This window comes from Hordeum vulgare, chromosome 4H, assembly GCF_904849725.1.
Source record: "Hordeum vulgare subsp. vulgare chromosome 4H, MorexV3_pseudomolecules_assembly, whole genome shotgun sequence".
Lineage (NCBI taxonomy): Eukaryota > Viridiplantae > Streptophyta > Magnoliopsida > Poales > Poaceae > Hordeum > Hordeum vulgare.
Window position 1 is genome coordinate 235,258,486 of NC_058521.1, and position 72,089 is coordinate 235,330,574.

The following is a 72,089-nucleotide window of genomic DNA, read 5'->3' on the forward strand; positions in this document are numbered from 1 at the left end:
CCAAATTCTTCACGTCAGTTAATCCTCATCTGTATTCTGCGTGCCTGCTCACAGTGCAATCTGTTTTCACATTCTTCACTCTGAAAAACTGCCGTTCTGAAACTTTGCACTTCTGATCCTTTACTTTTCCGCTGTAAGTTAGTCATCAGTGAGGAATTTCCTCAAAAGGAATTTCCTCAGTGATGAAATTCTAAAAATCTCCTATTCACCCCCCTCTAGTCGATATAACGCACTTTTAATTGGTATCAGAGCAAGGTACTCCCTTGTTCTGTGTGATTTTGGTTTAACCACCTAGAGTTTTAGTTATGTTGACTGCAGGCATGTTTAAGGTGACTGCAGCATGTCCTACCTACGAAGGAAAGAACTTTCCCTTCTGGAAGAACAAAATGCAAATGCATCTACAAGCTATTGATAATGATCTCTGGTATATTGTGGAACATGGCGTCCCCATCATCTCTGCCAATGTCTCTGCTGCTGATGTGAAGAAATTCAAGCAACTGGATTCTCAAGCGAAGAACATCATCTGTGGCCATCTGAGCCCAGGCCAGTTTGGAAGAGTAAGTGCTTTGGGCTCTGCAACACTGATCTGGGAGAGACTGTGCAAGGTAAATGAAGGAGTATCAACCCAGCGTGACTCTCGTGTTGATATTCTTCGCAATCTCTTCAATCGCTTCAAGAGACATGACAATGAAAGCTGCCAAGACACCTTTGATCGCCTCACTGACATATCAAATGAATTGCAAGCACTGGGAGCTCGAGACATCACTGATCACGAAGTTGTGAAGAAACTGCTGAGATCTTTGGATTCTTCATTTGATACTTTAGTTCTGATGATTCAAGAAAGACCAGACTACAAGATGCTTGATCCAGCTGATATACTTGAAAGGCTAAATACTCATGAATTCCAGCTAGAAGAAAAGAGAGATCTATATGGACCAAGCTATTCCAGACCACGTGCACTGAAGGCTAGAGCAAGTTCCTCATCTGAAGACGAAGACACAGATGACAGCATTTGTGACCCTGAAGAATTTGGACAGGAGCTTCCAATGCTCGTGAGGAAATTCCAGAGATTTACACGACGTGGCCAGTTCAGTAAATCTTCAAGAAGAGACATGAGGAAATCAGAATCTTCATCTGAGGACTACAAGAAACGAACCTGTCACAAGTGCAAGAAATCAGGTCATTACATTGCTGATTGTCCCCGTTGGGGAAAGGAATCAAAGAAGAAGACATACAAGGATGACAGTTCTGATGATTCAAAGAAGAAGAAGAAATCTTCAAAATCCTCATCTTCAAAGCCCTCATCGCACAAGAAGACTAGTTTCAGAAAGGCTCGGGCACTTATTGGCAATGAAATGGACTCAGAGGCTGAATCATAGGAATGTGATGAAGAAGAGGGTTCTGATGAAGACTCAGAATCCGGACAGGCTAGTCTTGCACTGGCAACCACTTTCGTCAGCAAGTCAATCTTCAACCTTGAAGAAAATGATTGCACCATCCATACTGATGACTATGCTGATGACTTCACTCCAACCTATTGCTTCATGGAAAAAGGTTCAAAGGTACCAAATAATGCCTCCTCCTCTGATTCAAGTGAATGTGAACCTGATGATTATAAGAAACCCAGTTAGAGTAAACTTGCTATCATTGCCACTAATCAACAAACTGCCCTGGAAAAGCTTCAAAAACTGCTAGATAAAAGTGATGATCTGTTGGATGATGAAATGAACCTTACCCAAATCCTCACTGAAGATGTGAAAAGTCTTCATTCTAAATTTGATAATCTTCAGGATCGTTATGATACACTCCTCACTGATCATGAGAAGCTTTCCTATGAATTTCTTCAAAGGAAGCTTGATCTTGAGAAGCTGAGGATGTCTCATGATGATCTTCGTATGGAAAATGATTCATTACTAGCTCAACAGATCAGCGCTGGTCAAGTTGAATTCATTCCTCCATGTCTTAAATGCATTGAACGCGAAACTGCTAATTCCTGACCAGAATCATCAAATGCTACTATTGCTACAAATTCTTCAACTGCACCTGTTGTGTCTATTTCCTCACTTGAGGAAAACACAAATGTTACTGATGAAAATGTAGGGTTGAAGGAATTGTACGTGACAGGCATATACAAAAGCCTCAAAGGACATCAAACCCTTTGTGATGTGCTCAAAAAGAAGATCTTGAACAGGAACCCGAGGAAAGAAGGAATTGCCTTTGAGAGGAAATTAAATGCAGATGGATCTTATTGGAAACCTGAGCAGTATCCCAAAACCTCATGGGTTGCTGCTACTGGGCCTCCTTTTGATCCATCTAATCTAACTGGCTTTTCATGTGAATTATCCTATTCCTCAGATGAGTCATTTGACTCCAACTATAAACTGTTCAAAAATCAATCTGGTGACGTATTTGCTCGATATGTTGGAACTAACTGCAGGAATGTCCCTCCCCTGAGGAAAATCTGGGTTCCAAAAGGCTGTCTTGAAAATCTTCAGGTGAATGTCCTCATGACACCACCACTAAAGAATCTGAACCCCAGATCAAATTCCTCAGGAGGACCAAAGTCTTCAAGAGGATCAAAATCCTCAACTGGTCAAAACTATGATCGTACCCGTGCTAATGCATCTAACATGCAGGGAAACTACAAGGAGTATGAATATGAGCGTTACTCCTCAAATCATTATGTTCATAAATCCTCTAACCAGTTCTCCGCATATTCATATGAGTACTTTAATCCCCCTGCTGTTAAGAGAAGTGCATTGGCCTCAATGCTACCTTTCTCATATGGTGCTCGCAGGATGATGAATGCTTTGCCACCCCTTCAGATGTGGGTGGTGAAGAAATCGAACTAATCACTTCTGCAGGTCAGGTCTCCAGATGAAAATCATCATCTGAAGAATTTGCTGGAGACCTGAAGAAATGCTTGATAGGACGCAAGCTAATGATTGATGAAATAGAAATATTTCACACGTCCTTACATTTCTGTTATGATGAAATTACTGATCTGATGAAATTAGTATCATATTCTTCAAATCTGAAGCATATGAGATGGTAAGCTGTACTAATTCATCTGCAGGATGACAAACCCAAGAATACTGAGTGGGTTCTTGATAGTGGCTGCACACATCACATGACTGATGATAAAATCTTACTGATGAATATGCCACTAACTCCATAACCTCTGAAGCAAATGACATATGCTGACAAAGGTAAAAGCAAGGCATTGGGACTTGGCAAAGTGGCTATTTTCAAGGATAGGCATATGGACAAAGTGATGCTTGTTGAATCCCGTGTTTTTAACCTCATGTCAGTCTCGATGCTTTGTGATCTTGATATGATTGTTATCTTTGGTAGATATAGATGTGTAGTCATCATGGAATCTAACAGATCCAAAGTCTTCGAAGGTGTAAGAAGAGGGGATTTGTACATTGTTGATTTCTCTACAGGTCCTCAACCAGCCACTTGCTTATTAGCAAAAACCTCAGAAGGATGGTTGTGGCACCGAAGACCAGGTCATGCAGGCATGAGGAATTTGCACACGCTCGCGAAGAAGAAGCATGTCATCAGCATCGAATCGGTCAAATTCCTCAAGGATCATATCTGCGGTGCTTGTGAATCTAGGAAAATGACCAGATCCAAGCATCCCTCAAAGACTATCATGACCACTACTCGTCCATTCGAATTGCTTCATATGGATCTATTTGGACCTACTCACTTTGCCACACTAACCAATGCAGCATCTTTATATGGCTTCGTCATAGTTGATGATTATTCCAGATATACTTGGGTGCATATCATAGTGTATAAAACTGAAGTGCAGGAAATCTTCAAACGATTTTCGTCAAGGGCCTCGACGAACTTTGGCATCAAGATCAAACATATCAGGAGTGATAATGGAACCGAGTTCAAAAACACTGTCTTTATGATGATCTTGATGAACTTGGTATTACTCACGAATTATCTGCTCCTTATACTCCTCAGCAGAATGGTGTCGTCGAAAGGAAGAACAGGACTCTGGTTGAAATGGCAAGAACTATGCTTGAAGAATATCAGACTCCTCGTCGCTTTTGGCCTGAAGCAATCAACACTACATGCCATATCATCAACAGGGTATATCTTCACAAATTCCTCAAGAAAACCTCATATGAACTCCTCACTGACAAGAAACCCAATGTAAGTTATTTCAAAGTCTTTGGTGCAAAATGCTGGATTAGAGATCCTCACCATAGCTCAAAATTCGCACCTAAGCCACATGAAGGTTTTATGCTCGGTTATGGAAAGGACTCGCACACTTACAGAGTCTTCAACAACTATCACAACAAAGTTGTTGAGACTGTAGATGTGCGGTTCGATGAAACTAATGGCTCGCAAAGAGAGCAATTGCCTTCTGATCCAGATAAGTTGTCTCCTGAGGAAGCAATAAAGCTCAAGCCTACTGAAGACATTGTCCCCACTGAGGAAATTGGTGAAGAAACGATCCCCGTCACTTATGAAAATCAAGAAGATGCTCCTGAGGAAATTGCACCAGAACCACTTCCTCAGCCTAGACGAAATCCTCAACCAGCTCATCCGAGGATTGCAAATGAAGTAGAACTTGACAAAATCCTCAATGACATCAACGTGCCAGGTCCTCTCACTCGCTCAAAAGCTTCACACTTAGTTAACTTTTGTGGGCATTTTTCCTTTGTATCCATCACCGAACCCTCAAAAGTTGCTGATGCTTTTCTGGAACTGGAGTGGATCCAAGCTATCCAAGATGAACTTCTTCAATTCAATATGTATGACGTATGGGAGCTCGTCAAACGACCAGATACTCGCAAGAACAACATCATCGGCACCAAGTGGATTTTCCGAAACAAGCAAGATGAGGACGGTCAAGTGGTGAGGAACAAGGCACGACTTGTAGCCCAAGGCTACACCCAGGTTGAAGGAATAGATTTCGATGAAACTTTTGCACCTGTTGCTAGACTTGAAGCTATTCGAATACTACTTGCTTATGCTAATCATCATAAGATCATCTTATATCAAATGGATGTGAAAAGTGCATTCCTCAATGGTAAGCTTGAGGAAGAAGTATACGTTGCTCTGCCCCTAAGTTTTGAGGATCCAAAGAATCCAGACAAAGTCTTGAGACTCAAAAAGGCTCTTTATGGTCTCAAGCAAGCCCCTCGGGCATGGTATGATACATTGAAGGAATTCCTCATGAAGAAAGGCTTCAAACCTTGTTCACTCGATCCAACTCTTTCCACTCAATCCTATGATAATGAGCTATTTGTGTGCCAAATATATGTCGATGATATCATATTTGGCGGTACTGACAAACGATACAGTGATGAATTTGCCTACATGATGAGTGAAGAATATCAGATGTCCATGATGGGGGAGCTGAAATTCTTCTTGGGTCTTCAAATTCGTCAACAAAGCAATGGAATCTTCATATCATAGGAGAAATACCTCAAGGATGTTCTGAGGAAATTCGACATGCATGAATGCAAAGGTGCCAAGACTCCAATGCCTACGAACGGCCACCTCGACACTGATGAAAATGGTAAAGATTTCGATCAACAGGCATATCGTTCTATGATTGGTTCTTTATTGTATCTATGTGCATCTAGGCCAGATATAATGCTTAGTGTTTGCATGTGTGCATGTTTTCAAGAAAAACCGAAGGAATCACACCATAAGGCTGTGAAACATATTCTTCGATACTTAGCTCACACACCAACACTAAGATTATGGTATCCCAAGGGCTCAAATCTTCATCTGGTAGGGTATTCTGATTCTGACTATGTTGGTGACCGTGTGGATTGCAAGTCAACTTCTGGCACATGCCATTTCCTCGGAAGATCACTAGTTTGCTGGTCCTCAAAGAAGCAGAACTGCGTATCACTCTCCACTGCCGAAGCTGAGTACATTGCTGCTGGTTAATGATGTGCTCAATTACTATGGATGAAGCAAACCATCAAGGACTACGGCATCAACATGAAGAATGTGCCTCTCTACTGTGACAATGAGAGTGCTATCAAGATTGCATACAACCCAGTACAGCACTCGAAGACCAAGCACATCCAGATTCGTCATCATTTTCTTCGGGATCATGTTCTCAAGGGCAATATCCTCATCGACCATGTGAAGACTGATGATCAACTGGCAGATATCTTCACTAAGCCCTTGGATGAGAAAAAGTTTTGCAAGTTGCGGTGTGAGGTAAATATCTTAGAATCTTCAAATGTTTTGTAAAAACATGCACACATCCTAACACTTATGCAAAATTGATGACTTAGATGTGCAACACATGATGAATCAATTTTCTTCAACTAATGAAGAATGTCACTCTGAATGTGAAGAAATCAACGAAGAAATTGATTCTCGCGGCCCTATGACAATTGTACGCGGCGTCTGTAATCAACATTCTTATATGGTGGGTCACGCCACCGCCCAATGTGAAATTCCTCAAGTTGATTTTCTTCAAATATTCTATTTCCTCAAAATGTGTTTTTCTTCAAAACAGCCGTTCTTCATTGTGATGATCACAAAATCTTCAAAAACACTTGATGACTTTCATTTGACTAGATAGACTGTGATTTCAAGTCCTCAACAGCATTCACTTATAGCTATTTCTTCAATTTGATATTTCTGCTAAGTGAATGTGATCAGACCCTACTTTCCCTCTATGCTATACTCATCCAGTCTATTCAATTCTTCATATGCGTTCTACTTGAAACTTTGTTCAAAATCCTCACTTCGTCCTTGTCAGCTGATGATTTTGTAACGAAAATCCTCAAATCTTCAAAAATTGTTTCTTTAATACACAGTAACTGAACCCCACTTCCCACGATTGGATAACCACGATCTCCACTATCTCCACCGCACTGTTCGGGAGCTACACGTGTCATGCGGAGACGTAGAGGCAGGGGCTGTTTGGTCCGAAATTTTCGCGCCAACAGTAACTTTTGGCTATAAATATGTCCTTATCCCCCTCGGCATACTCTTCTTCGCTCCATCGCTCTTCTGCCACAGCAAACACCACCGAACCCTAGCGCCATCGCTGGTAGTCTCGTCGCCGGTGAGGAAGAGCTTCACTGCCTCGACTTCTCCGTCGCCGGAACCACGCCGCAGTCGGACCATCTTCGTCCGCCGCCGCTGTAGACGTCCTCTGTCGCCGGGTTAGGGTGCATTGGACACTCGACCGAAGAGCTTCTCCACACACACCTTTCTGTGTTCTTCGTGCGCACCTTCCAGGGTAAATAAATCCCATTTTTACAGCAAGTTAGATCTAAAATTTTACATATTCTATGTGAAATCTGTTTTTCCTCAAGAAACGATATGCACTTGATTCCTCAAACACTACCTATCACCACATCATTGATAAACTATGCTAAGCATCTAAGATTTTCACGAGATTCCTCAATTGTGCGAATTTTCGGATCTGTACAACTCTGGAACCCAAGAACAGTATGCTTAGGCAAATTCCTCAACCACTGGTTATGTTCCTCAAACTGGTAAACTTTTTCGTTTTCTTCAAATTTGATAACGCATATGACCTCTCCAAATTCCTCACAACTATACTCTGTTCATAGGTACACGCATGTCAGCTGATGAATCTCTCGGTTCTCATCACATTAACTCATTTGCAGCGTTTCTGGAAGAAAATCTTCAAGTCTCATCAGAATCCTCAAGAGTTCAATCTCATCAGCAAAATCCTCAGCTGAAGAAAATGGAGGATGATAGAAAACAGAAGGGAGGAAAGAAACTTGAGCAAAACACAGCTGTGGATATCCCTGAGGATATCTACTTGGACTATTGCACGCCTGATGAAAATGAGACAATGGCAAAGAGAAAGATACGGCTGCAGAAGATAGAACACCGATGGGCGAAGGAATGGAACGAATACAGGTTTGTGACTCCCAAGTATGCAAAGAAATTCGCTCCGAAGCCCCCTGGCAAACGGGCCCCACTTGAGGATCATCAAGTAGCACATCCCTCAAGCCTCATGACCATTGATGACTATCCAGATGAGAAGGAAAAGCATCTGGCTAAGCTCAAGAAGCAGGCAGAAACTGCAGTGAGGAAATTCAATGAATCCTCAGCTGCTGCTACTTCCTCTGCCGCAGAAACCTCTGGCTTAGAAATTCCTCAAATGCAGTCAGTGCCGTCAAAGAGAAGGGCTCCAAAGCCTCAAGAGAAGTCTGCTCAGGCTTCAGTCACTAAACCCTCAGCACCAAAACCTTCAACCCCAAAACCATCAGCGCCAAAGCCCTCAGTACCAATCTCCTCAGCTCCAAAATCCTTAGCACCACCACCAAAGCCTCAAGAGAAACCAGTAAAGAAGCAAGTGATGAAGCCTATGACTGCCAGCTCCAGCTCCTCACTCCCAGCTGCAACCAGCTCGGAGACAAAGTCTTCAACACCTCCCGTGAAGACTCGGGTATCTGTTGAACGTGCAACTCTGCCAAGCCCCAACAAAATCATCACCGTCCCGTCTGCATCAGAGGGCAGGGATGAATTTGATGATCAAACACTGCAAGCCATCTTCGGGAACAAGCAGGAAAGAGTAGCTCAAGCATCAGGCAGTACTATTCCTCTGCCAATGGACCCCAAGGTCATCCTTGACTACATCAACATCTGGTATGAGGACCCAAACACTCCGCTTGATGATTTGAAACTTCCCCCTGGCATCAGCCACATGGTGACCACTTTCATCAATGAAGCCAAGTGGAAAGAACAGCAGGCCAAAGTTGCAAAGCTTAAAAAGGAGAAAATCCTCAAGCAGAATCTCCTCAAGTTGACTCCTCATGCACTGGTATCAACACAGGCAGAGCTGAAGGAATTGACTGACAAGTACTCCAAGCTGTCAGATCGTAAGAGTCTCAAAAGAAATTTCATCAAGCTGGCCACTAGTGCTGTTGATGATTACAATAAGAAGGCTGCACCCCCAGCACCAACTTCTCAGCCCCTAATTGAGGAGCCAGCAGATGAATCTCCTCATGAGGAGGAAACTCCTCAAGCTGAGGAAGTACACTAAGAACGCTGTGTGGATGAACCGGCTATTGAAGAAATCATCATGGGAACTCCTACTGATGAATTTGCTGCAGCTGATGAGACTGCCCTGACCCAGCTGCTTCGCCAAAGCAAGCTGATGACTCTGTTCCAGCTGGTTCCTCAATACCAGCTGAAGAATCTGTCAAGAGAATCCCTTCACCAAAAGCTTCAACGGTGAAGAAGATGACTCCGTCTGCATCAGACGTGAAGAAAACCAGGGCTGCTGAGAAGGAAGCCAAAAAGAGGAAGGCCTCCTCAACATAAGAAGAAACAGAGGCCAAGCGCCTCAAAGCACTTGAAGAAACTGCTCCTCTGGACCCTGTGCCCCTGAATGTCGCTCCTTCCTATGAAATGGTCATCATTGATGATCCAGCGAAGGCAGATGAGCAAATGAAGGATGCCGCCTCTGAGGAACACACTGACGAGGAAATACATATAGACGACAGTCCTCGGCCTTTTATTCCTCAGAAAGACACTGTTCAAGCATCAGCTACACCAGCTGATGAAACTGCATCTGCCACCAAGCCAGCTGAGGAAGAACAAACTGAAAATCCCCAAGCTGATGAAATTCAACGCTCTGAGCAGAATCCTCAAGATGAGGAACAGGCTGACCCAACTCCTCCAACTGAGCAAGAAAAAGCTATTCCTCGGCCTGATGCACAACCAGAGCAAGCCCCTCAGCCTGAAGCCCAGCCAGCTCCATCCCCTCAGCCTGAAGTACCAGCCGCTGAAATTCCTCACCCTGAGGAAAATGCTGACGAGAATGCACCTGACCAAGACAATGCATTCGTCGTGCTCAACCCAGAGACTGCCATTGTTGTCTCACCTCCTGTTCCTCAGCAAAATCTTAAGCCAGTTCAGCGTCAGCCATTCTCCAAGCGTCCTAAGTTTCAAAAGGAAAACTTCTTTGAGGAACGCATGTACTTCATTGGAGAGAACCCCTATGACAAGCCTCAAATGAGGCATCTGAAGTTTTGGACTAGGACTCAGATGAATTACTATGCCTCTGTGCTATGTGGACGAAACAAAATTTTCCAGCACAGGCATATTCCTCATGTTGAACTTGAAGAAATACCGTGCCTGGAGCCAGTCCTCAGTGTACTCCATGATGCTGGTTTACTCCCAATGTGCTCCGACATCTCTGACTGGAACAGCGAGCTAATTCTTCAGTACTATGCCACTCTTCACATATCCGGCAACCCTGAAGACATTAACACTTGGGTGTTTGATTGGATGACACAACACACTCACTACAAGGCTCCTGCTACTGAACTCCTCCATGAACTGCCTGTACCAATTCCCTCAGATGAGGCTGTGAAGCTTTATGGTGAGCGTGAGCTGCCCAATGGGATGATGGAAGTCCTCATGAAGCCTTTGGCTGAAGGAAAATCTCCGAGAACAACCTTCCTCGTACACGAGCTCAAGTACACACCCAGATCTGTTTACAGAATCCTCCGTAGTGTGCTCGCGCCGATCAAAGGCCATGATGATGAAGAAGATGTTGTAGGCCTCATGAAGAATATCTTCTTCAACATTATCCATGGTATTCCTATCAACATCCATGATTTCTTCTTGAGGACTTTGGCCGACAATGCTATGTGTCCTTTTGATCACAAGATATATGCCCCATGGATCACGAGATTCATCAGGACAAGGACAGGCATCAACTTCCACGCTGATTTCCAAAACCATGTTGGTTATATGCCTCCTATCCGGGTCAACAATAAGACTTTCGAGTCCATTGAAGGAAAAGGCAAATCTGTGATTGAAGAAGGCAGTAGGCCCCTTGATGGCCAGTTCAGAGAACGAGAAGCTTATTCTTCATGGGATGATATTGAGACTCGTCCGGCAAGCCCCGTTCCTCCTCGCGTGATGAATACAAGAGAGCTCCTCCTCAGTCTTCACCAGAAGGTGGATCACAATCACAAGTGGGTCAAACGCCATATTGGCGCCATTGTGAAAACCCTCACTGAAACACAGAACTCTGTGAAGCTCAACCATCACTATCTACATGAGGTTTTTGATCGCACCTGGGCTACACTTGCACATCCGAAGACTCAGACTGAGCTTGAAGAAATGGACTTTGAGCGAGACTTTGAATGGTCGTGGCCTCCCAAGAAGAAGTTCAGACCTATTCCAGTGCCAGACCTTGAAGACAGCTCTTTTTCTTCATTCCGTAATGCTGAAACTGATGAAGAACAGCTCGACACTGCTACCGGTCCAAGGAAGAAGACTACTCCGAAGAAGCATCATGGCTCTTCCTCAACTGTCACGAAGTGAAATCTTCACGGACGTTAGTCCTCAGTTTGTCCCTTTTTGTCACTTGATGAAAAAGTGGGAGAAACTTGAGAGTTAGTCTTCAAACGAGATATTTTTGGGGCTTATGAACTATATTTAAGTTACAAACTCTTGGCTCTTTTGAAGTTTTTATGTAATGAGTTGTAACTTAAGCCCGATGGTACTCTGACGCTTTTGAACGTTTTTCTTCGCATGCTTATTCCTGAAGTTTTAATGCACGCATGCTGGAATTCGTCAGATACCATGTCGGAATTCCTGAAGTTTTACTACAGATTCCTGAAGTTTTACTATCAAATCATGTCGGGATGCTCCCTGGCTATAAATAGCCACCCCCACAACCACTAGCTGGTTGGCTGCTCCGTTAGAAACTGACACTTGTCATAAGAGCAACCCAATTCCTCAGAGCCTTCGAGAGTAATTCATCAGTGTGGAAATACCCCATACACCGAAACCACAAACCAAACCTAGTGATTGAGCATCACTGAAGAAGTTGTTCCTGTGTGGGACTGAAGCCTTTTACCTTTGAGGACTGTGCATCCTCCAGACGGTTAGGCGTCATGGTCTAGAGCTTTCCAGCAGTCAATTGTGGATCGCTCGGTGACCAAGTTTGTGAGGGTTTGGAAGTCTGCCCTGAAGACTTACCACGAGTGTTGGGCGAGGACTGTGTGTCCTTAGCTCAAGGAGAATACGGTAGGGACTGTGTGTTCCAGGACTGTGTGTCCTTTGGTTTCAATACCAAGCCGCTCCAAACCAGATGTACGACTGTCACAGCAGTTGGAACTGGGTCATCAACGACTGTCTTCACTGAGAAACGGGTTCTAATTCCTCAACTCCTTACTTTCCTCGTATTATGTGTTGATGACTTTCACTGCAACTGTTTGAAGAATTTGCTGAAGACTTTCTCTGAATTTCCTCAACCCCAAATTCTTCACGTCAGTTAATCCTCATCTGTATTCTGCGTGCCTACTCACAGTGCAATCTGTTTTCACATTCTTCACTCTGAAAAACTGCCGTTGTGAAACTTTGCACTTCTGATCCTTTACTGTTTCCGTTGTAAGTTAGACATCAGTGAGGAATTTCCTCAAAAGGAATTTCCTCATTCATGAAATTCTAAAAATCTCCTATTCACCCCCCCCCCCCTCTAGTCGATATAATGCACTTTCAATGACCCTATCTAGTGGCTCAATACCGGCGCCGACACATATTATGAGGATGTAGTGATGAGTCAGCCATATGAGGAATAGTCGGAGTAGGAACGTCATGCAAGAAGTCTTTGTTCATGCAAGCCTCACAGGACACCCCTCCAGATATTGCCTCACCCCAAGCTCAACTATTAAGACAAGATTGTGCAATGCTTAGCCAAACGACACTAGGGATGGTGGTCATACAGGGTCTAATAGACCCACCAGCACTTGATCACACCAAGAAGAAGCAGAAGAAGAGACCAGGGAGGAAAGACCCAATTGCCGCCAAAGCAGCAAAAGTGGCTTCTAGCAGCGAGCCGCCTCCGCATACCCAACCTAAAGACATTGTACCGATCAAAGGAGCGTTGTCTATCCATATCGCGGGAAAGCCAATGGTACCGAAGGATGCGTTAGCCGCCATAACATGGGTTTTGAGTAGACTGCATAACCATGTGTTGTCGACAAAGAGAAGCCTTCTCTCCTCGAATGATCCAGAATACCCGCTTTATATGGTCCATGTGCCATGTACTGACAAGGAGTACGTACACGCCTGCCCTGCGAACCTGTTCTTCCCGTGATTTGACTACATCTTCAAGATGTTCCTAATGAGGTGGCTCGATTTGTCGTTCATCCTTCTTTATGAGCTTCATATGAACTACATCGTCAGGAAAGAGGAAATCAGTGCTCTTGCGGTCGCATACCCATACTACATGTGTGAGTGCTATTTGTCAGTCGACGAAGCTAACCGCAAATATGCGATGGAGTACATCAAAGAGTTCATGGTCAACTTTAAGGACAAGTAAGCGATTCTCGTACCTTATCATCCCGAGTACGTCATCCGTGGATATCCACTATAGCACATACATCATTTCGTGCATTTCAATAGTTGCTTTTGCATGCATTTACACTAAGTTGATCGTGTATTTATTTTGCGCACCCACGAGAACGCCATTCGCATCGTTCCTTACCCGTGTTACTCCCGTGCACTATATTTGGATCCGTCCATTACCATATAGAAGAAAGATTACACATACATCAAGTATGTTCTAGACAATGCTCTCATGGGCTTCAGCATGCGGGGTGGCTACATCCAATTGAAAAAGACATTTAGGGACATGGTGTATTTCGACCACAAGACTAACTTCTATTGTGTCCAGCAACCGACAAAAAGTAATAAGGATGGATTCTACGTCGTCCATCTAATGTTGGAGTACAGAAGGGATCAACAGTCACTTCGCATGACATCTACATCTGATGCCCATATCCAAAGATGGGCCAAAGCCTTCGAAATCATATGGGATCATCTACTACGAAAAGAATTCTACTGCATCCAGGAGGAAATTGCATTGATCATCAACACAGAGATCATTCGGGAGAATGGGATGTTCTACGGCGGTCCAATATCATGGTGTGACGTCCCCACCCACATAGCCCTACTACGTCAGGACACCACTGCTTTCACCAAGCTTGGGTGCATCCTATTAGATGTAAACACTACCGCACTCTATTTAGTTATCTATGTTTATGTTGCTTCTATTTGCTAACTATTTCTCTCCGCAGCCGACGTCATATAATATGTTGCATATTAATGTTGAATTCACTGGATAATATATACATCTCTACCAGGTATATAGATCATCCATGCCGAGGTGGTATGCCATGTACATTGAGAGGGTTCCGGGAGTGTACGAGGAGTGGCCAGAGTGTCAAGCCCAAGTGTATCGTTTAGCAGGCTGCAGCTAGAAAGGGTTTGATAGCCGAAACGAGGCGGAATCTAGTTACTTGAGGTGGACGCTAGCGCGAGAGAGAAATCAGAACGGACGCCTCAAGAAGTACTACATAATCTCGCTTGTGCTCATTGTGACCTTCCTTCTCTTGTATGCGATCATATCTTAGCTAGGTTACAAAGATGATGAAACATGAGTGTGATCATGGGTAGTTACATCTATTCGAGACTTATAATAACTTGTGTTGCTATATCTTCGAGACATGAGCGTGATCGGCTATTAGTGATGATGATGATATGAGATGAAAGAACATCCTTTATTCATATGTGTTTCAATGAATATGCATGTTGTTATCGTATAGAGGCTGTATCTATATAAATAGAGAAAAACACAAAAATGAAATAAAAATATTAGTAGTAGCACTTGAAAAATATTACCTGCAGCGCACTTGTAACAGTAGCACTCCACTTCAGAACTCGCTGCACATAGTTAGCAGTAGTGATGGCTGGAGGAGCGCTACTGCTATAGGATATTATCACTAGCGCTGGTAGAACAAGCGCTAGTGCTAAAATTTAGTTCTAGTGCCATAGCAGTAGCACGGGCACACGCGCTACTACTAGTACAAAAACCGGCACTACTGGTAGGCTTTCCCCTAGTAGTGTAAAATAGTAGAATCATATGGTCATCCCTCAACATGCAACAAAGAATCACTCCAAAGTTAATATTAGCGGAGAACATAATAAGAAGTTGTTGTAGGCAGTGAACCACCTCAAACTTATTCTTTCTGGTCAATCTTTTGGGCTATTAATATAGGTCTCACAAAAAACCCTAGTGTTCGTACTAGAATAACACCTATGATACATATCAATCAACCCTAATGTCACCTAGATACTCCAATGTCACCTCAAATATCCATGGGTTAATTATTCAACATGCATCAAAAAATTTGAGATTCATCATATTCCATATGACACAAAGATCTTCCAAGAGTACCCTGCACATATTTGGATAGGATTTGATTTTAGAGTCCATTAGAAATTTGAATCATCAAATTTGGAGTCTCCTAGAATTTATTGTGAATTATTTAAGCTTGCTGAAAAAATAAAAAGGGGTAAAGGAAATTACCCAAGTCGGCCTAAGTTATGCTTTGAGTGCAACTTAGTGTTGTAGTGCATCGAGAGGGCCCAGCTCGCTTGGCCACGTTCACGGTGTGGGGGCCACGCCAGAGGCATACTTTGGGGAGAATATATCATGCGCGGGAAGGTGAGCAGAGGTGAGACATACCTCCACTTGAAGCACCAGGCACAACCAACTGGTCGCTGACGGGAGGGGACCGTCTGTCTGGTTCATCCCTCATCTCTCACTCAGGGGAGAGCCAAGGGAGGCAAGGCCGACACATGATGGCGCTCATCCCGGTAGCTCCAGATGCACTAGGGGTGACGAGCCGCACGTACTTGCGTGTTGCACGACTCTCGGAGAGGCATGCAACGGGGAGGGCACGGATGACCGAGGAAGGTGGTTGTCGAAGAAGAAGGGCACGACACCACGACCACTAGAACAAGGGAACAGGGCACGGGTCTAACGGCCAAGATGAAATCCTATCCTTATTTTGGCGCCAGGGCCTCGACGGGGATAGAAGCGCACCCCGTCTTTTCGCAAGAATGGATACTGTTACAAGTACATGTACTGAAGAGATGAGTATATGGAATTGGCTTGCACTCGCAACAAGCTACATCAAGATCACATCAATAAAACAACATAATCAATCATCATGAAGAAGAGTGGGGTCCGGGTACAGACGAAAACAAACAATAAAAGAACGACGTTCGTCCTTGCTATCCGAGGCTACGGGCCTGGAACCCATCCTAGATCGATGAAGAATAAGAAGAAACTCCAAATAGAACAATCATCGCGCTCATGTCAAAGTGACTCTTTACCTGTACCTGCAACTATTGTTGTAGTAATCTGTGAGCCACAAGGACTCAGCAATCTCATTTCCAAAGGTATCAAGACTAGCAAAGCTTAATGGGTGAGGTATGGTTAAGTGGTGAGGCTGCAGCAAGCGACTAAGCATTTAGTTGAGGTGGCTAACTTACGAGTACAAGAATAAGAGAGGGGTGTGTTGGGGAACGTAGCATGGGAAACAAAAAAAAATTGTACGCACACGCAATACCTATCCATGGTGATGATCATCTACGAGAGGGGAGAGTGAATCTACATACCCTTGTAGATTGCTAAGCGGAAGCGTATATAACACGTTGACGTAGTGGAACATCTTGGCGATCAAAATCGCAGCCCGTCCTGCGATCTCATCATGATTCGTCTCGCGATCCCATCACGATCCATCCTGATCTAATGTCAAATGGACGGCACCTCCGTGTTCAGCACACGAACAGCTCGATGACGATCCCCACCGTCTTGATCCAGCAAGAGGGGCAGAGACATAGATGAGTTCTCCAGCACGGCGGGATGGTGGTGGTGGTGGTGAACTAATCCAGCAGGGCTTCACCTAAGCACTGCCGGACTAGACTAGAGGAGAAACAGATCTAGAGAGAAGTAGAGGGAGCACGTGGCAATTAGAGTTAGCCCTCACCTCTAAAACCTCTAGTATATATAGGAGGGAGGGAGGGGAGTAGGCAGCCTCAAACACTCAAGGTTTGGCCGAAATTGGAGGTGGAGGAGTCCTACTCCAATCCTACTAGGAGTAGGATTCCTCCTCTCCACTTGGAAACCATTTCCAACTTTGGGTTTGTTTCCTTCCCACCTCCAATCCACCTTGGGATTTAGTGAAGGATTCGGCCAGCCCACTAAGGGTTGGTCCACGTCCTACCACAGCCCATGAGACCCTTTGGGGTGGGTGGGCCCACCTGGTGGACCCCCCGAACCCATTCCTCATTCCCGATACACTACGGGAAATGTCCGAAACTTTTCTGGAGTTCGAAAACCACTTTCCTATATATAAATATTTACCTATGGTCCATTCCGGAGGTCCTCGTGACGTCCAGGATCTCATCCGGGACTCCGAACAACCTTCGGTTACCAACACCTATAACTCAACTATACTGAATCATCATGGAACCTTAAGTGTGCAGACCCTGCGGGTTCGAGAACTATGCAGACATGACCTGAGACACTCCCCGGTCAACAACCAATAGCGGGACCTGGATGTCCATATTGTCTCCTACATATTCTACGAAGATCTCTATCGGTTCAAGCCCTACGTCAAGGATTCAGTTAATCCCGTATGTTGTTCCCTTTCTCCTTCGGTATGTTACTTGCCCGAGATTCGATCGTCGGTATCTCCATACCTAGTTCAATCCCGTTACCGGAAAGTCTCTTTACTCGTTCCGTAATACAAGATCCCGTGACTAACTCTGTAGTCACATTGCTTGCAAGGATTATTGTGATGTTGTATTACCGAGTGGGCCCCGAGATACCTCTCAGTCACACGGAGTGACAAATCCAAGTCTTGATCCATGCCAACCCAACAGACACCCTCGAAGATACCTCTCGGGCACCTTTATAGTCACCCAGTTACGTTGCGACGTTTGATACACACAAGCTATTCCTACGGTGTCCGGGAGTTGCATGATCTCATGGTCATAGGAACATATACATTGACATGAAGAAAACAGTAGCATAAGCTGACACGATCATATGCTACCTTTATAGTTTAGGTCTTGTCCATCACATCATTCTCCCAATGATGTGATCCCGTTATCAAGTGACAACACTTGTCTATGGCCAGGAAACCTTGACCATCTTTGATCATCGAGCTAGTCAACTAGAGGCTCACTAGGGACAGTGTGTTGCCTATGTATCCACACATGTATTTGAGTTTCCAATCAATACAATTCTAGCATGGATAATAAACGATTACCATGAACAAGGAAATATAATAATAACCAATTTATTATTACCTCTAGGGCATATTTCCAACAGTCTCCCACTTGCACTAGAATCAATAATGTAGTTGACATCACTATGTGATTGTAATGAATCTAACACCCATACAGTTATGGGGCTTGATCATTTCTTGCTTGTGAGAGAGGTTTTAGTCAGTAGGTCTGAACCTTTCAGATCCATTTTTTCTTTACAAATCTCTATGTCATCCTATAGATGGTACTACCTAGCGCCATTTGGAACTATTCCAAATGCCTGCTCCACTATACGAATCCGGTTTACTACTCATAGTTATTCGGATTAGTGGCAAAGCTTGCATCGATGTAACTCTTTACGAAGAACTCTTTAATCACCTCCATAATTGAGAAAAGTTCCTTAGTACACTAGTTACTAAGGATAATTTTTGACTGTTGTCCAGTAATCCATTCCTGGATCACTTCTATACCCCTTGATAGATTCATGGCAAGGCACACATCAGGTGCGGTACACAACATATCATACTATAGAGCCTATGGCTAATGCATAGGGGAAGACCTTCGTACTTTCTCTTTCTTCTGCCGTGGTCGAGCTTTGAGTCTTACTCAAATTCAGACCTTACAACACAGTCAAGAACTCCTTCTTTGCCTATCTATTTTGAACTCCTTCAAAAACTTGTCAGGGCATGCATTTCCTTGAAAGTTCTTATTAAGTGTCTTGATCTATCTCTATAGATCTTTGATGCTCAATGTTCAAGTAGCTTTGTCCAGGTTTTCCTTTGAAAAATCCTTTCAAACAACCCTTTATGCTTTCCAGAAATTCTACATTAGTTCCGATCAACAATATGTCAACCACATATACTCATCAGAAATTCTATAGTGCTCCCACTCACTTCTTTGGAAATACAAGTTTCTCACAAACTTTATATAAACCCAAAAACTTTGATCATCTCATCAGAGCGTGTATTCCAACTCCGGGATGCTTGCTCCAGTCCATAGAAGGATCGCTGGAGTTTGCATACTTGTTAGCATCCTTAAGATTGATAAAACTTTCTGGACGTATCACATACAACGTTTCCTCAAGGAAAACGTCGAGGAAACAATGTTTTGACATCCTATCTGCAAGATTTCATAAATAATGTAGGAACTGCTAACATAATTCCAACAGACTTTTAGCATCGCTACGAGCGAGGAAGTCTCATCATAGTAAACTCTTTGAACTTGTCGGAAACATCTCTGCGACAAGTCGAGCTTGCTTAATGGTGACTTTTCACCATCGTTGTCTATCTTCCTTTTAATAGATCCATATGTAATTAATAGGCTTTATGACCATCAAGTAGTTCTTCCAAAGTCTACACTTTGTTTTTATACATGGATCCTCTCTCGGATTTCATAGCCTCCAGCCATTTGCCGGAATCCGGTCCCACCATCGCTTCTCCATAGCTCGTAGGTTCATTGTTGTCCAACAACATGACCTCCAAGACAGGGTTACCGTACCACTCTGTAGCAGTACGCGACCTTGTCGACCTACGAGGTTTGTAGTAACTTGATCTGAAGCTTAATGATCACTATCATCAGTTTCCACTTCAATTGTCGTAGGCTCCATAGGAACAATCGTCATGCACCCTGCTACACTCTGGTTGAAGTGACGGTTCAATAAACTCATCAAGTTTCCACCATCCTCCCACTCAATTCTTTCGAGAGAAACTTCTCCTCAAGAAAGAACCATTTTCTAGAAACAAACACTTTGCTTCCGGATTTGAGATAGGAGGTATACCCAATTGTTTTGGGTGTCCTATGAAGATGCATTTACCCGCTTTGGGTATGAGCTTATCATGCTGAAACTTTTTCACATAAGCATCGCAGCCCAAGCTTTTAAGAAACGACAGCTTAGGGTTCTCCAAACCATAGTTCATATGGTGTTGGCTCAACGGAATTACGTGGTGCCCTATTCAAATTGAATGTGGTTGTCTCTAATGCCTAACCCATAAATGATAGTGGTAATTCGATAAGAGACATCATAGTATGAACCATATCAAATAGGGCGTGGCTATGACGTTCGGACACACCATCACACTATGGTGTTCAAGGCGGCATGAGATGTGAAACAATTTTCACATTGTCTTAATTGTGTACCAAACTCGAAACTCATATATTCATCACTATGACCATATCGTAGACATTTTATCCTCTTGTCACAACGATCTTCAACTTCACTCTGAAATTACTTGAACCTTTCAATAATTCAGACATGTGTTTCATCAAGCAAATACACTAGTATCTACCCAAATCATGTGTGAAGTAAGAACATAATGATATCCACTGCGTTCCTTAGCACTCATTGGACTGCATACATCCGAACGTATTACTTCCAATAAGTAACTTTCTTGTTCCATCTCACTGGAAAAATGACGCATCTAGTCATCTTGCCCATGTGGTATGATTTGCATGTCTCAAGAGATTCAAAATCAAGTGAGTCCAAACGATCCATCTGCATGGAGTTTCTTCATGCGTGTACACCAATAGACATGGCTCGCATGTCTCAGACGTTTGAAAAGCGAGTGAGCCCAAAGATCGATCAGTATGGAGCTTCTTCATGCGTTTTATACCAATATGACTCAAGCGGTAGTGCCACAAGTAAGTGGCACTATCCTTACTATTTTGTATATTTTTGCATTAATATTACGAACATGTGTAATCGTTGAAGGTTTTCATTGAAGGTTTTCATTAGACCCAGGAGGACGGTATAAAGTGGCAGGACTGACCTTGTTGTAGGCGTGGAGAACGGAGGACGGCCCTTGAAGACGATGAACTGGAAGAGGAGGGACATACGCCACATGATGATGCTCTCCCATACCCTAAAAAGTGCAATTTGGCTGAACCCACCAGGTTAAAAAGATCAAAGTGCCTAACTTTTTAAAAATACAAAAGCTGGTTTTCCCGACATCCTCTGCAACATATACCAATACTGTACTAGTAGTACTATATATATGACAGAAGTGGAATTGAGAGGTTTGCTTTCCCAACATTATTCTCTTGAACGTTTTCCCATCATTTTTTGAAGGGTTTGGTTTAACAGGGTACATGCATCTGAATCAGATGATGTAAACAAAGCCTCTGGACCTTAAGTCAGAACCAAAGCGACCAAGCATGTACTACAAAAGGCACTACATACATACTAGCTGCTCCCTCCGTAAACTAATATAAGAACATTTAGATCACTATTTTAATTATCTAAACACTCTTATATTAGTTTACAGAGGGAGTACAAACAAGCCGGATAGATACAAGTTGTACATACCAACACTAGAACCTGCAAACGTATAGACCTAAATCACAGCCACAAAACATTCACAAATCCGATGCCTCATCACAGATAGCCTCTAAAACCCTATATAATATGCATTCTTGGATAAGTAGACCTAAATCATCTGAATGGAAAACTAGAAAACTTATAAAATTTTAAAGAAAAGCTCATTTTAGCAACAGTTAGCTATAGATAGTAGAGCAAAACCTGTTTATTTTAGCAACAGGTTTATAAAGACATTCTTAATACGTTGAAGCTTCGAAGCATATGTGTCATAGTAGAGCAAAACCTGTTTATTTTCAAATGGGGGCATGTTGATTGAAAACTTACTGTCAGTAAATTCAGCTTTTGCTGCTCCCTTCTCCAGACTATACTGAAGGGAGCCAATGGTGAGACTAATAGCAGGAATCCACATTAGTCTCCTTCTTTCTACATCAGGAAAACAAGAACCAAGCATCAGATCCTACAGGTAGCAAAAGAAGACATTAATCCTACAGTATCACGGCAACATTTGACCATTTGAAGCAAAAGAAAAATGGGCGCTGATTGGAGTTGGAAAGCATAATAGTACATACTCTAAGGAAGGTACAATTATGATAAAACAAAACTATTATTTACTAATTTGTCTACATGAATATGATTCATTAATTTATAACACAGCCATACATATAACATATATGAATATTTTATTAGCTACCACATGTATTTATAATAATTAATTTTTAGTAATATATGTTACAAACATAATCTTCACATTGTATTTGTACATGTGCTTTGGATGTACAAAAGAAAGGCAATACCGTAGTTAAATTGTATTAGTTAAAAGAAAAATAAAAAATATATTAAACCATATATTGTAAGCAAGAGAAATCTAAGACCAAATATTTTGATTGTCTACATCGAAGTGGAAGCCGTATGTGCTAGACCAAGACATATCTGCATCAATCCCCAAACTAATTCTTCTATTCATTAATAAAAAATATTGACCGTGTTTCCAATTATTAATCAGAAAAAGTATGAAACTGATGTTATATGTATCAATCCCATATATATTCCATGTCACAAATAACAAATCTGAAGAAATATGCATTCCATTGGTACATGAAGCAACAACATGGAGATTCTAGCTCTACTCAATTGGCATAGATAAAGCTGTAACTTCCAATTAGTAATGCTTAAAAAACTGGAGGACAGTAGAGAAATAAGAATACAAAAACATAGTTGCGATGATTACATATATCGTCCAATGAAGTAACTATCGACACTTCCCCTTATGATCTATGAGTATAACTCCATACTATAACGACATATTTCTAAAGGTGATGGGTACCACCTATCACATGTTTGTGAACAACCAGGACAGCCCTAGTAGTACTATGGATAAACCAAGAAACTGATTGGAAATGTATGCATTCTGCGAAAATGATGCATGCCAGCCTTGTGCTTCTCAGTCCTGTATTTTTTACAGTACGAATGCAGAAAGATTTGGTCGTTAGCACGCTACCACACTAGCAGTAGCAGTGTTTGATAACTGATGGCTTAGACACTGACAGAGAGGGACACTACCACCATACCTTTAGCAATGCCCTTGATGATTGACACCCTCGTGGACCACTCAAGGACGCGCCCGCCATGGCCGAGAGCACCGCCGCCGCCGTCTTCTCCTGCAACATCCAAGAAGTGCGACAAGCTACCGTTGGGCACGAAGTCGTGAACGAGGAAGCACTCTCCCCTGGCCGTGGAGCAGAAGAACCCCCTCAGCCCCACGATGTTGTCGTGCCGAAGCTCGGCAAGCAGCTTGAGGCCCTTGAGGAACTCTGCCTCCTGTTTGCAGCAGGTCTTGCCCAGTCGAGTGACGACGATGGGCGTGTCGTTGCGCAGCGTGCCCCTGTACATGGCCGCGAAGCTGCTTCCGGCGCCACCCTGGGACATGGAGGTTTTCTTCCCCATGAGATTCAGCTCCGAGAAGTAGTCATCGCGGACTCCACCTCCTCCATGTTGAACCGGAAGCTCGGGGGCACCTCCTGCGAGATGGGGAGGAGGTAGGACTGGATCGGGAGGGAGGCGGGGATGGGAAGGAGGTGGCGGTGGCGAGGAGATGGGGAGGAGGGAGGACTGGATCGGGAGGGAGGCGGGGCGGGGAGGAGGTGGTGGCGGCGAGGAGATGGGAAGGAGGGAGGACTGGATCGGGAGGGGGCTGGGACGGGGAGGAGGTGGCGGCGGCGAGGAGATGGGGAGGAGGGAGGACTGGATCGGGAGGGGGCTGGGACGGGGAGGAGGTGGCGGCAGTGAGGAGATGGGGAGGAGGGAGGACTGAATCGGGAGGGGGCTGGGACGGGGAGGAGGTGACGGCGGCGAGGAGATGGGGAGGAGGGACGACTGGATCGAGAGGGGGCTGGGACGGGGAGGAGGTGGCGGCGACGAGGAGATGGGGAGGAGGGAGGACTGGATCGGGAGGGGGCTAGGACGGGGAGGAGGTGGAGGTGGCGGCGGCGAGGAGATGGGGAGGAGGGAGCCTTCTGAGCTAGGGTTTGGGCTGTGGGTGGGGTTTTCTTTTTTTCTTTTTTTCTGTAAATACATGGATGTGAGATGGTGAGATAGATGGATGGATGGATGGGTGCCATGTCATTTTATCCGTGGGAAGAGTTCTGATTGGTTAGAACATATTACGATATTATTGTAATCGTTGTAGAAGTTATGACGATCTCATCTTATGCGGTTACGACAATTTTGACTCACATCGTCGTAATTTATATGTAGATTTGATCCCCACAAACCGTGTATGATGATTTTGGATGAAATCGTCATAGATTTATGACGAATTCATCAGCGACATCTGAAAAAACGTCATGTATGAGCATATTTCTTGTAGTGACAGCTCGATGAAGATCTCCGCCTTCTTGATCCAGCAAGAGGGGCGGAGAGGTAGATGATTTCTCCAACACGGAGGCGTCGTGGTGGTGGTCGTGAACTAAACCAGCAGGGCTTCGCCTAAGCACCGCCGAACTAGACTAGAGGAGAAACAGATCTAGATAGAAGTAGAGGGATCACGTGGCAATTAGGGTTAGCCCTCACCTCTAAAACCTCTAGTATATATAGGAGGGAGGGAGGGGAGGAGGCAGCCTCCAACCCTCAAGGTTTGGCCGAAATTGGAGGTGGAGGAGTCCTACTCCAATCCTACTAGGAATGGGATTCCTCCTCTCCACTTGGAAACCCTTTCCACCTTTGGGTTTCATTCCATCCCACCTCCAATCCACCTTGGGCTTTAGTGGAGGCTTCGGCCAGCCCACTAAGGGCTGGTCCACGTCCTCCCACGGCCCATGAGACCCTTTGGGTGGGTGGGCCCACCTGGTGGACCCCCGGGACCCATTCGTCACTCCCGGTACACTACCGGAAATGTCTGGAACTTTTCCGGAGTTCAAAAACCACTTTCCTATATATCAATATTTACCTCCAGACCATTACGGAGCTCCTCATGACGTCCAGGATCTCATCCGGGACTCCGAACAACCTTCGGTTACCAACACCTATAACTTAACTATACTGAAACGTCACTGATCCTTAAGTGTGCAGACCCTGTGGGTTCGAGAACTATGCAGACATGACCTGAGACACTCCCCGATCAACAACCAATAGCGGGACCTGGATGTCCATATTGGCTCCTACATATTCTACGAAGATCCCTATCGGTTGAACCTCTATGTCAAGGATTTAGTTAATCCCGTATGTTGATCCCTTTGTCCTTCGGTATGTTACTTGCCCGAGATTCGATCGTCGGTATCTCGATACCATGTTCAATCCCGTTACCGGCAAGTCTCTTTACTCGTTCCGTCATACAAGATCCCGTGACTAACTCTTTAGTCACATTGCTTGCAAAGCTTATTGTGATGTTGTACTACCGAGTGGGCCCCAAGATACCTCTCCGTCACAAGGAGTGAAAATCCCAGTCTTGATCCATGCCAACCCAACACACACCCTCATAGATACCTGTAGAGCACCTTTATAGTCACCCAGTTATGTTGTGATGTTTGATACTCACAAGGTATTCGTCCGGTGTCCGGGAGTTGCGTGATCTCATGGTCATAGGAACAGATACATTGACATGTAGAAAATAGTAGCAATAAACTGACAAAATCATATGCTATGTTTATATTTTAGGTCTTGTCCATCACATCATTCTCCCAATGATGTGATCCCGTTATCAAGTGACAACACTTATCTATCGCCAGGAAACCTTGACCATCTTTGATCAACGAGCTAGTCAACTAGAGGCTCACTAGGGACTTTGTGTTGTCTATGTATCCACACATGTATTTGAGTTTCCAATCAATACAATTCTAGCATGGACAATAAACGATTAACATGAACAAGGAAATATAATAATAAACAATTTATTATTGCCTCTAGGGCATATTTTGAATAGGGTGATCTATGCATAATCGGATGGGTCCTAACAATGATCAAATGAATGATCCTGAACACCTACTTACGTCAAGCATAACCCTTCCATGTCCTCTTCCAGATACAGAACTCATGAGAAGACACAGTCACGGTTATGCACATGGTTGGCAAGTTTTAATTAAGTTTACTTCAAGTTATCTAGAACAGGATGTTAAAAAAAATTCCAAGTTTGCCAAATAACCGCGGGCACGACTATCCGAAAGATTTAACCCCGTAGGGGTGCTCCATCTAGTCCATCACAAATGACCACAAGCCGCATAGAAAGCCTCGCTCACGAAACTCATGATATCCTCAGATTCCTTAGTGGAAAACCTCAACTCTCAGATATCCCAAAGCCTCACCGGAATCCCGATGCACAAGATATTTTGTAAAAGTTGAAACAAGTCCAACAAGGCCGCCCGACGTGTCGACGAACCCGATAGGGGCCGCGTATCTCGTTCTCAGGACACGACGGATAAGCGAAGCACACGGTGGCCTAATAGACATCTCCCTAGTTGCCCCAGGTTGTCCCCGCACGATGCTCTAGTTTGGACCAACACTCATGAGGAGCACTGGCTCGGGGGTTGATTAATTATCTATGGGGTCCGGAAAATCCCTATCAATTTTATTAGGTTATTAGGCAAATGTAGTACCAAAGCTGGGCCTATTAATCTAAAACAAATTATCAAGGGGGTCCCTATGACATCCCCGATCGTGTTAGGAGCGCTCAATTATGGAATATAACACCGGTAGCCGAAACTAGGGCGGCAAAGATGGAACAAAATGCCAGGCTAAAAAGCTGAGCCTTCCACCTTTTACCAAGTATATAGGTCCATTAAATTAATTAGCAATTCAATGGTGATATAGCAAGGAACCCATGTTATCACATGGAAGCAAATGCACCAGCAACCAGCAACGCAAACACATGGTTAAGCAAGCAGTAACATAGTCAATCACTGGTTTGCTAGGCTGTAGAAAGGTTGAAGGTTTCATGGCAATGTTGCAAGGCTGACATTTAACAGGTGGTAGGCAACTTGACATAACGAAAGAAATGAGAGAACTAGCATGGCATTGATAGTAAAGGTATCTATGGAAATAGTCATCTTGCATGTGATCCTGCTTGGAAGAAGAACGAATCCGTGAAGCAGACGAACCGACGTAGTCGAACGAATCCTCACATTCCGACATGCTTGCGGAACTCTATCAAGAAGAAGAAAACCAGAAATAAGAATCAGCACACGATATTCACCATGGCAGATGCACGACATGATGCACAACACATATGATGCATGTTCGATTTAATTATGCAAGGCATGGCATGGCAATTCACAACAATCAAACACTACACATTGAGTGAAGCTCAATATGCAACGAGTTGCATATTGACGAAACTCCACATTTGAATTATTTAGTTCATTCCTGTTTATGTACACAACAATTTTAAAATGTTGGTAACATGGAAATAGGTGAAGCATGTGATTCTATACGACATTCTAGTTGGTTTACACATATAGATCATTGACCGGAGCTATGGTTAACAGATACGTGCAACACAAGATATTATGCCATGAATGCAACACCCATGCAATTTTTATGAAAACACTCGCAGGAAGGATATGAAGCACGTGTCGCCATGGTGAAAGAAAGGAGACCATGGCGGCAAAATGGAAACGATGCCACGGCAACGTTCCGGTCCCGATAACTCAACGAGATACCGGTGCCAATGAATTGTGAGCGTGTGCGTGTAATGCCAAAGAATGATGGGGTGATCCCGGTTACCGGGTTCCCATGTGTCGGAGGCATGATTATTGGGTACCTACAACTAACATAGCATCTAATAAACAGACAACAATGCCTCTCATACAACAATGCATTCGGTCCACGTGTGATCTTCTCGGGCTGTTAGAAATCTCCTACACTAACAAGAGATCTCGCCCCTAGATCTAAGAATGAAAGGGGAGAGGAAGAGGAAAGGAAGAGGTAAAACTTAGTTGCTTCTTTGACAAACGAGTGAAACCAACGAACCTTGAAGGTTTCAAAGAGATGAAGAATGATATGAGAAACAAGCAAGAATTCAAACAAAATTGCGGGTGCACTTCGGATGGAAATTGAGGCAAAATTTTGATAAGATGGAAAGATCTTGACAAGATTCACAACTAACCAACTAAATTGATAAGAAACGAAGAACATGAAAGAAAACAAAACACTCTAGTTAAATGAACAAGAAAGGAAAGAACGTGATCTTGACGCAACTAGATAATGGATAAAAGAGAGCAACATCACAACAACTCTAGAACAAGAGAATAGGAACTAGATCATTGTGAAGAAGAGAATGGACAAGAAAATGACAACTACTACCACAATTCAATTTGGCAAGCATCCTTGCAAGAAGAACTGGACAGAGTTGTTGGAAAAACAACAACAAAAAGAACAAGCTTGTTGTGGACTTATGGAAACCATTTAAAAATAATGAGGTGACAACCAGCCACTAATAGAAACAAAGATTGCTTGGATGCAACAAGAAAGGCAAAACTTCTTACACCAATAGGATATATTGAGAACTTGGGTCAACGATAATCACCATAATAGCAACAATCCTTAGGAAAAGCTTTAGGTGAAATCTAGTCCAAGGTAACTTCAATGAAGAAATCATGGGGTTAAAACTCATGATCAAATGAATAGGTGTATTTGAATATCTCATTCTTGAAATGAATTCTCTTTGAATATCCTCCACTAACAAGAATGTTATAACACCACCTCAAAGAGGGAAAAGGAGCAAGAATTGCACTTTGAAATACAAGAGAAAGAACACTTGAGGTTCTGCAACAAGAATCTTGAAGAACACCTTGAGAATGAATTGCATACTCTATGAACCACCATGAAGAGCCACTTGAGGAACACCGGAATGAAATGATGACAGAAAATAATTGAAGGTTGAAAAGAATAAGATTGAAGCCTTGCAAAATTTTAGATGGAGATTCACGAAGAGATACTTGAGAAAACTTGGAACTCCGGAAAAGAAAAGATTAGAACACTTGAAATCGAGAATTTGATATCATGAACCACCCTCAAAAAGAATTGAAATCAGCTTGAAGAAAGAAGAACAAGAATTATGTTAAGCTCACCCTTCATCAAGTTAAATCGATGACAAGCAACGAATTTAGCATACCACTTATTCTTCTTGAAAAGATTGATGAGAGATATGAGCACAAACTTGCAGAAGTCTCGAAAGAACCACCAGGCTAGAATTTGCAATGAAGGAGAATAATACAAATGAACTGGGCCACATGAGGAGAAATAGAGCATGATTCGATTAGGGAATGCTTGAACAAGGCATCGATAAGAATTGCAAATGAATGGGAATATGATGAATGATTGAAGATACATCAGAACGAATAGATCATGATCTACCTGAAGAATTTAGAACATATGGGGATATTAGAAATGGAAGGAATACATCAGAACAAAAATATCTTGAGCCGCCTAACAGAAAATTTGGATGAGGCACCAGAATAATTGAGAGACGAACAAAGAGACAACAATTTGAGAAGAATTTGAGAATGAAAGCTGAAAGCAGAGAATGAAGAAATCTTCTGAAATGATGGCCTTCGGAGGATCGAGAAATGAAAACAACTCTGAAACGCATCGGATAGATATGGAGAATTTCTCATGATCAAAACCATTTCAAGATGATAGAACCAAGCTGAAACCACAATCTTCAAGAGAATGGACCAAGATTTAAGAGAAACACTTCTTCGGTCTTTAATGCAGAGAATCATGAGAAGAAACACCATCAAGAATTATTGAGACATCCAAATGATGAATAAGGAAAAAACTTGAGCCAACGATGGAAATTAATTTGAATAGATCTTGGAGAAGGGATGTGACTGATGGAATCCATACTTACGTCATATCGAAAAGAATTAGAGATCTCCGGAAAATATTCAAAGAGACAGATAAGATCCTAGGAAAAAACCTATGGGTTATGGGCCCACTCAAAAGAAACCACCGTTGAAACAATTAATTAGGAAGAGAGATTGCACCGGATAAATGAAAAACTTGATGAGGTTGCGCACCTCGAAATAATTGAAAGGATTGAAAACAGTAAACTTCTGAGATATCTTCAGCACTCCGGACATAACAGAGATGGATGAATAACAAGAGAGGCTTGAATGATAATTTCCGACACAGAAATCATTAGAGGAAGACAAGGATATGATGAACATTGAAAGCTTGGATTGAATCCACCGGAGAAGAAGACAAAAAAAGAATGATGAACTCAAAACTCCTAAGAATCTTCACTGTGAAACACCGGATACCAGACATAAGAGAACATAGCAGAAGCAATAATGAAAAGAAAGGCAGTTGGATGATAATTAAATCCTTGAAGAAAAGGGCAAGAGGGAGGGAAAACAAAGACAATGCTGGACAGATAAGACAAACTCTGGAAGAAATGAGAGATAGATCTTCCAAATATTGAAAAGGATAGAATTGATTTGAAGAGAAGCACACCGATTGAAAAGAATCTAACATGACAACTCCAGTTGCAAAGAATTGATAAGACAACTTGATTGAGCGAAAGAATAAGCACTCTCATATGAATATGAGAACACCGTTTAGGAAAGATATGAAATCACCACTTGACCTCGAAGAAACTCGAATTACCATACTCCAATAAAACAAAGGATGCATCTTACAAAACAACCAGAACAAATTCATGACAAAGATTCCGTTCGATATTTTCGTGGATAGGATCGCACGAGCTCGATCGTACGTTGGGTTGTCATATTGAAATGACGCTCGAATATGCTCCCTAGGCGTGGCAAACTACACGGCTTGTCGAAGCATACTAATGACATATATCGAGACTGTCCTGTGTAAAAACGACCGTGAACAAAGGAATCCACTGAAAGTCAAACCCCAACCTCACATCATGCCTTTGTTGGGAGATTTTCCTATAAGTGACTACTTGAATTCCCACCTAAGAACTCCCAAAATTTTCTCGTTGTGCAAATCGGGTCCACAGATGCAAGGAGTAAAATCCATCACTCAACTCCTAGCAATAACACGACCCATCCAGTGTATCACATCCGTCAACACATAACCATAGATCTCGGAAATTCATCTATCTCAGACCCTCGTAATCACAACGATACCAAGTATCGAAGTACATCCGGACGCTCTCCACCAGTACTAGGGATGCCAGACTCCTGTCGCCACTACTTGTATTGAAGCAATTTCGAACATCCTTCGTCCTTAAATACTAGGAAATCTGAATGATAATGATGTGCTCAAGAATCCCATGGAGCTCAACTCCCCGGAATAAAATCATCACAGCACGAGGCACCAATGCAAGTCAGAACTCCGTCACATCGACATCATATAGATTCCAAAAATATCCGCGTGATCCTAAAATTTTTTTTGATTGAAAAGAGGAGCAGAAATAAAATTATTACGTCAAGATTCCTCACCAGAGCATAGAAGAGGAGGGAAAAGAATCCTACTCTCAAATCAGTTTTTCACTAGACTCGACTCGACCAAGTTCGATCAATCAAGGGGGCTCCTAGGTCGTTACTGCTCTGATACCAACTTGTAATGCCCAAGATGCAATCCTATCCTTATTTTCGCGTGAGGGCCTCAATAGGGATAGAAGCACATCTCATCGTTCTACAAGAATGGATATCGTTACAAGTGTATGTACTGAAGAGATGAGTATATGGAATTGGCTTAAACTCGCCACAAGCTACATCAAGATCACATCAATACAACAACGTAATCAATCATCATGAAGAAGAGCAGGGTCCGGTTACGGACGAAAACAAACGATAAAAGAACAACGTCCATCCTTGCTATTCCAGGCTGCTGGCCTGGAACCCATCCTAGATCGATGAAGAAGAAGAAGAAACTCCAAATAGAACAACCATCGCGCTCACGTCAAAGTGACTCTTTAGTTGTACCTGCAACTATTGTTGTAGTAATCTATGAGCCACAGGGACTCATCAATCTCATTTCCAAAGGTATCAAGACTAGCAAAGCTTAATGGGTGGGGTATGGTTAAGTGGTGAAGCTGCAGCAAACGACTAAGCATTTATTTGAGGTGGCTAACTTACGAGTACAAGAATAAGAGGGGGTGATCTACACATAATCAAGCGGGTACTAACAATGATCAAATGTATCATATTGAACACCTACTTACGTGAAACATAACCCCACCGTGTACTCTTCCGGATACACAACTCACGAGAAGAGACAATCACGGTTACACACACGGTTGGCAAGTTTTAATCAAGTTTACCACATAACCGCAGGCACGGCTTTCCGAAAGATTTAACCCTGCAGGGGTGCTCCAACTAGTCCATCAAAAAATACCACAAGCCGCATAGAAAGCGTCGATCACGGAACTCATGATCTCCTCGGATTCCTTAATGGAAGACCCCAACTCTGAGATAGCCCAAAGTATCACCGGAATCCCGATGCACAAGATATTTCGTAAAAGGTAAAACAAGTCCAGCAAGGTCGTCCGATGTGTCGACGAACCCGATAGGAGCCGCATATCTCGTTCTCAGGACACGTCGGATAAGTGAAGCGTACGATGGCCTTAAAGACATCTCCCGAGTTGCCACAGGTTGTCCCCAGACGATCCTCTAGTTTGGACCAACACTCATGAGGAGCACTGGCCGGGGTTGATTAATTATCCACGGTGTCCGGAAATTCCCTATGCAATTTTATTAGGTTATTAGTACCAAAGTTGGGCCTTGCCAGACCAGTCTTAATCTAAAACGAATTATTGAGGGGGTCCCAATAACAACCCCGATCGTGTTAGGAGCGCTCAATTATGGAATATAACACAGGTATCCGAAACTAGGGGGCAAAGATGGACCAAAACACCAGGCTAGAAAGTCGAGCCTTCTACCTTTTACCAAGTATATAGGTCCATCATATTAATTAGCAATTAAACGGTGATATAGCAAGGAACCCATGTTATGACATGGAAGCAACTACACCTGCAACTAGCAACGCTAACACATGGTTAAGCAAGTGGTAACATAGTCAATCAGTGGTTTGCTAGGTTGTAGAAAGGTTGACGGTTTCATGGCAATGTTGAGAGGCTGGCATTTAACAGGGGGTAGGCAACAAGACATAACGAAATAAGCGAGACAACTAGCATGGCATTGACGGTATCTAGGGAAATGGTCATCTTGCATGTGATCCTGCTTGGAAGAAGAACAAATTCGTGAAACAAACAAACCGTTGTAGTCGAACGGATCCTCACATTCTGACACGCTTGCGGAACTTTATCGAGAAGAAGCAAACCAGAAACAAGAATCAACACATGATATTCACCAGGAACATGCACAACATGATGCACAACACATATCTTGCATGATCGGTTTAATTATGCAAGGCATGTCATGGCAATTAACAACAATCAAACACTACATATTAAGTGAAGCTCAATATTCAACGAGTTGCATATCAACGGAACTCCACATTCGAATTATTTAGTTCACACCTGTTTATGCATACGACAATTTTAAAATGTTTGTAACATGGAAAGAGGTGAGGCATGTGATTCTACACGACATTCTAGTTGTTTTACACATATAGCTCATTGATAGGAGCTACGGTTAACAGGTATGTGCAACACAAGATATTATGCCATGAATGCAACATGCATGAAATATTTATGAAAACACTAGCAAAAAGGATATGAAGCATGTGTCGCCATGGCAAGAGAAAGGAGACCATGGCGGCAAAATGGAAGCAATGCCATGACAACGTTCTGGTCCCGATAACTCGACAAGATAGTGGTGCCAATGAATTGTGAGCATGTGCGTGTCATGCCAAAGAATGATGGGGTGATCCCGGTTAACGGGTTCCCATGTGCTAGAGGAATGATTATGGGGTACCTGCAAGTAACATGGCATCTACGAAACAGACAATAATGTCTCTCATACAACAATGCATTCGGTCCACGGGTGATTGTCTTGGGATGTTACAACGGGGTGGCTTTGTAGTGATGGTGAGATGGCAATGGAGGGTTTAGGGGGAGAAGGCAATTTCGACGGGCTCAAATTTGATCAGGAGCCACCGGTGGGGCTTTGCCCATGGAAACGGAAGGATATCTCGAGAGACTAAACTGTGGGGGCGGCAAAGAGGCGAGAGAAGGTCAAGTGGGAGCACGGGGATGGGCTTAAGTAGCCACAGCGCAGAGCTCCACAGGCCAGGTCAACGGCCATGGCTCGACCTTTGCTGGAGGCCGCGGGGTGTGGTAGGGGTGTGTCTGTGAGCCCTATGGGCGTGGTCTACATACATACTAGGGGAGAGAGGGAGCTGGGGATTGCGAGGTGCTCACATGTATGGGTTTGGCCTTTCGCCATGGTGTGCGGCAGAGAGCGTGCTTGGTATGAGCAGGAGAGATTGAGGAAGGAGGGGATAGGGTGTCCCTTGTCTGGGGCGTCGAGGGGGGTCGACTGGCACGAGGGGAGAGCCTGAGGTGGTCAATGGTATGGTGTCAACGCTCGAGTGCGCTGCAGCATGCTCTAGAGCGGGCTTTTGGCCTGCTTTGGCGCGTTTGCACGCGCTCTAGCGCGGCCATATGTGTCCACGAGCTGCAGGGGGTAGCAAACAAGTGGAAAAGAGCCTTGGATGCCCTGGAAAAGCCACGAGTGGATGAGAGCAGAGAGATAGGATGGAAAGGTGGTTGTCCAGAGATGTAAAAGAGGGTTTTACCCCATTACATGATTGAGACGGGGCTTGGTTGTTGCTTCCGCGGGTGCTGGGGGTCTTAGTGAAGTTGTGGTGAAAGTTGGAAGCCAAGGAGAAGTCTTCTCGGGGCTCAGTTATTGGACTTTGGATTCCACTAGAAGGTGTTTGATCCATGTTTTGAGCTGGGGCTTGGTTGTTGCTTCTGCAAGTCCTGTGGGTCTTAGTGAAGTTGTGGTCAAAGTTGGAGGCCAAGGAGAAGTCATCTCGGGGCTCAATTATTGGACTTTGGATTCCACCAGAAGGCGTTTGATCCATGTTTGTGTTGTCCTTGATACCCCAATGGTGTTTAAACTTAAGATGATCGAATAATTAGGATAAATAACCTTATCACCTATTTTGAGATTATTTGATGAAAGTTGCTAATAGATCTAGCCATGCAAATTTTTTCCATAGATCTAGCCATGCAAATTTTTTCTTCCTAATGCACTACTTGGTTTGGTGGCATCGTCTGCGGTTTAGATCAGGCCCAAAAAGTTTGGGACCAAAATGGGGAAACTTGACAATGCAAAATTTTCCAATTCTAGAAATCAACAAAAGTTGGGTTGGGGGGATTTGGACAAGTTCATCTGCTCTCTTTGATGCACCACTTGGTGTGGATGCATTATTGGGGGTTGGAACATGTCCACAAAATTTGAGAAGAAAATGAGAAACTTGGAAATGTAGAGTTGCTCAAATTTGGTTCTGGACAAAGAGGGTTTTTGAATACTTTGGCGAATCAAATCAACTTGGTTTGGGATGAAACTTGGTAAGATCATCACATATATCATGTGTGACATGCTAGAATTTTACTGGAATTATTTGAGAATATTATTTCAAATACTTGAAATACATATAAAAGGTTTTGAAGAGTTTTGTCCAATATTTTTAACATGACCATGTGTTGAAACTTTTATATATGGAAAATATATGTCCACTAAGTTTCCCTAAATTTTCTCAAATACTTGGAAGCATAAAACTAATTTTTCCCTATAGAAGACCATTTCCGGCTTTAGGGAAAGGTATTTAAATAAAATAGGAAAATAACATTTAAAATATAAATTTTGTTGTTTTGGGAAGTCTTTTTGGTAATAAGATTCAAATAAAATATTTGGGGCAAACCTTTTCTCCTAATTTGAGTACTTGTAGTACAAACCACAATTCACGGGGTTTTGAAAGCTTAAGTTAAATAAAAGCTTTTTGGCCAAAATAGTATTTTCTAAAAATAGTTTTATGTCCGATACAGATGGCATAGTCATTGGGGCAAATATTTGGAGCAAGGAGATGAGTTTTGAGAGAAGGTGGGTTTTTATTTATTAGTACACAAACAAGCAAGCAAGCAAATAGAAATATGTTCAAGCTTCACATCACACAGAAAAAGTTTTTGTTGGCCCTAATTTTTTAGCTATGTTGACTTAGTCAGAAGGGGAAAACACAGGGTGTGACACACCTACCCCCCTTACAGTAATATCATCCCCGAGATTCCTAGGCTAGGCGTTGAAAAGATATGGAAATTTGGGTCTCATGTAGTCTTCTCGTCCCCATGTTGCTTCTTCTTCGATGTGAATCCTCCAGTGGATCTTGAAGTGATTGATGATACAGCTTTGAATGCTCCTCTTGCCTTAACCTGGGAGTGAATGGGGTTCTGACAATGTGCTAGGCTTGACTAGGGGTCAAGGGCTTGGTGAACAAGGTTCGGGCAAGGGTCTGGCTTGCATGTGCATTCCAAAGTCGGAATACGTGGCAAAGTAGTGTGTCTGTGCTCCACCTGGGTTACTCACGTTGGTCAATGACATCTAGATGTCTCGTGTTAGAATAGAAGGGTCATGTCTTGATGTATCTTCTTGTCGATGGGGAAATCCTTGACTATCTTAAAGCACGTGATCTTCAGTCGTAGGTGATCTTCAATCTTGAGAACGTTAAGGCGTGTCATTCTAGGCTTCTCGTTGAGTTCTTCTACTTGAGTAAGTTACCCAGTTATGTTCTTCATTTGACTTCGGCCATTTGTTTTCTTTGTCATGGACTCATGTTTCCCTTGTGTCTTCGGATGCTTGGTCTTCTAGCATCTTTGTAGCTATTTGCGAAAAAATATGTGTTGAGTCTCGTCCCTAATACTAATGTTAGAGACTCCATGTTTAAAACGGGTTCTACCACCTATGGAAGTTTTTGAGGTGGGGGTCCTAGATGAGTTGGCTACCAAAAGTATAGACCAGCCATCCAATCCCCAAGGCATGAGCTTGGCAAGTAGGTTGAAGCACCTTTGACAGGGGTTTCAACACGATCCAGTCAGAGTCGCGTCCTTGATTGGATCAAAAAAGGGGCTCTTTAAGTTCTCTTGATATCCAAAGGCTTCATCGTGCTTGTACATCGATGCTTCTTGACATAGTCTGGCTAATGTAGCCAGCATACAAGTGGTGGTTGAATTCTATTGCTTCTTCGTCATCATTGTGGATTGTCAACTGTGGTGGTTCTTCATCTTGTTTGGGTAAGATTGTCTTCTGTTGTTTGGAGGGAGCTTCGAGGAGTCCACTTTTTCGAGGTAAAACCTTACACTTGAGAAGAAGGGAAATCGGTGCTTCTGGGGCTTCTCCAAATAGGACTAAGGTCTTGATTACTCTCATGGATTTATAAGTATGTGAGCCATGAGGACAACAAAAAATTTCTCCAAGTATATTATAAACATTGTGTTCATGGAATATGTGAGAGGCGTGGGTAGTTGTTGTGGGTGGTCATTGGTCCAGGGGTTGGTGGTGGTCGAGGTGGAGTATTGGTCATAGTCTAATGACTTATAGCCAAGGCATATGGTCATAATTAGACCATACCATGGCTTGGTAAAGTTTCGGGGTTTCAAGGAGCTTAAGATGTGAGTGAACGTCTATCATCTTATCCTTGAGCAGAGATCTTGGATGCCAATATTCCTACCTATTTCTCCAAACAGAATCATCAAATACCATGAAAAGTACCATCTTATATAAGTCAACTCCAACATCACTTATGAAATTCAAGTCCAAGGATTTATAGAAGGACTAAACCAAAATTTCATAGGTTTACTATAGATAACTCATACATGTCCCTATGTAAAAATCCTCGGGAGGCATACAGGCTGCTAAGCTTGGTTAAGCCACTACAAATCTAAGTGCTCAGCTGATTTATCCAAGGGATAAGGTGATGTATTCCTATATCAAGGAAACATCCAATGTACCAATCCAAGATCTTGTTTCCTTCCTATGAATCAAATCAAGTGGTCCTCAAGTGCCATTAATCATTACATGATCCACTACTCCTACAAATCAAATATCGACGGTGTTCCACATAAGCTCCTAGAGTTCGTCTAATCGACAAATAATTGAAAGGGATATTATCACAGTATACCCACTAATTCCCATCATGGTGATCTAGTAAACTCCAAGGTCAAGCTTATAGAAAGCCTTAAATCATCCCTAACATAATCCAATTTTTTCTACTTATCATGAACCAAGAAACATGATATCATGATCAAGATCTTTGGATTATATCCAAAATACTCCAAACCATGTAGTCCTACTTAACACCAACATTCTATTAGGATTACCTATGTAAATCCAAATCTCATGTCTAACGAGAATTTCCTACCTGTTACTCCAAGTCATTGTTGCAACTTCAATTCATGTCGGGTAATTGTCAAAGTCAATTATCGTACCACCAAGAATTTCGACTTGTGATCGTTGTTTTCCTACTAAATCCAATTTACTCAAAGGAGAAGTAAGTTATGCCACTCTATAAACTCCGATCCACCAAGTTAATCTACCAACATAAGGGTCATATGATCCACCAAAGGGGTCTTAGCTACATCCTCAAGACACCTATTGTAGTCACATCAAATCATTGTCTACAATATGTATATCCTTAGAACGATCCTCCCTCTGGCATCAAGATTATGGCGCTATCTCAAGAATGAATGATATTTGTTCACTATGATTACTTGTTCCATAATGAATCCAGTGCTAAGTAGGGGCTATTGAAGCTCAACTGGTGCTCTAGCAAACCCATGTATTAAACACGTGATGAGAGGGTTGAGTTAGGGTAGCTTGTGAGGTATAAGTTGTTCTAGGGAGCGGTTTCCAAAATCGGGGGAAGATCATAACTCTACGGGGTTGCATCTAGTTGGGTATGTTGTAGTCAAAGTATTTAGTGCTAATTGTCCGTCGAGGTCGATCCTTGGTGAATCTTGTCTTGCTGGTCTTCAGTCGACGAGATGGGGAAGAGGTAAAGTACCATAGAGGGGACTGCCTAAAGGGTTTTACAGTGCAAGTGCAATCAAACTGTTGGAAATATGCCCTAGAGGCAATGATAAAATAGTTATTATTATATTTCATGTTTCAAGATAATCGTTTATTATCCATGCTATAATTTTATTGAATGAAAGCATAGATACATGTGTGGATATATAGACAAAACAGTGTCCCTAGAAAGCCTCTAGTTGACTAGCCAGTTGATCAAGGATGGTTAAGGTTTTCTAACCATACGCAAGTGTTGTCACTTGATAACTGGATCACATCATTAGGAGAATGATGTGATGGACAACACCCAAATTATAAACACAGCATGTGATCGTGCCATTTTTTTGCTATTGTTTTGTGTGTGTCAAGTATTCATTCCTATGACCATGAGATCATGTAACTCACTGACATCGGAGGAATGCCTTGTGTGTATCAAACGTCACAACGTTACTGGGTGACTATAAAGGTGTTCTACAGGTATCTCCGAAGGTATCCGTTGAGTTAGCATGGATCAATATTGGGATTTGTCACTCCGTGTGACATAGAGGTATCTCGGGGCCCACTCGATAATGCAACATCACATATAAGCCTTGCAAGCAATGTGACTAAAGTGTTAGTTGTGGGATCTTGTATTACGGAACGAGTAAAGAGACTTGCCGGTAACGAGATTGAAATAGGTATAGGGATACCGACGATCCAATCTCGGGCAAGTAACATACCGAAGGACAAAGGGAATGGTATACGGGATTATATGAATCCTTGGCACAGAGGTTCAACCGATGAGATCTTCATGGAATATGTAGGATCCAATATGGACATCCAGGTCCCGCTATTGGATATTTATCGGGGAGTGTCTCTGGTCATCCCTGCATAGTTCTCGAACCCGCAGGGTCTGCACACTTAAGGTTCGATGACGTTCCGATATAGTTGAGTTATAGGGGTTGGTGACCGAAGGTTGTTCGGAGTCCCGGATGAGATTGCGGACATCACGAGGGTTTCCGGAATGGTACGGAAACGAAGATTGATATATAGGACTGTTTCATTTGGTCTCTGGAAAGATTTCGGGCATTACCGGCAGTGTACCGGGAGTGACGAATGGGTTTCGGCTTTTCACCGGGAGGGACCCACCCACCCGGGAGTGAGCCCACTAGTCCAAGGGTGGCGCACCAGCCCTTAGTGGGCTGGTGAGGCCAGCCCAAGTGTGCTATGGCGCTATGAAAAGAAAACCAACAGAAAAGAAGTAGAAAAAGGAGGGAGGTGGGAAGGAAGAGGAGGACTCCTCCTTCCCCAAACCGAATTGGAGTTGGAGTCCTCCTCCTCCTTTCGGCCGGGTCCCTTGGGGCTCTCTTGATCCCCAAGGCTAGCCCCTCCCCTCCTCCTATATATACTAGAGGTTTCAGGGTTTTTGAGACACAACTTTTGCCACGTGCAACTCAAACCTCTACTTCGTAGTTCTTCCTCTAAATCAGTTTTCTGCAGAGCTCGGGCGGAGCCCTGCAGGAATAGATCATCACCATCACCGGCGCACCGTCACGCTGTCGGAGAACTCATCTACTTCCCTGTCTCTCTTGCTGGATCAAGAAGGCGTAGATCATCATCGAGTTGTACGTGTGCTGAACGCGGGGGTGTCGTCCGTTCGGCGCTAGATCGGAACGGATCGTGGGACGACGGTGATTTGAATCAGGAAGCTGTACCACTTCATCAACCGTGTTTCTTAACGCTTGCCGCTTAGCGACCTACAAGGGTATGCGGATCCGATCTCCCTCTCGTAGATGAACATCACCATGATAAGTTTCGTGTGCGTAGGAAAAATTTTGTTTTCCATGCAACGTTCCCCAACAGTGGCATTATTAGCTAGGTTCATGCATAGATGTAATCTCGAATCGAACACACAAAAATTTGTGGGTGTTGATGTTCGGTTTGCTTCCCTCCTTAGTCTTTTCTTGATTCGACGTTATTGTTGGATTGAAGCAGCCCGGACCAACATTACTGGTACGCCTACCAGAGACCGGTTTCATCGACTAACATGCAACTCGTTGCATAAAGATAACTAGCGGGTGCCTGTTTCTTCAACTTCAGTTGAAATGGATTTGACCGACGCAGTCCTTGGAGAGAGATTAAATAGCAATTTTCACATCTCCGTTGTGGTTTTTGCGTAAGTAAGATGCGATCATACTAGATACCCATAGCAGCCATGTAAAACATTCAACAAACAAATTAGAGGACGTCTAACTTGTTTTTGCAGGGTATGCTTGTGATGTGATATGGCCAAAGACATGATGTGATATATTGGATGTATGAGATGATCATGTTGTATTAGTTAATATCGACTTGCACATCGATGCTACGGCAACCGGCAGGAGCCATAGGGTTGTCTTTAAACTAACGTTTGTGTTTGCAGATGCGTTTACTATATTGCTAGGTTGTAGCTTTAGTAGTAATAGCATAGATAGCACGACAACCCCGATGGCGGCACGATGATGAAGATCATGGTGTGGCACCGGTGACGATGAAGATCATGTCGGTGCTTTGGTGATGGAGATCAAGAAGCACAAGTTCATGGCCATATCATGTCACTTATGAATTGCATGTGATGTTAATCCTTTTATGCACATTATCTTGCTTAGAATGACGGTAGAATTATAAGGTGATCCCTCACTAAATTTCAAGATGAAATTGCGTTCTCCCCGACTGTGCACCATTGCGACAGTTCATCGTTTCGAGACTCCACGTGATGATCGGGTGTGATAGACTCAACGTTCACATACAACGGGTGCAAAAAAATTGCACACGGAGAACACTCTGGTTAAACTTGACAAGCCTAGCATGTGCAAACATGGCCTCGGAACACGAGAGACCAAAAGGTCGAGCATGAATAGTATAGTTGATATGATTAGCATAGAGATGTTTACCACTGAAACTACACTCAACTCATGTGATGATCGGATTGGAGTTAGTGAATTTGGATCATGCCACACTCAAGTAACTAGATGGATGTCTATTTGAGTGGGAGTTTATTAGTAATTTGACTAGTTAAGCTCTAATTATCTTAAACATAGTCTAAGTCCACTTTGCAATATTTTATGTTGTAGATCAATGGCTCACGCACTAGCGACCCTGAATTTCAATACGTTCCTAGAGAAAGATAAGCTGAAAGATGATGGTAGCAACTTTGTAGACCGGGCTCGTAATCTTAGGCTCATCCTACAAGATGGGAAAAAGAATTGTGTCCTTGATGCTGCGCTAGGAGATGAACCACCCGCTACGTCTGATCAAGATGTTTTGAACGCTTGGCAATCACGTAAGGAGGACTACTCAGTAGTTCAATGTGCAGTCTTGTATGGCTTGGAACCGGGACTTGAACGACACTTTGAATGTCATGGAGCATATGATATGTTCTAGGAGTTGAATTTTATCTTTCAGAAGAACACCCGGATCAAGAGGTATGAGACCTCCGATAAATTCTATGCTTGCAAGATGGAGGAGAATTCGTCTGTCAGTGAACATGTGCTCAAAATGTGTTGGTACTCAAACCGTCTAGCTCAGCTGGGGATTGAACTCCCGCAAGAGGCTATCATTGACAGAATTCTTCAATCACTACAACCTAGCTACAAGAGCTTTGTGTTGAACTATAACATGCAAGGGATGAACAAGTCACCCGGCGAGTTATTCGCGATGCTGAAAGTCGCATAGTCAGAACTCCGGAAAGAGCATCAACTGTTCATGGTCAATAAGACCACTGGTTTCAAGAGAAACGACAAAGGCAAGAAGGGTAACTCCAAGAAGAGCGGCAAAACTATTGCCAATCCGACGAAGAAACCCAAGGCTGGACCTAAGTCGGAAACAGAGTGCTATTATTGCAAGGGGATGGGTCACTGGAAGCGCAACTGCCCCAAGTATTTGGCTGATAAGAAGGCGGCCAACGCCAAACCAGGTATATGTGATATACATGTTATTGATGTGTACCTAACCAACTCTCGTAGTAGTGCATGTGTATTTGATACCGGTTCTATTGCTCATATTTGCAACTCGAAGCAGGGACTATGGAATAAACGAAGGCTGGCGAAGGATGAAGTGACGATGCGTGTGGGAAATGGTTCCAAGGTTGATGCAATCGCCGTCGGCACAGTCTCACTTCCTTTACCATAAGGATTAGTTATGAACTTAAATAATTGTTATTTAGTGCATGTGTTAAGCATGAACATTATATCTAGATCTTGTTTATTGTGAAACGGTTACTCATTTAAGTCAGAGAATGATGGTTGTTCTATTTTTATGAGTAATATCTTTTATGGTCTTGCACCCAATGTGTGTGGTTTGTTCATATTGAATCTTGATTGTGATGATACACATATACAAACATTGAGACCAAAAGATGTAGAGTTAACAATCATAGCGCCACTTTTTGTGGCACTACCGCTTAGGTCATATTGGTGTAAAGCGCATGAAGAAACTCCATGCTGATGAGCTTTTGGAGTCACTTGATTTCGAATCACTTGAGACGTGCGAACCATGCCTCATGGGCAAGATGACTAAGAATCCGTTCTCCGGAACAATGGAGCGTTCAAGTGACTTGTTGGAGATCATACATACTGATGTGTGCGGTCCAATGAGTGTGGAGGCGCGTGGTGGATATCGTTATTTTCTCACTTTCACTGATGATTTGAGTAGGTATGGATATATCTACTTGATGAAGCACAAGTCTGAAACATTTCAAAAGTTCAAGCAATTTCAGAGTGAAGTTGAAAATCATCATAACAAGAAGATCAAGTTCCTACGATCTGATCGAGGGGGTGAATATCTGAGTTTCGAGTTTGGTGCTCACTTAAGAGAATGTGGAATTGTTTCACAGTTGACACCGCGTGGAACACCACAACGTAATGGTGTGTCCGAACGTCGTAATTGTACTTTGTTAGATATGGTGCGATCTATGATGTCTCTTACCGATTTTCCATTATTGTTTTGGGGTTATGCATTAGAGACAGCTGCATTCACTTCAAATAGGGCACCATGAAAATCCGTTGAGTTGACTCTATATGAGCTATGGCATGGCAAGAGGCCAAAGTTGTCGTTTCTTAAAGTTTGGGGATGCGATGCTTATATCAAAAAGCTTCAGCCTGAAAAGTTGGAACCCAAAGCGGAAAAATGTGTCTTCATAGGTTACCCAAAAGAGACAGTGGGGTACACCTTCTATCTCAGATCCAAAGGGCGACGTGTTTGTAGCTAAGAACGGAGCTTTTGTTGAGAAGGAGTTTCTCTCGAAAGAATTGAGTGGGAGGAAGATAGAACTTGATGAGGTTGTGGAACCTCTACTCCCTCTAGATGGTGGTGCAGGGCAGAGAGAAATCTCTGTCGAGGCAACACCGGTTGAGGAGGAAGCTAATGATGATGATCATGAAGCTTCAGATCAAGTTGCTATCGGAACTCGCAGGTTGATAAGAGCACGTACTGCTCCTGAGTGGTATGGGAATCCTGTCTTATCTATCATGTTGTTAGACAACAATGAGCGTGCAAATTATGAAGAAGCAATGGTGGGCCTAGATTCCAACAAATGGTTAGAGACCATGAGGTCCGAGATAGGATCTATGTATGAAAACAAAGTGTGGACTTTGGAAGTATTGCTTGAAGGTCGTAAGGCTATTCAGAACAAATGGATCTTTAAGAAGAAGACAGGCGTGGACGGTAATGTAACCATTTATAAATCTCGACTTGTGGCAAAGGGTTTTTCACAAGTTCAAGCAGTTGACTACGATGAGACATTCTCACCGGTAGCGATGCCTAAGTCCATCCGAATCATGTTAGCAATAGTTGTATTTTCGATTATGAAATCTAGCAGATGTATATCAAAACAGAGTTCCTTAATGGTTTTCTTAAGCAAGAGTTGTATATGATGCAACCTGAAGTTTTTGTCGATCCAAAGAATGCTAACAAAGTATGCATGCTCCAGCGATCCATTTATGGACTGGTGCAAGCATCTCGGAGTTGGAATAAGCGCTTTGATAAGGTGATCAAAGCATTTGGGTTTATACAAGTTGTTGGAGAATCTTGTATTTACAAGAAAGTGAGTGGGAGCTTAGTAGCGTTTCTAATATTATATGTGGATGACATATTGCTGATTGGAAACAATGTGGAGTTTTTAGAGAGCGTAAAAGATTACTTGAACAAATGTTTTTCAATGAAAGACCTAGGGAAGCTGCTTACATATTAGGCATTAAGATCTATAGGGATAGATCGAGGCACCTAATAGGACTTTCACAAATCACATACCTTGATAAAGTTTTGAAGAAGTTTAAAATGGAGCAGTCCAAGAAGGTGTTCTTGCCAGTGTTACAAGATATAAAGTTGAGTAAGATTCGGTGTCCAGTAACTGCAGAAGATATAGAAAAGATGAGTATCGTCCCCTATGCTTCAGCCATAGAGTCTATCATGTATGTAATGTTGTGCACTAGACCGGATATCGGCCTGGCCATAAGTATGGTAGGCAGGTTTCAAAGTAATCGAGGAGTGGATCACTGTACGGCAGTCAAGAATATTCTGAAGTACCTGAAAAGGACTGAGGAAATATTTCTCGTTTATGGAGGTGACGAAGAGCTTGTCGTAAAGGGTTACATCGATGCAAGCTTTGACACTGATCCGGATGACTCTAAGTCTCAAACCGAATAGGTATTTATTCTTAATGGGGGTGCGGTAAGCTGGTGCAGTTCCAAGCAAAGCGTTGTAGCAGATTCTACATGTGAAGCAGAGTACATGGCTGCCTCGGAGGAAGCTAAGGAGGGTGTCTGGATGAAGCAGTTCATGACGGATCTTCGAGTTGTGCCGAGCGCACTAAATCCAATAACTTTGTTCTGTGATAACACTGGTGCCATTGCTCTAGCAAAGGAACCAAGGTTTCACAAGAAGACCAGACACATCAAACGACGCTTCAACCTCATCCGCGACTATGTCGAAGGAGAGGACGTAAATATTTGCAAAGTGCACACGGATCTGAATGTTGCAGATCCGCTGACTAAACCTCTTCCACGAGCGAAGCATGATGAACACCACAACTGTATGGGTGTTAGATTCATTCCAATGTAAATCGCATAGCGATGTGAGACTAGACTATTGACTCTAGTGCAAGTGAGAGACTGTTGGAAATCTGCCCTAGAGGCAATGATAAAATAGTTATTATTATATTTCCTGTTTCAAGATAATCGTTTATTATCGATGCTATAAATGTATTGAATGAAAGCATGGATACATGTATGGATATATAGACAAAACAATGTCCCTAGTAAGCCTCTAGTTGACTAGCTAGTTGAACAAGGATGGTTAAGGTTTTCTGACCATACGCCAGCATTGACATTTCATAACTGGATCACATCATTAGGAGAATGATGTGATGGACAAGACCCAAATTATAAACGTAGCATGTGATCGTGTCATTTTGTTGCTATTGTTTTCTGCGTGTCAAGTATTGATTCCTATGACCATGAGATCATGTAACTCACTGACACCGGAGGAATGCCTTGTGTGTATCAAATGTCACAATGTTACTAGGTGACTATAAAGGTGCTCTACAGGTATCTCTGAAGGTGTCCGTTGAGTTAGCATGGACCAAGACTGGGATTTTTCACTCCGTGTGACGGAGAGGTATCTCGGGGCCCACTCGGTAATAGAACATCCCATATAAGCCTTGCAAGCAATGTGACTAAAGTGTTAGTCACGGGATCTTGTCTTACGAAACGAGTAAAGAGACTTGCCGGTAACGAGATTGAAATAGGTATAGGGATACCGACGATCAAATCTCGGGCAAGTAACATACCGAAGGACAAAGGGAATGGTATACAGGATTATATGAATCCTTGGCACAGAGGTTCAACCGATAATATCTTCGTAGAATATGTAGGATCCAATATGGACATCTAGGTCCCGCTATTGTATATTGACCGGGGAGTGTCTCGGGTCATCTCTGCATAGTTCTCGAACCCGCAGGGTCTGCACACTTAAGGTTCGACGACATTTTGGTATAGTTGAGTTATAGGTGTTGGTGACCGAAGGTTGTTCGGATTACCGGATGAGATCACAGACGTCACTAGGGTTTCTGGAATGGTCCGGAAACAAAGATTGATATATAGGATGGTTTCATTTGGTCTCCAGAAAGATTTCGGGCAATACCGGCAGTGTCCTAGGAGTGACGAATGGGTTCCGGGTTTTCACCGGGAGGGGGCCACCCACCCGGGAGTGAGCCTAATAGTCCAAGGGTGGTGCACCAGCCCTTAGTGGGCTGGTGAGGCCAGCCCAAGTGGGCTATGGCGCTAGGAAAACAAAACCAAAAGAAAAAGGACGGAGCTGGGAAGGAAGAGGAGGACTCCTCCTTCCCCAAACCGAATTGGAGTTGGAGTCCTCCTCCTCCGTTCGGCCGGGGCCCTTGGGGCTGTCTTGAGCCCCAAGGCTAGCCCCGCCCCTCCTGCTATATATACTAGAGGTTTTATGGTTTTTGAGACACAACTTTTGCCACATGCAACTCAAATCTCTACTTCATAGTTTTCCCTCTAAATCAGTTTTCCGCGGAGCTCGGGCGGAGCCCTGTAGGAATAGGTCATCACCATCACCGGCGCGCCGTCACGCTCCCGGATAACTCATCTCCTTCCCCATCTCTCTTGCTGGATCAAGAAGGCGGAGATCTTCATCGAGTTGTACGTGTGCTGAACGTGGAGGTGTCGTCCGTTCGGCGCAAGATCAGAACGGATCGTGCGACGACGGTGATTTGAATCACGAAGCTGTACACTACATCAACCGCGTTTCTTAACACTTCTCGCTTAGAGATCTACAAGGGTATGTGGATCAGAACTCCCTCTCGTATATGAACATCACCATGATAGGTCTTCATGTGCGTTGGAAAAATTTTGTTTCCCATGCGACGTTCCCCAACACAAACAAGTGCCGAAAAGGTGAAACACAACATCCAGATAAAATAGGTGATATAGTCGCGTACTTCCTGCCTAGGGCAAAAGTGTGACTTATATCAAAGCACAAACAAATTGTTGGCGAACGTTGCATGGGAAACAAAAAATTTCCTACGCTCACCAAGATCAATCTATGAGATTGCTATGCGAAGGCGTTAAAAACATGGTTGATGTAGTGGAACGTCTTCGAGATCCAATCACGATTCGTCCCGTGAACTTCCGATTGAGCACCGAAAGGACGGCACCTCCACTTTCAGCACACGTGCATCTCGATGATGTCTCCGCCTCCTCGATCCAGCAAGAGAGGGTGGAGTGGTAGATGAGTTCTCCGGCAACATGACAGTGTGACGGTGGTGGTGGTGGTGGAGCTGTCCTGACAGTGCTTCGTCAAGCATTACTGAAACAATCTAAAGGAGAAAAGCGATCTATAGGGAGAGGGAGATGCTGCGCCATGGCTTATGGGGTTGTAGCCCTCCCTTCCCTCTCATATATATATAGGAGGAGAGGAGGGGGCGGTTCTCCTAGGGTTCCCCCCTTAGGGAGCGGCGGCCAAGGGGAGGGGCGGTGGCCCTTGGGGTGCCTTGCCACCCAACACAAGGGTGGTTGGCCCCTTGTGGGCTTAGCCCTCCATCTCCTCTTGCATGGGCCTTGGTGGGAGGGCGGCCAGACTACCAGGGGATGGTGCGCCCCCTCTCACAACGCATGGGCCCTCCGGGGTAGGTGGACCCTCCTGGTGGACCCCGGAACACTTCTAGCACTCCCATCACAAAAACCGGCATGTTCCAGAACTTTTTCGGACCTCGAATACCAACTTCCCATATATAAATCTTTACTTTCGGACCATTACGGAGATCCTCGTGACGTTCGGGATCTCATCAGGGACTCTGGACAACTTTCGGTTATCATCACACATAACTCATTAATACTAAATCACCACCTAACCTTAAGTGTGCAGACCCTGCGGGTTTGAGAACTATGCACACATGACCGAGACACTCTTCGGTCAATAGCCAATAGTGGGACCTGGATTCCCATACTAACTCCTACATATTCTACGAAAATATTTATCCATCGAGCCACGATGTCAAGTATTCAATCAATCCTGTATACAGTTCCCTTTGTCCATCGCTATGTTACTTCCCGTGATTCGATCGTCAGTATCTCCATACCTAGTTCAATCTCGTTACCGGCGAGTCTCTTTACTCATTCCGTAATACAAGATCCCATTTATAACTCTTTAGTCACATTGCTTCCAAGCTCATTGTGATGTTGTATTATCGAGTGAGTCTGAGATACCTCTCTATCACACGGAGTGACAAATCCCAGTCTTGATCCATGCCAACTCAACACACACACTCGAAGATACGTGTAGAGCATCTTTATAGTCACCTAGTTATGTTGTGACGTTTGATACACACAAGGTACTCCTCCGGTGTTAGTGAGTTGCATGATCTCATGGTCATAGGAACAGATACTTGACACGAAGGAAATAATATCAATAAACTGACATGATCATATGCTACATTCATAGTTTGGGTGTTGTCCATCACATCATTATCCTAATGATGTGATCTCATTATAAATTGACAACTCATGTCTATGGCCAGGAAACCTTGACCATATTTGATCAACGAGCTAGTCCATTAGAGGCTCACTAGGGACACATTGGTGTGTATGTACTCACACATGTATTTGAGTTTCCAATCAATGCAATTCTTGCATGGATAATAAACGATTATCATGAAAAAGGAAATATAATAATAACCACTTTATTATTGCCTCTAGGGCATATTTCCAACAATCTCCCACTTGCACTAGAGTCAATAACCAAGCTCACACCACTATGTGATTTACATTGTAATGTATCTAACACCCATACAGTTCTCGTGTTGATCATCTTTTGCTCGTGGAAGAGGCTTAGTCAACGGGTCTGCGATATTCAGATCCATGTGGACTTTGCAAGTATTTATGTCCTCCTCCTTGATGTAATCGTGGATGGAATTGAAGCGTCGCTTTGTGTGTCTCGTCCTCTTGTGAAAAATTGGTTCCTTGGCCAGAGCAATGGCACCAGTGTTGTCACAAAACAGAGTCAATGGATCTAGTGCACTGGGCACAACTCCAAGATTTTTCATGAACTCCTTCATCTAGACACCTTCTTTATCCGCCTCCGAGGCAGCTATGTACTCCGCTTCGCATGTAAAATCAGCTACCACACTTTGCTTGGAACTGGACCAACTTATCGCTCCCCCCATTGAGAATATATATGTATCTGGTTTGAGACTAAGAGTCATCCGGATCAATGTCAAAGCTTGCACCGATGTAACCCTTTACGACGAGCTCTTGATCACCTGCATAAATGAGAAACATTTCCTTAGTCCTTTTCAGGTACTTAAGGATATTCTTGACCACCGTCCAGTATTCAATTCCTGGATCACATTGAAACCTTCCCACCATACTTATCGAAAGGCCGACATCGGGTCTTGTGCACAACATTGCATACATGATTGACCCTATGGCAGAAGCATAGGGGACGACACTCATCTTTTGTCTATCTTCCACAGCCACTTGGCTTTGAGTCTTACTCAACTTCACACCTTGCAATACAGGCAAGAACCCTTTCTTGGACTGATCCATTTTGAACTTCTTCAAAACTTTGTCAAGGTATGTGATCCGTGGAAGTCCTATTAAGCGTCTCGATCCATCTCTATAGATCTTGATGCCTAATATGAAAGCAACTTCTCCTAGGTCCTTCATTGAAAAAATCTTGTTCAAATATTCCTTTACGCTTCCCAAAAATTATATATTGTTTATAATCAGCAATATGTCATCCACATATTATATTAGAAATTCTATAGAGCTCCCACTCACTTTCTTGTAAATACAAGCTTCTCCATAAACTTGTGTAAACCCGAACGTCTTGATCACCTCATCAAAGCATTGATTCCAACTCTGAGATGCTTGCACCAGTCCATAAATCGATTGTTGGAGCTTGCATACATTGTCAGCATTCGGTGGATCAACAAAACCTTCTGGTTGCATCACATACAACTCTTCCTTCAGAAAACCGTTGAGGAACGTTGTTTTGACATCCACTTGCCTAATTTCATAATCGTAAAATGCAGCTATTGCTAACATGATTGTGTCGGACTTAAGCATCACTATGGGTGAGAAAGTATCATCATAGTCAACTCCTTGAACTTATGAAAAATCTTTTGCTACAAGTCAAGCTTTATAGACGATGACATTACCGTCCGCGTTCGTCTTCTTCTTAAAGATCCATTTATTCTAAATGGCCTTACACCCTTCGCGTAATACTTCCAAAGTCCGTACTTTGTTTTCATACATGGATCCTATATCGGATTTCATGGCCTCTAACCACTTGTTGGAATCTGGGCCTACCATCGATTCTCCATAGATCGTAGGTTCATTGCTGTGCAACAACATGACTTTTAAGACAGGGTTCCCATACCACTCATGAGCAGTGTATGCCCCTGTCGACCTGCGAGGTTCGATAGTAACTTAATCTGAAGATCTATGATCATCATCATTAGCTTCCTCTTCAATTGATGTAGGCTTGACAGAAACATCTTTCTGCGTTGTGCTACTCTCTAGTTGAAGTAAAGGTTCAACAACCTCATCAAGTTCTATGTTCCTCCCACTCAATTCTATAGAGAGAAACTCTTTCTCGAGAAATGTTCCATTCTTAGCGAGAAATAATTTGCCTTCAGATCTGAGATAGAAGGTATACCCAACTGCCTCTTTTGGGTATCCTATAAAGATGCATTTCTCCGCTTTGGATTCGAGCTTTTCTGGCTGAAGCTTTCGACATAAGCATTGCATCTCCAAACTTTAAGAAACGACAACTTCGGTTTCTTGCCAAACCACAGATCATACGATGTCGTCTCAACGGATTTAGATGGTGCTCTATGTAAAGTTAATGCCACTATCTCTAATGCATAACCCCAGAACGATAATCACTATAGGAATCAGCTTTATTGCCGTCTGCCATAGCGGATGACAAAGGACCATTCCACGAACGGCAAATACCTTTGTCCTCCGCAGGCGGACAGCAAAATATACACGGTATCTAGCGCCAGTAAAGAGGGCCTTTTCCATCTGCCGCCTAGCAGCAAACGGCAAAGATCTTTGTCATCGGTGTGCCATAGCAAGCAGATGGCAAAGGAAGCTAAATGGCGGCCGATAGGGACCTACTCCGTTAGATAGCTAACGGAGCATATGTTGTCTGCCGAGAAGGGGTGTTTTTCATTCGTTGTGCGGTGAGGTCTTTGACATATGTCACACGGGGAGGTCTTTGTCATCTGCTGCATGTGGGCCTTTGTCGTCAACCGTGCGGGGGGGGGGGGGGGGGGGGGGGGGGTCTTTGTCATCTGCGGCGCGTGGACCTTTGTTGTCTGTAGTGCGAGGGGGGTCTTTACCGTCTGCCATTGCCATCTGCCGCGTGGGGGGTCTTTGACATCAGCCGCATGGGGGTCGGGGGGCTTTGTCGTCTACCTTGTGGACCTTTGTTGTCTGCCTGGGTCACCAGTAGATGGCAAAGTGACCATATAGGTGAGCCATGCTACCCCAGGTTGCATAGGTGTGCGCCATGTGGCACCTTTGCCATCGTCTCGCGAATGGCAGAAGCCTTCGTCGTCCGCTGGCAGACGACTAAATGCATGTATTGTCACTTTTTTGTTTGTTTTCAGTTATTTCCGTGCATTTTCGAAATACTTCTATGATATATATAATTTCAAACATCACATGTAGATTCACACATCATAGAATAAGTATAGGCCATGTATCCAACATCATCGTGAAAATATTGAGCAAGACAACAAATACTTTCACATAGTTCATCCACATATACACATAGTTTGAACATCCCATTGTTCATCCATACAAATAGAAACAAAAACAAACCAATAGCAGCCCATCAATGCCACCTTCCATGAAGTGAACCAAATCTACAAAATTAAATAAGAAAGTTAGAAGGACAAGAACGAGAAGAAGAAAGGAGGAGGAGGAGAAGAAGAAGAAGGAGGAGGAGAAGGAGAAGAAGGAGGAGGAGAAGAAGAAGATGGAGAAGGAGAAGAAGAAGGAGAAGAAGAAGGAGAAGAAGAATAAGGAGGACGAGAAGAAGGAGGACGAGGAGGAGAAGGAGAAGAAGAAGGTGGAGGAGGAGAATAAGAAGGACAATGAGAAGAAGGAGAAGGAGAAGGAGAACAAGGAGAAGAAGAAAGAAAAGATGATTACAATACTTATCTTATTTTGAGCTTATTATTTCATTCAGGATGAAGATAAGCTAAGTATACGACATTTATGAGCTAACCAAGGTTGTTATTCTATTTTTGACCTAACTAAGCTAATTATGTCATAAATGCACTAAATAAGCTAATTATGTCATTCTAGAGGATAATTAGCTAAGTATGTCGTTCTTGGGGAAAATAAGATAAGTATGTCGCATAATAGGGCTAACTAGCGTGTACGAAGCTAATTATGCATTTGTTAAGCACAACACTAGATAAAAATTACTGTCAACGTCATCAAGGATGTGAATCACTGGGGTTGCTCGAGGCGGGTTCACGTGGAGAAGGTTCTGTGATGAGGCTCTGGAGTTATTCTCCACCAAAGATATTTTGCAATGTCTTGTTAGCATGATGACACTCAAATGTTAATACTAGTAACTAATGACCATTCAAATGAAACTCACTGTTCCAACCGTAGAAATGTCTCGCATTGGCGGAGGGGTCTAACCGGTCTTCTCGCACATAGACTGCATATTTAGTTTTGAAGAGTCAGTCATATTAGTTAGTAATGAAACGTACATTACATGCATGATTTGGCTAATGTGAAAAAGAAACTTACCACGAGGAGCTCGTAAATGGCACGGTGAGCCACCTCATTTTGTGCCCTCTCCTCCTCCAACAACCGAGTTGTCTTCTCCTCCACGGCCCGAGCCATCTCCGACGTCACCCGGTCCCTCTCGTGCAGAAGCTCCTGATTTGTCGCTCTATCTCTCTCTGAAGAGCAACCCGCAACACCACTCATTGTTAGCATTGTAATCATCGATGGCCACACACACAATGTAATGGACGAAAGTTTTCTGAGTCTATATAACTAACCTTGATGGCGAGATCGACTGGTCGTGGATGAGGCCTTATCTTAGGATAGGAGCTCGTCTTGTGCACCTTGATCTCCGGGAGAGTGAAAGGACGATGTATCAGCCCATCTCCAATGGCTATCGAGCCATGGGTCCTCCCGCCAGTAGATATCATCACCAGCTCTAGATCGAAAGGTTCCTGGCTCAGGTTAAAGTTCTCGCCTTTCATCTCCTTCCCCTCCTCCTTGTATCTCACGAGCTTGTTGTGGGAGGATATGTTGTCATGTTGAACTTATCTAGATCATTGAGGTCAGACTCAGAGAATGCATTGACTTTCTTGTAGGAGGCAGTATGGCCCATGCCATAGAGGTCGTACACATGTGCCACCTCCGTGTTATTGTGATGCACCTAAAATAGAGAACAAAGTATTAGTAACAGGACCAAGCTAGCATGAAGAATGCAGTGCATGAGTCATGAAGCAAACCACATACCCAGTTCGGTCCAAACTGAAATAAGTTGGCGCTACCATGATGGTGTGGCACACCTACCATTTGGATAGGCTGGTCATCCGCATTGTCGTGGAGGGCTCGCCATTCGCATGTGCACAACTCATCCACCAATGCCTCCCAACAATCCATCTTATCCGCACACCCTCCCGGGGGCACCTATAAGTTAGTAAAGAGAAATTTGAGCACTACGCCTATGAATCAAATCAAGAAAACTAAGTACAAGGCATTAAGAATAGGTAATTACCTTCATGTACTGCTCCTTCTTCAGAAACTTTCCGCGACACTCCGACTTGTCCTTCTTAATACTACATGACGTGTAGTACTAGTCTCGAACAGCCTGCGGCCGAGCCTCGTGGCATAAAATCTACACTAGCCGATTGCACTCGGCCTCGATAAGCTTGGTCTTCGCCTCCTCATATCCCTCCTCACAGTTGTAGAAGGTCTGCAATAAAACAAGACAACACTGATTAGTAAAATAATGAGCTATATTGTTAATTTTAGATTGTGTGCAAGCAGACATTACCCAAAAGTCGTTGATCACCATCTCGGCCATCATGTGGCACAAGACACCATCGATCATCTCCTCCGGCGGGGTCTGGGCAGCCTTGTAGTGCTCCCAGCTAAATCCTAGTGTAGGAACCTACCCTCACCGGGCAACGTGAGAAACCCTGAGAAATTTTGCTGGCAAATCACACCATGGACGGTGTTTGGCTTGCGGACAGCAAGGGGTTGATCCCAACCCCTGCAGTATGACAAGGTCAACGCTTTAGATATTTGAAGAAACTTGAAGGCAAAAGGTACAAAAATAATACGACGTTCCATGGGGTTTCACCATAGAATTGAAGTTCATAAATTGCTTCAACTCTTCCATAATACTCGGTACCTCCTACGCCGATAGCAAAGACACCAAAATTTGTAGATTTCCGCTCGGGCATAGATAGCTCTTTGCCAAAGGTATGAAAGCGATACCCAGTGACGTTGTATTTATCAAATCAACGGACCTTATAGTCAAAACCATTAGCGGCTTGTCTCAATTCGGCTTCCATATAATCTGAATTAGACTACAAGTTTAATACGAAATGATTGTTGTATTATCCGCAAATTATACGAAGAAATAAATGGTCCATTATTGATAATTATCGTTTCTTTGAACCACGAGAAGAAACCAGGATAGCCGCCTCCGTGCTTTGCCAGAAGCTCATACTCTTCGACGGAATCATTTTGGATCACCACTCCATCCTAGAATTTGGCAAAGTATTGGATGTATCAAACATCTGGGAATAAGAGAAGTTCAAAGGAATTAGAAGTTGTGGAAAATTTTACCGAGAACTTATTCGATGTACGGCCGCACTTCTGTTAGGTTGTTGAAGATATACAACAAAATGGTCCGCCATTCTTTGACATCCAACATTATTGGTTTCAAAGCACCGGCTAGTGCAGGCTTACGTTTGAATAGGATGAGGTCGGATCCACCTTTTTAGGGTAGCCATCATTGTACCGAGGCTTTGGATTATGCAAATAACGATTTCTGGCTTCATAGTGTGCTGTCACGAAGTTTTCCACCTCCTCGCTAATGAATGCCTCGGCCATCGATGCTTCAATTCTATGTTTATTTTTACATTTTGCTCGGAGCGTCTTCTGCATCCTCTCAGTTGCAAAGTACCAATGATTTTGCATGGGCCCACCCAATCTTGCCTCGGTCGGGAGATGTAAAATCAAATGCTGCGTCGGATTAAAGAAGCCCGATGGAATATCTTCTGTACCTTGCACAGCAACTCTGGCGCCAACTCCTCCATGTCACCTACCACGCTAGGAGATAGTTCTTTCGCACAAAGAATATGGAAAAAATAGCTCTGCTCTGCCAGTACTAGCCATTCATCCTTAGGAATAAAGCCATGTAACATCACCAGCATTACCCACCCAAGCCATATGTGCCAATCATGACTCTTGAGACCAAATATTTTGAATTTCTCTAGACTCACTCCCCTCTTTAGATTCGATGCATACTCATTGGGGAATATCAAGTGCATTTTGACCCACAAGATAATTTCCCTCATAGCTGGCCTTCCAAGATTGAACCACACCTTTTGCTTCGACTAGTTGTGCTTTCCTTTCGATTGTCGTGTGTTTTGTAACAATCTATGGCATAAATTATCTTGATCGACTCTAGCCTTAGGATTATCCTTTGACTTCCCCTCTATGTCAAACAATGTGCCAAAAATGGCCTCTCCGATATTCTTTTCAATGTACATCATGTCAATGTTGTGTGGAAGGAGTTCTTTGAAGTAAGGCAGATCCCACAATCATGTCTTGTGAGTCCAAGCGTGTTTTGAATTATACCCCTTGAAATACCCTAGATGCTCTAGATCAGGCTCGAGAGCATATAGCTGATCCAGCATCTATTGGCCTGTCAATGCAGGTGGTGCCGAATTTTTGGCAACTTTACCTTTGGTAAAGTTCTTCTTGTCTTTTCTGAACTGACGACAAGGATCCATGAACTGTCCATGCAAGTCAAAGCAAGAATACTTCCGACCCACCTCCAACCAATGAAACTAAAGAGTTGCCTTGCATGTGTGGCACGGGAACCTTCCATGAACACACTAGCTAGAGAATAGCGCATACGCCGACAAGTCATACATCGAGTACATGTACCCGACATGCATTTTGAAGTTTCCTTTTCTAGCGGCGTCGCATTTCTTGAGCCCATCATCCCTAGCTTCCTGCAATTTATCCTTAAGCGGCTACATGTACACATTCATATTCTTCCCCAGATAATTGGACCTTGGAATTATCAACGTCTCGAATATGTTCTTTCTTTGCATAATCTGTCTGGGGGAGATTGAGTGGAATAAAAAATACAGGCTAGCTACTGTATTGGGTTTCCCTCATACCAAAGGGATGAACCCATCCTGGCGACGCAGACTCCAGGATGCCTTGGATCTCCTCTTTATCCGAACGTAATCAAGGTTGTCAGAATCGCGATTCTGAATCAGACTGGAACTCCTTTGGTAGGATTGTGAATCGTAGAATCATAACTATCACGATCGTAGAAACTTAGATTCTATGAGAAAAATCGTAAAATCGGAGGGGCTAGTTTGGATCGTAAAGTCGTAAGATTCTAAGACTTGAGTCGCCATTCTAACAACTTTGAATGTAATGCATCGAAGTGCTTCTACGCTCTCCCGTCTGATGTGTGTACCGGCATCTTATTCCCGTCTGCATCTAGTTCAATTCTCTTGCCCAGTTTGTGCCATGTCATATGTGTCGTTGTCTCTTCGACCATGAAAAGAGGTTGAAGCCTTGGTATGATTGGCATATACCGAAGAACATTAACTGGGATTTGGGCCTGGCTCTTCTCACCCATACCGTTGTCTACCACAACATACCTGGAAGACTTGCAAATGGGACAATAGTTTAAGTCCGCATACTCAAGCCTAAATAAGGCACATCCTTCCTCACACGCATGTATCTTCTCATGCGGCATCTTAAGTACACAAAGTATTTTGTCCGACTGTTACAAGTTTGCAGGCATGACATTGCCTTTGGGTAGAAAGCGTCCAAATAGTGTCATCCTCGCGTTGTAGCATTCTCTTCCCAAGTTAAACTGAACCTTCATAGCCATTACTTGTGCAATGGCATCCAGCTGACAAATCTCGGTATGCTCATGGAGAGGATGTTTTGAAGACTCCAACATTTCACAGGAGGCCTTTGCAGATTCGTCCATCTCATCGTCTGAATCCCGAGCATCATCAATGTCTTGCACCATGTCTTCGATCTCGGTACCATGCTCGTCGGTGCGAGGACGAAGCACCTCAGCTCTGGTGTTAGGAAGACTCACCATGAAATGTCCACACCGTATAATCACACGTAAAACCCCTCCTCTACAGGTGTTTAGCCATTACAGCCTTGTCCTCTTTTTATACTTGTCGCACCCAGGACAGGGGCACCAGTTTGTTGTCTGGCCATTTGCAAATGCGGCTTTCACACTCCTTGGTTTTTGTAAACCATTCTTTGGTCATCTCTTTCTGACTAGCGTGACCGATGTACATCCATGCACGATCATTCATCTTGCCAAGCTACTAAACACACAAGACATATATATATAATTCAACATATATATACATCAGTCAATCAAGTTTGTCAGTTTTATTACGTCCATGCAACCTACACGCTAATAGGTAAAGATAGGTCCTAATACCACTCGAGTATGTGTAGATTGGGTTTGTTTTCCCATGCTCTACTCTGGATCCGACGCAAAATTTTGGTAGCACGTCCCCGTTGTTCTCCTGATACACGTCTCGACAATAAACCGAGAGGACGTGTACGCGGAGAAGAATAGGGAGGCACTGACGAAATTATGCATTGGATCTAGAGTAGAGGATATGGGAAAACGAACCCAATCTACAGATACTCGGGCTGTCCATGGATAAAGTTGGACAATTCAGAAGAATCACGGTTATAAATACATGCAAATGCATGCATATTTATAACTGTAACCCTTTCGAACGGGAGACACATATTGGTCACGCAGACTGATAATTGAATGTACCTATATCTAGCAAGTTTCATTGGCACGAAAACCGGCCCAGAGAAAATGAAGGGGGAGGAGGAGATGTCATTTGTGCTCACCCACAAACTCAGGGGCGAAGCTCGTCGAACCCATGGGGAGTTCTTCGAACACCAGACCTCGCAACAACGAAACAACTTCACATGTAAATCCACCCTATCAACACAAATATTTTGTTTTCCATAACAAAATCAGAAAATATATGACCTAACACTTAATTTACAAAACTATGACCCCATGTCGGGGTGTCGAGGTATCGTGCAAGGGTGTCGGAAAATATTTTATTTTCTCCTCTTCTTCTTCTCCTCATCTCCTCTTTTTCTTCTTCTTATTATTATTTTTTCTTCTCGTCCTCCTCTTCTTCTTCTTCTCCTCTTTTTTTTCATCTTCTTCTTCATCTCCTTCTTCTTCTTTTCCTTTTTTCCTTTTCTTCTTCTCCTCCTCTCCTCTTTTTCTTCTTCTTTTTTTTGACCGGCTACTGTAGGGAAAACCACCCACAACCTTTTTTCTTTTATTCCCATATGCAAGAGTAATATGTACAAGGAGAGGTTAGAATGTACAAAGGGGATGGGTAACTATGGATACAAACCTCAAGGAGGCAAAAAGGAAATACATTTAAGGAGATCATCCCTAAAACTAGCCTTAATCCTATGGGCTAACAGGGAAATGTCATGGATGAAGCCGGATCTCCATTTTCTGAACCTTGGCTGCTCCTGGTGAAAAACCTTGGCATTTCTGACAGTCCAGATGTTCCAACATGTAGTGAAGACCACCTCAGCAAAAAATGGGTTGTGGAAGTTTCTCTGAGCAGCTAAAGGAGAGCTCCACATGGATTGACCCTGCCATTTTTGTTTTCCTTCTCTTCTTCTTCTTATTCTTCCCCTTCTTCTTTTCCTTCTTCTTTTCCTTCTTCAAATTTTCCTTCTTCTTCTTATTCTTTTTTTTCCTTTTCTTTTACCTTTTTTCATTTTTTCCTAATTTTCTTTTTTTTCTTCTAACCTAATAAACTAATTACCCTAAACCTAAATAGGAAAACAGAATTTAAAAAATAGAAAAAAAAACTAACCTTGGGTCGGTGGTGGTGGTGTGGGGCGGTGCCGGCAAGGGGAGTGGCGATGGTGGGGTCGGCATGGTGGAGGGGGCCGGCATGGGGGAGCGGACACAATGGAGGGGGCGGCGCGGGGGAGGGGGTAGAAGGCGACGCGGGGGAGGGGGTCGGTGCGGGGGAGGGGCGGCGTGGGGTGGGGATCTATGGAGGGGCGGCGCGGTGGTGGGGGCGACATGGGGAGACGGTGGCGCGGGGAAGGGGGAGGGCGCATCGAAGGGTGCCGGCAAGGGGGAGGGGCTACGCGGTGGAGGGGGAAGCCGCCGAGTGGGGGGTTGTCCGGGGTGGGTGGCAGCGCGGGGTGGGGATCAGGGGAGAGGGAAAGAGAGTGGGGTATCAGGGTGGAAGATCTAGGTGAGCGCTGTTAGTGGGGGAGGTGGGGCGCCGCCCCCTTTGACGTCCGCCTAGGGATCACTCACATGGCAAAGAAGGGATTGGCGGACGGAAAGTGGCCACATACGGCAAAGGTGACGGCTCGAGCTGTGGTGACTCTTTCTCGTTTGTCTGGACCATCTTTGCCATCAGCTACTTCTTTGTCGTCTGCCTGGTCAATTTTTGTCGTCCGCCTGCAAACAACAAAGAATGCACTGATGGCAAAGAGTATCTTTGCCATCAGCCAGTTCTTTGTCGTGTGTTTTCTGGCAGCTGACTGGAAAGAGTGTCTTTGCCATCAGCGAGCACACGGCAAAGATCAAGTAGATGGCAAATTCCCTGATTCCTGTAGTGAATGGCAAATTGGCAAGAGACATCATAGAACACACAATATCAAATAAGGTACAATTACAGTGTTCGGACACGCCATTACGCTGTGATGTTCCAGGTGGCGTCAACTGTGAAACAATTCCACATTGCCTTAAGTGATTTTCAAACTCATAACTTAGATATTCTCCTTCTCGATCAGATTATAGGAATTTAATCTTCTTGTTATGATGATTCTCAACTTCACTCTGAAATTGCTTGAACTTTCCAAAGTTTCAGACTTGTGTTTCATTAAGTAAATACGGCCATATCTACTTAAGTCATGAGTGAAGGTGAGAAAATCACAATATCCACCGCGAGCCTCAATGCTCATTGGACCACACACATGAGTATGTATGATTTCCAATAAGTCACTTGCCCTCTCCATTGTTCTGAAGAACGGGGTCTTAGTCATCTTGCCCATGAGGCATGTTTCACATGTGTCAAGTGATTCAAAATCAAGTGATTCCAAAAGTCCATCAACATGGAGCATCTTCACGTGTTTTACACCAATATGATCTAAGCGGCAGTGCCACAAGAAAGTGGTACTATCATTATGAATTTTACATCTTTTGGCATCAATCTTATAAACATGTGTGTTATCACTATCGATCGATACTCAACAAGAATAAACCCATCACATTGGGTGCATGACCATAAAAGATATTACTCATATAAATAGAACAACCATTATTCTAGGATTTAAATGACTAAGAGTCTCACATCAAACAAGATCCAGATATAATGTTCATTCTCAATGCAGGCACTAAATAACAATTATTTAGGTTCTTCACTAATCCCGATGGTAATCGAAGAGCGAGTGTGCCGAGGGCGCTCACATCAACCTTGGAACCATTCCTCACATGCATTGTCACGTTGTCCTTCGCCAACCTCCTTCTATTCCATAGTTCCTGCTTTGAGTTCCAAATATGAGCAACTCAACCGGTATCAAATATGAGCAACTCAACCGGTATCAAATACACACGCACTACAACGAGAGTTGGTAAGGTACACATCAACAAAATGTATGTTATATATACCTTGTTTAGTGTTTTCCGCCTTCTTGTTGGCCAGATACTTGGGGCAGTTCTGCTTCGAGTGGCCAGTCCCCTTGCAATGAAAGCACTCAATTTCTGGCTAAGGTCCATCCTTGGGTTTCTTCATGGGAGGGGCAACTGCTTTGTCACTCCTCTTGGAGTTACCCTTCTTGCCCTTGCCATTCTTCTTAAACCTAGTGGTTTTATTGACCATTAACACTTGATGCTCCTTTTGAATTTCTGACTCAGCGACTTTTAGCATCGCAAACAGCTCGGCGACAGATTTATTAATCCCTTGCATGTTATAGTTCATCACAAAGCTTTTGTAGCAAGGTGGTAGTGATTGAAGAACTCTGCTAGTGATCGCCTCTGGCGGGAGAACAGTTCCCAACTCAACCACACAGTTGGAATACCCAGACATTTTGAGTATATGCTCAATGAGAGACCCGTTCTCCTCCACATTGCAATCATAGAACTTATCAGAGGTTTCATACCTCTCAAAAAATAAACTTCAACTACTAGAACATCTCATATGTGTGAGCCATTGATCTACAACATAATTTTGCAAAGATTACTTAGACTATTGTTAAAGATAATGAGTTTAGTTAATAATATCACTAAAAAATCCCACTCAAATTGATACCCCTCTAGTCATTCGAGTGTTACATGATCCAAATTCACCTACCCAAGTATTATCATCACGTGAGATGAGGTGGTTTTAACGGTGAACATCTTCATGTTCATCATATCTACTATATGACTCATGTTTGACCTTTTGGTCTCTTGTGTTCCGAGGCCATGTCTGTACATGCCAGGCTCGTCAAGTTTGACCTGAGTGTTCCGCATGTAGAAAACTGGCTTGCACCCGTAGTATGTGAACTAAACTCTATCACACCTGATCATAACGTGGTGCTTCGAAACGACGAACTTTTGCAACGGTGCACACTCGGGGAGAACATAATTATATCTTGAAATTTTAGGCAGGGTCACCTTATAATGCTACTATCGTCCTAAGTGAAACAAGATGCATAAAAGGATTAACATCACATGCAAATAATAAGTGACATGATATGGCCATGAACTTGTGCTTTTGATCTCCATCTTCAAAAGAACCGGCATGATCTCCACCATCACCGGCATGACACCATGATCTCCATCATCATGATCTCCATCATTGGGTTGCCGTCAGGGTTGTCGTGCCAACCATGCTTCTAATACTATTGCTATTGTTTAGCGATAAAGTAAAGCATTACATAGCGCTATGATTGACACACAGGGCATACAATAATTAAAGATAACCCTATGGCTCATGTCGGTTGCCGTATGTGTCGACATGCAAGTCGATATTAACTATTACAACATGATCATCTCATACATCAAATATATATATCATCATGTCTTTGGCCATATCATATCGCAACATACCCTGCAAAAACAAGTTAGATGTCCTCTAATTTGTTGTTGCATGTTTTACTGGCTGCTACGGGTATCTAGCAAGAATGTTTCTTACCTACGCAAAACCACAATGGTGATATGGAAGTTGCTATTTAACCTTCTACAAGGACCACCTTCGTGGAATCCGATTCAGCTAAGGTTGGAAAGACACACACCCGCCAGCCATCTTATGCAACAAAGTTACATGTCACTCGATGGAACCGGACTCTCATACGTGGACGAGTAAAGTCGGTTCGGGCATCTTCATCCCACAAATCGTTGAATCAAGAAAAGACTAAGGAATAGAGAAATCTGTATATCAACGCCCAGAAACTCCTTTGTGTCATACTCACGATGTCATCTATGCATAGACCTAGCTCATGATGCCAGTGTTGGGGAACGTTGCATGGGAAACAAAAAAAATCCCTACGCTCACCAAGATCAATCTAGGACATACACATCTACGAGAGGAGAGATTGTATCTACATACCCCTGTATACCGCTAAGCGGAAGCATTAAAGAACACGGTTGATGAAGTGGAACATCTTCACGATCCAATCACGATCTTTCCCGCGAACTCCCAATTGAACACCGAATGAATGGCACCTCCATGTTCAGGACACGTACTTCTCAATGACGTCTCCTCCTCCTTGATCCAGATTGCGAGGGCGGAGTGGTAGATGAGTTCCTTGGCAGCATGACAGTGTGACGGCGATGGTGGTGCAGCTATCCTAATAGGACTTCGCCAAACAGTATTGAAACAATCTAGAGGAGAAAACGATCTAGAGGGGGAGGGAGAGGCTGCGTCATGGCTTATGGTGTTGCATCCCTCCCTCCCCTCTCATGCATATAGGAGCATAGGAGGGGGATGGACGTCCGACGGTTCCCCCTTAGGGGAGGGGCGGCAGCCAAGGGGAGGGGCGGCGGCCCTAGGCTTGCGTTGCCGCCCAAGGCAAGGGTGGTCGGCCCCTTGTGGGCTTAGCCCTCCACCTCCTGCCACATGGGCCTTTCTGGGAGGGGTGTCCAGCCCACCAGGGGCTGGTTCACCCCCTCTCACAGCCCATGGGGCCCTCCGGGGCAGGTGGACCCTCCCGATGGACCCCCGGAATACTTCTGCCACTCCCGTCACAAAAACCAACATGTTCCACAATTTTTCCGGACCTTGAATACCAACTTCCCATATATCAATCTTTACCTCCAGACCATTCGGAAGCTCCTCGTGTAGTCTGTCATCTCATCCGGGACTGTGAACAACTTTCAATTACCATCACACATAACTCACTAATACTAAATCATCACTGAACCTTAAGTGTGCAAACCCTGCGGGTTCGAGAACTATGCAGACATGACTGAGACACTCTCCAGTCAATAGTCAATAGGGGGACCTCGATGCCCATATTGGCTCCTACATATCCTACGAAGATCTTTATCGATCGAACCACGATGTTGAGGATTTAATCAATCCCATATACAGTTCCCTTTGTCCATCGGTATGTTACCTGCCCGAGATTCGATCATCGGTGTCTCCATACCTAGTTCAATATCGTTACCTGCAAGTCTCTTTACTTATTCCGTAATACAAGATCTTGTGGCTAACTCTGTAGTGACATTGCTTGGAAGCTCATTGTGATATTGTATTATCGAGTGGGCCCTAAGATACCTCTCCATCACACGGAGTGAGAAATCCCAATCTTGATCAATGCCAACTCAACAGACACCCTCGGAGATACCTGTAGAGCGTCTTTATAGTCACCCAATTACATTGTGATGTTTGATACACACAAGGTACTCCTCCGGTGTCAGTGAGTTGCATCATCTCATGGTCATAGGAACATACACTTGACATGCAGAAAACAATAGGAATAAACTGACACGGCCATATGTTACGTTCATAGTTTGGGTCTTGTCCATCACATCATTCTCCTAATGATGTGATCCCATTATCAAATGACAACTCATGTCTATGGCCAGGAAACCTTGACCATTTTTTATCAACGAGCTAGTCCATTAGAGGCTCACTAGGGACACAATGTTGTCTATGTACCCACACATGTATTTGAGTTTCCAATCAATATAGTTCTAGCATGGATAATAAATGATTATCACGAACAAGGAAATATAATAATGACCCCTTTATTATTGCCTCTAGGGCATATTTCCAACAACAACATGGTTCCATTCGAATCATCACACGGACTTGACTTTGCATTGGGGATACATGACTTATCCTACCCTAGGGGTCCTTGGACTCAATAGTCGTCCTTGATTTGTGCCTTGCAGAGGAGTCCACCCAGTCTTCTGGGTCTTTTTTCATGTGTTGTTGGGGATATTATCTGTTGGGTAACCCTCCCTTGTTGGGCCGGGTCACCCAAGCTGGCGACTCACTCCAAGTGGTTCCGGCCTTGGTCCAGCAAGGCCGGGAGTCGTATGGCGGTTCAGGACCTTTGGGAGAAGTCCATAGTAGAGAAGATCTCTGAGTCTTGGAAAGATGACGATTTAGAGATCGGAAGAATCACGATTTGTGTAAAGGAAAGGACCCTTGCAAACCCTAAGGACTAGACCTGTATATAAAGGCGAGTCCCCGGGAAGGAGAGGGTAGGTTAGAAATCATCGAGTGCTAGGTCAGGCCAGTTACGCCCCCTTGTAATCGAAACATCATCAATACAAACTCCAAGCAGGACGTAAGCTTTTACCTCTTCACGAGGGGCCGAACCTGGGTAAATCTCTGTCTCGCTCCCACATAACCCCTTTGAGTCGCCACCAAGGTGTGATGGCTCCAACACTAAGTCCTTTCACGAGGACATCTGCCGTGACAAAACCACGACAGTTGGCGCCCACCGTGGGGCCTGCGCACGGTGGAGTTGAGTCCTCAAAGGGAGCCCTACCAGGGTCTGGGAGCTACGCAGCGGGTCTCATGACTCGGAGCCGTCGCGGGAAGTACTACATCAACAACTTGCTATGGGGGCCCGAGGCCGATTCGATCGAATCCGGTTACAGGGTCCCCTTCGGCAAGATCAGCGTCTTCGTCGGCATGATTGGATCGCCCATGCCTGAGCCGGACAGCTCCTCCGACAACGTCAAGCCGGCCAGGTACGTCCGCCCTGTCGTGATGCCAAACCTAACCCGTCCGGTCTTTGTTGGGTTCACGCAGGGATCTGAGGAACCAGAACAATTAGCGACCTAGGAGACCACGCCGGTCAACACTGATGACGAATCATCCATGGGCGATTCAGATTCAATCCAGTGTCTACACGGGGGCTGCCTTGGGGGCTTGTCACAGGCCATGGACCCCGAAGTTTTTGACCGGACTCGCCGTTAGATCACCGTTTACATGGCAGGGGCGACTCAACCCTCGCCAAACCCGGCAGTCGGAGATGGAACTGGCGAAACGTCTAGAAGCCCGGCCGCGATCTTGGTGGAGTTAGCAGCGGAAATAACAAGGCTCATGGCGACACCCATAACACCGGAAAACTAGGACGCGGTAAACATAGAACTGGCGAAGCTAAGAGAGGGGGTGGCAAAGGCTCAGCGGAATGCTGAGGTGGAGGCCGCCAGGATCGAGACCCGGCAGGCTCAAATTACCGCTGAGGTAGCTCGCTTGAATACCGAAAACTGGCGGCTCGAAAGGCATCAGCACGCATTTGACGCCGTCCATCAGCGGAAGCATCAGGGTCGTTTGCCCCCTGATCTCAACCCGGCCCGCCTGTTCGACACTCCACGAACTCCTGGGGCAGGAGCCGCCCCGGGGGGAGGGCCGGGCTAGCCACCGAACCCGCCGTTTCAGCCAGCTGTGGATCGCGTTCCCTGATTCCAGACACCTCAAGGTCACTTTTCCAACCTAGTGGACAACGTCCTTGCCGTAACTCGCCATTTAGAATCCCTTCCGATTCACGGCAACACTCCAGCCGAGATAGAGGCAAGGAACGCCATTGAGATGTTGAAGACGGCGGTGGTTCAAAATGCCCAATTCTCACACAGCCTAGATCGGCTGCACTCCACTCCCCAGGCAAGCCGCACCAAGAGTCGGCCAGAGGACCAGCCCGCTATAACCAGCGGACCGCGACCCTTTCCCCAAGTCAACTCGCCTGATCATCGAGACCCGCCAGGTCGGGATCACCCGGACACCCAAGTCGCCCCAGCGCCTCTTGTTGGAAGCGGCAGACAAGTGGGGGTGCCGTGTTTGGCCCCCGCCCTTCGCAACGAGCGAATGCCCAAGGATTATAAAGGGCCAAGAAAGGTGCCTAACTACACTCCGGACCTTGAGCCGGCGTCGTGTGTCGAGAGTTACGAAATCACCATGGACATGCTCGATGTAAGCGAAGCAGTCTGCGCCAGATACTTCACAATGATCCTCGAAGGGACGGCGCGTACTTGGTTAAAGAACTTGCCCACCAACTCCATCCAGACTTGGGCTGAGTTAAAAGAGTGTTTCGTCAAAAACTTCCGAGGAACCTGCAAATGCCCGATGACAATAGTCGATTTACAGCACTGCGTTCAACGCCCGGATGAGTCGGCCCACCACTGGTTGCGGCGGGTCACGGAAATCATTCACTCGTCGGACGGTATTACGGCGGCTCAGGCTGTGCTGATCCTAGAGTAGAATTGCCACTACGAGCCCTTGGTGCAGAAGTTGGGGCATCTCAAGCCAAAGGTCCAAGACATGGGGGAGCTAATGGACACCCTCACTAGGTACGCTGAGGCGGACGACACCAAAGATCCCGGAGAGGATGGTGGTAAAGCCAATTCGCCAAGGAAAGGCGAGTCATCCAAAAATCATACCCGGTTCCACGGACGCGCCCGCCATAATCATGGACCGAATAGCAAGAGAAGGCAGCAGGAAGAGTCTTCGGACTTAGTCGCCAACACCAACACCAATAATGGCAACCAGCGCTAGAAAAAGAATAGGGGTTACAGTGGCAAAAAGCCGCGCAACTGTAATGAGTTACTCAAGGGCCCCTGCCCGCACCATGCCATGGCAGACGGACCGGCGACTCATTCCTGGGAGGACTGTTACATGATGCGGGAGTTTCGGCGGAGGCGATCAAAAAAGGGCAAGGCGGTGACCCGGACCAACGGCAGGAATAGTTTGGCGCACCTAATCAACGCCAGAACCCCTTCGGCGGCTTCCCCAAACCCGGGGCTCAAGGTGGCTCGCAGCCAAGCAGTGGCCAGTATCCGGTGCATCACCAACGACGGTATAACCCGCCTGGAGTTTTTCAACAACCACCCCCACATGGGGCTTCGTAGGGGGAGGACGACAATGGCGGCTTCCGCAACAACCCCAAGTAGTTAAGCAACGGGCAGTACCACGTTTTCACCACCAATGCCTGCAGGCGTGATAAAAAGGTGAGTCACCGAGCATACAGTGTATCTGAGCCGGCACTCCCTAGATACCTCCACTGGTCCGAGAAGACTATATCATGGAGTAGGGAGGATCACCCGCCAAGAGTTGACAATCCCGGCGACTTAGCGTTGGTCGTGGCTCCCCAAGTTAGAGGATATACTTTATCGAAGGTACTGATGGATGGTGGCAGCAGCATCAACATCTTATACTTCGACACCTTCCGAAGGATGAACCTGTTGGAGAAAGATTTGATGCCCTCAACCACGGTATTCCACGGGATTGTCCCAGGTAAATCGGCGTATCCCATAGGCCGAGTTAGGCTCACAGTTGCGTTTGGAACAGCGTCTAACTACAGGAGTGAGTCGCTTATGTTTGAGGTGGTCAAGTTAAAGAGCCCCTATCATGCGTTGTTTGGGCGACCGGCTTACGCCCGGTTCATGGCTCGCCCCTGCTATGTTTACCTTAAACTCAAGATGCCTGGTCCTAAAGGACCCATCACGGTTGATGGTGATAGGAGGATTGCAAGACAGTGTGAAGAACGGGATGCGGCTTACGCAGAAGTCGCCTGTGCTGTGGAAGAGCTTAAATATCACCAGGCCAACGTTAATCCAGCTGATATGTCACCTTTAAAGAAGCCAACGACAGACGCTGAGCCGCCCCTCAAGTTCAAACCAACAGATGAGACTAAGATAGTGGATTTCGTCCCTGGCGACTCAACCAAGCAGTTCACTATTGGGACGGGTCTGGACCCCAAATAGGAAAGCGCGCTCATCGAATTCATCCATGAGAATCGGGACATCTTCGCATGGAAACCTTCCGACATGCCTGGTGTGTCGAGAGAATTCGCTGAGCACCATCTTAATGTTGACACAAAAGCAAAACCGATTTAGCAATATCTTCGTAGGTTCAATGAGGAACGACGCAAGGCAATCGAGGAGGAAGTTGCCCGTCTCTTGGCCGCCGGATTCATCGTAGAGGTCTTCCACCCAAAATGGTTGGCTAACCCGGTCCTGGTGCTCAAGAAGAACGGTACCTTCCGTATGTGCATTGATTACACGAATCTTAGCAGAGCTTGTCCAAAGGGTCCTTTTGCCGTTCCCCGCATCGATCAAATTATTGATTCAGTGGCGAGATGCGAACGTTTGTGCTTCCTGGACGCTTATTCCGGATATCACCAAATCAAGATGGCCGTGGAAGATCAGGAGAAAACAGCTTTTATAACCCCCTTCGAGGCTTTTTGCTATGTGTCCATGCCATTCGGACTCAAGAGTGCAGGGGCGACTTATCAGCGCTGCATCCAAAATTGTCTCCGTGGCCAAATCGGACGCAACGTCCATGCCTATGTTGATGACATTGTGGTTAAAACTCACAGGAAGGAAACGCTACTCGGAGATCTCAAGGAAACTTTTGATAATCTGCGGGTATATCAGATGAAGCTTAATCCCACCAAGTGTGTCTTTGGTGTTCCTGCAGGGAAATTGTTGGGTTTTTTGGTGTCTGAGCGCGGCATTGAAGCTAACCCGGACAAGATCGAGGCGGTTACTTCCCTTGGGAAACCAGCGAATATTAATCAAGTCCAACGGATGGCGGGTCGTATTGCGGCCTTAAGTCGCTTCATAAGTCGTCTGGGAGAAAAGGATATTCCCCTTTATCAATTTCTTAGGAAATCTGACAATTTTGTTTGGACAGACGAAGCCAATGAAGCTTTCGAAGCCTTAAAACGGCAGCTGGTCAACCCGCCGGTCTTGGCCGCCCCGACTGAGAAAGAGCCCATGCTTTTATATATTGCGGCAAACTCCAAAGCGGTGAGTGTGGTGGTGGTCGTCGAAAGGAAGGAGGAATGGAAGGAATATCCTGTGCAGCGCCCGGTGTATTTCATCAGCGAGGTGCTAACTCTTTCCAAGCAGCGGTACCCACACTGGTAGAAGTTAGTTTATGGGGTCTTTATGGCGAGCCGGAAGCTCAAACATTATTTCCAAGAGCATCACATCACGGTGGTTAGCTCTGCTCCCCTCGGAGGACATCATCTAGAATCGGGAGGCAACAGGGCGAATCGCCAAGTGGGTGATCGAACTTGGGCCACACCACGTGCGATACACCCGTCGCACGGCTATCAAGTCTCAAGCCTTGGTTGATTTCGTCAATGATTGGACCGAGTTACAGATCCGGAAGACAGGCCTGACCTTACATACTGGACTATTTATTTTGACGGATCTAGACAGTTGGAAGGATCGGGGGCTGGCGTGGTGCTGATATCTCCTCAAGGAGACAAATTCTGCTATGTCGTCCGACTCATGTTTCCATGTACCAACAACGCTGCGGAATACGAAGCTTTGCTTCATGGCTTGCGACTTGCCAAGGAGATGAACCTGATGCGGGTTTCAGGTACTTGGGATTCTCGGGACCCCTTGATGGCGGCTTACAGGAGGGCTGTGTCTGATGTGGCGGGTCACTTCCATGGCTATCAGGTCGATCACATCGACCGGCGCCTTAACGAAGCAGCTGATGCCCTTTCACGTCTCGGTTCCCAGCGTAAGCCGGTTCCCCCCAATGTTTTTCTAGATACTCTGCATAATCCTTCCGTAAGGTTGCCCTCGGAGGAGGAGTTGGCAATACCAAACCCTGAGTCTCAGTTCATGGCGGCTCTCCATGTTACGCCGGATTGGGTTCTTCCGTATCTGGCCTATCTCGCTCGAGGTGAGTTGCCTACGGATGAAGTATTGGCTCGCCAAATCGTTCGGCGAAGCAAATCCATGGTGATCGTTAATGGCGAATTATATAAACGAAGCACTTCCGGGGTTTTCCAAAGATGTGTTTCCTCCGAAGAAGGGTGCATAATTATAAATGACATTCATCCCGGAGATTGTGGGCATCACGCCGGGTCACGCTCCATGGTTTCAAAAGTGTTCCGTTATGGTTTCTTCTGGTTGACGGCCCATGCAGACGCAGAGGAGATAGTTCGTTGATTTGATGGATGCCAGCGTTATGGACGACAGGCCCATGTGCCGGCTCAAGAACTAAGGATGATACCCATCACTTGGCCTTTCGCGGTCTGGGGGTTAGGCATGGTTGGCCCCTTTAAGATGTCGTCCAACAAGAAAACTCATCTGCTGGTGGCGGTTGATAAGTTCACCAAGTGGGTTGAAGCAGAACCTGTTGGAGCTTGCGATGCCGAGACAGAAGTCAAATTCTTGAAAAATTGATCTTCCGGTTCGGATATCCACACAACATTATTACTGATAATGGCACTAATCTGTCTGAAGGAGCGATGCAGGAGTTTTGCCATCGTGAGCACATTCGGCTTGATGTTTCTGCGGTAGCTCACCCGCAATCTAATGGACAGGCGGAGCGGGCGAATCAGGAAGTTTTGCGAGGAATCAAACCCTGACTCATGGTTCCCTTGGAACGTACCCCAGGGTGTTGGGTT